This window comes from Cyprinodon tularosa, unplaced genomic scaffold (assembly GCF_016077235.1).
Source record: "Cyprinodon tularosa strain WSP-4 unplaced genomic scaffold, ASM1607723v1 ctg69, whole genome shotgun sequence".
In the NCBI taxonomy this organism is placed as follows: domain Eukaryota; kingdom Metazoa; phylum Chordata; class Actinopteri; order Cyprinodontiformes; family Cyprinodontidae; genus Cyprinodon; species Cyprinodon tularosa.
In genome coordinates this window covers 441,724-512,561 of record NW_024039440.1, presented here as the reverse complement: position 1 = coordinate 512,561, position 70,838 = coordinate 441,724, and the positions used below count along the sequence as shown (strand labels likewise).

The 70,838-nt window shown below is 37.7% G+C and overlaps 1 protein-coding gene across 1 annotated transcript; it reads right to left on the bottom strand.

Moving 5' to 3' along the window:
* Positions 1-39,245: 39,245 nt before the first annotated feature.
* fzd4 (frizzled class receptor 4) lies at positions 39,246-47,454 on the bottom strand. The gene is made up of 6 exons (XM_038267924.1): positions 46,810-47,454; positions 43,806-43,943; positions 42,006-42,392; positions 41,751-41,896; positions 40,034-40,281; positions 39,246-39,954 (listed from the first exon to the last, which is right to left on the bottom strand). The coding sequence occupies exons 1-6, from the start codon at positions 47,068-47,070 to the stop codon at positions 39,536-39,538; spliced, it is 1,599 nt and encodes a 532-aa protein (XP_038123852.1). The 5' UTR covers positions 47,071-47,454; the 3' UTR covers positions 39,246-39,535.
* Positions 47,455-70,838: the final 23,384 nt, after the last annotated feature.

The following is a 70,838-nucleotide window of genomic DNA, read 5'->3' as shown; positions in this document are numbered from 1 at the left end:
CTCCAGGAGACCCACGGCGCACTCTGCTGGAGGAAGGTGGTACAGCTCCAGATCCCAACACATGCTGCTAGAATTTATTTTTTCATTTTCTTTTCAAATTTTTTGTACGGATAAACTCTGTCTATAGTAACATTACTGACAACTTCATTGATAGTTTGATAATACTGTAAATGACCCCATAAAATAACCAATAAAATAAAATATTCATATACTGTACATGTGAAGGGTGTCATTAGCTCCATCATTAGTTTTATTGCAGCCACATTGCCATACACAGTATAACCCAGCCCAGGAGAAACCATACATATTTTAACACATTTTTATTTTTTAGTGGTCTTAGTCTGCTGTAAAGAGTATGGTGAAGCATTATCTTACACAAATAAAACATGCTTAGTAGATAAATAAAATAATAAAAGTAACTTCACTAACTATTAAACTTCCACAGTTGTTTTTTGCTGTGTTTAGTCATCAGATCTACTCTTTATAGTCATACAGCAGGTTGTCCAGGTCCTGAAGCAACAGGGCAGTCCCAGACACTCCTAAGGGCCATTTATTTTGCAGGTTTTGAGTGTTTTGTAACAGGATGCCAACAGTGTTCAACTTTTGCTTTATCGGTCATAAGAACATTTTCTAAAAGACTTAAGGATTGTCAAGCTATTTAATGAAAAATGTAAAGTGAGCCATTTTTGTTTAGAGGTTATGGCTGTGAAACTATACATTTAAGCCACTTATGTCTTTTTCTTAACACTGAATCATGAACATTGACGTAAACTAAGATACAGTTGATATCTTTGTTTTTGACCCGATTCACAGTTCATCATGACCTCCTTCACACTCAAAAAATGCTTCGCCCATTATGAGTTATACTGAGGGCGGTTGGGTCATTTTTATGGGACATGTGTTATTTTTTTATTTAACCCATTCCCTTATGAAAACATTTTTTTCAAATTCATCACTATGCAATGGTTGACACAGAACCTGTTGGTTTATGCTTTCCACTCATCACCTGGAAGGATAAGCTCCACTTGGGGACACACCACGGCCACAATGACTGTACCAAGCTGCATGTTCTATCCACCACCAGGTAATACATCTTACTGACCATCTTACTGAACATCTTCATGGCAAGTCATCAATAAAAGTTTTGTGCATATCTAATGTACAGTGTCTGCATTATGTAACATATTAAATTAGTGTATTTTATTGTCAAGGCTGGTTGGTTTGCTTACCTGGCTAGTAGCTATTATCATGGAAGCACATGGATACAGCCTTCCTGTTTTATCATTTGGGATTTACTGAATGATCTAAATAAACTAGATCATGATTTCCGTGTGTGTTTGGTCTTTAGGTTCCCAGCTGGTACTAGAGGGAACATAATAGTTTGTTGTTGTTGTTGTTGTTGTTTTTTTGTTGTTGTTGTTTTTTTTATGCATCTTACATCCAGTATTCTGCATTGTAGGAGCTATTTCTTCATTTTTAGTTAAATCTTAGAATTTGGATTATTTAGTTTAATTTGTTATTTAGAATTCGATATGTTTTATTGATTCACTTAATTAGTTAATTAATTTTAGCTTGGGATGTGGGTGTTTTACAGTATAAATAGGGAGGTCTTAGGTAGCTCATTATGCAGGTGCGTGGTCTTATGGTCTATTACCAGTTCTCAGTGTTCAGCCAGTCAATTAATCAGTCAGTCAATCAAAGAACAGGTGCAGGAATCAGAGTGAGCGCAATAGAAGAATCCTGTGAAGCTTGTTACCTGTTTGTCTGTATGGAGAAATAAAGCAAGCAAAGAACTGGATTTTGACCCTTTTTGATCTTTTTGAACCGTGTAAGCCAGAATCCACAGTGCATCAGGTGGCTATTTGAGTTGAATTCACCCTTTGCTTTGATCACGTCTTAATTTTTTTTTTTTGTAGTTTTTTTTTTTTTTTTTTTTTTTTTTTTTTTTTACAAATAGTCACTATATGAATAAATGCTAAGCTTTTAATCAGTTTTCTTAAAGTTTGTGTCAGGTCTGTTTCTGGAGCTGGGTGAAGCTGTGCACAGCTTGTTTCTAATAAAATGCGGCCTAGTTAGCTTTGCTTTCCCATGTAGTTCTTTGTAAAAAACAAGAAAACAACCTACTTTCTAATCTGCAGAAAAAACAAATTGAGTGGGATAAATGATAAAGAAGTACTACATTTTCTTAATATTGCACCATTGTTGATGTTTGTGGTGCTAGCTGTTGTTATGGCTGTATGTTGAGCAGACTTTGAACTTTGGTAAATTAATTACGTTACAACACGTAAATGTATAAATGTGTTGATCCATCCAGAGAATTAAATCACAGTTAATTTTTGCCAAACCTTTTTTGTTTATTTCAGATCAATGGACAGCTTTGTCATCAACACTGTATCTGCTGTGGACGCTGACGGACCTTATAGAAAGATATAAAGGTAGGAAACATATTTGTCCCCATCCACAGCATTTCAAGTCTGCATTTTTACTATTATTTATAATTAGGTAGATGACTTTATTTCTTTTTATTCATCCCTGCTGTCAGATGTGCTGCACAGTATATGTAGAATCAGAATCAGGTTTATTGCCAGTGTTAGTGAAGGAGTTCACAAACTAGGAATTTTTTATGGTACAATCGTGCAACATGAAACATATAATATGGAATAGGTAAATAAAATTATAAAAATATCTAAAAACACTGTGGGTATAAGGCATGCAAAAAATAGACTAATATATACACTTAGGATAAAAATATGGATAAAAAATATAAAAAGTAAAATAGTATCTTACAAGGTAGTGCAAATAGAGCAGTGTGCAAATAGAGCAGTATATATAAATATAAATAGAGAACAATAGTGTTTACTACCAACGCTAAGTAACTTTTCAACCTGCATGAAATGTTTTCGTAACTTTAGAGGTTTTTCATCAGGATTTAGCCATGCTATTGTCTACCACGCTGGTCCTCATGGGAAATGTGGTCTTCCTTCAGAAAAAAAAACAAAACAATACAGCTTCTGTCCACTAGGGGGAGGCTATATCGACCAAAACTGAAATTTCTTTAGTACTGTTTTAAAGGTATAGTGGAGGATGTTCTTTTTCTAGGTGGATCATCAGAATAAGTGGTCCTCTTATAATCATTCTGGTGATATGTTTACGTAAGGCCGTCCTACGTGCTCATCCCCATTTTCGTTTAACGGTGGTGAGTCTGACATAGCAGATAAATTGCAAATGTTCTTTTGGAAAGTAAGCTTGTAAGAGTGATGCAAACAGCAACTTTTAAACAGAGCGTGCACGAGGAGCAATGGGCTCGTGCACGCTCTTGCACACATTTAAAATACATTTCTTCTTGGGTACAGGATTGTGTATTTTCTTTTTAAAATGGAGAGGGCGGGTCTTTTCAAAGATTTGTGAAATCTATACCTTTAATCACATGTATTGCTATACATGTAGGTGGTGTTATGTGATATTTACATGCCCATAGTCAGTCAATTGTTGTAGATATGGGTAGTCTGTTGCAATTTCTTTTCATAATGATTGTGCTGCAATATGTTAGAATCAATCTGAGATATAAGACAGAGGTGTCAAAAGTATTTATGTTTATTATTCAAGTAGAAGTATAAATCCTACTGTTTCAAAACAGTTTTGCGGAAGTTAGAGAATCACCTTACGATCTTCACTCAGTAAAAGTATAAACGTAAAGGTAGTTTTAAAACTACCTATTGTGTAAAAGTAATGCAGAGCAAAATGTTCAGGATAGGAGGTTTACTGCACAACCCTATTAAAGGAACACTTTTCTACAATTCTGGATTATAACTTCCTTATACTTCATTTTCTTAGTTTTATAACTAATGGCAACAGCGTCAGATTTTATTTTACATAATCTTGAAAAACTATTAATTTGATATGTGGTGATCAAGTTCCAGACAAAGAAATAGTCTGGATGAAACAAATTATTTTATGGGGGTTTCTATTTATTTTTTGATATACCAACAGGCCATAACGAAGATTTGTTAAATAAAACAAAACTGACGAGTCTATAGTAGAAGTAAAATTTTTTCTGAATAATAATTACTCCAGTAAAGTATAGATAGCCAAAATGTATACTTAAGTAAGGTAATAGAGTATATGTACTTTGTTTCTTGACTCCTCTGGTATAAGCCAATTTTACCAAGCATTTAAATGATTACTAAATCTATGTAGCTGGTGAAAAAATAAAAAACTGGCTAATTTCACCAAGCATTTGGGTAGAGGTAATAATTAATTATAAAGTTAAAACAACCCAAAATTAAATAATTTGGGTAGAATATTAGACCTATTTGTTGAGTTATAAAGGACCAACCCATTTCGTCAAAACAACTACTTTTGGGTTGGTGCTATAATAGCCCAGCAGCTGGGCTGACAATAACCCTGTTTGGGTTATTTCTGACCCACTTGTTTTTGTGTGTAAAAGGTGATGATGTGCTCTTACAATATTTTGCTAGGTTGACCACTGCATGGAAATGTTTTTTTTATCTTTAGAAAATGTTTCATGGATCCCAAAGCCTGAGCACAGCTTCTTTCCAAGCTGATGATGATTACAGTAATATTGCCGCTCTGTCTTGATGCAAATTACAATGTTGTTTCAAGATTTTTAAAGAAGTAACCTATAAACCTGGAGAGGAGAAACCAAGTTCAGGTTTGGCTGTACAGTTTACCGTGCTGGATGTATATTGGTAATTTGTAATCAACGGTGGTGTCAACATTTGTTACTTAAGTTGAAGTATAGATACTGCAGTTTAAAAACGCTCTGGTAAAAGTTGAAGTATCAACTTGACCTCTTTACTCAAGTAAAAGTGAAAAAGTATGTGCTTCAAAAAATACTTAAAGTATAAAAGTATAAAGTAACCTTAAAAAAACTGCCAGATGCCACCAAATTAATTGAAAGCTCAATGTTTTTACTATTTTGAAAAATTATTTGAGATAGGGCCAAGGATGAGGTAGGTTTTGTTGGTCTGTCTCCATCTCCCTGCCTGTGTCCGACCTCAGGTATTTCAACATCTTTTTCTGTATCCCTCATTGTAGCATGGCATAGACGATTCACGTTTGCAGTTTGAAGAACGCCTGCTTGCTTCTGATTTCCTTTGGCGTCAGCATAAATTTGACGAGCAAACCAATGAGTGTTTCCGTTATATGACTCATCCGATTACACTAGTTCTCACTAGATATGGATGGTGCCAATGATCTGCATTGGATGGCGCACATGATGTGAAATAAATATTTATAAACATTAAACCGAAGCCAAGAGTAACGAGTAACGTTATTTTTTATTTTTTTTAATGTAAGGAATAGAAAGCGCAGATACTTGTGTGAAAATGTAATGAGTAGAAGTCAGAAGTAGGAAGAAAAATAAGTAATGGAGTAAAGTATAGATTCCTAAAAAGTATACTTAAGTACAGTAATTAAGTATTTGTACTTTGTTACTTGACACCTCTGGTAATGACAGGATCAGACTATTTGAGTTCCCAATTTCTGAGGGATAACTGAGATTGTAATGTGAGGTTAGATGTAGGCCAGAGAGATTTTCCTCTGCTGTCATCCAAGTCAGGAGTCAAAACCCTTTTCTGAACACCCACACAGACAAAAAAAGGAAAACATACACAGAGCATCAGAGCAGTTTACAGATTCATATCTCACTCTCTGTTGGTCTCTAAGGCTACGTTCACACTGCAGGCCTTAATGCTCAATTCCGATTTTTTTGTGAAATCGGATTTTTTTGCGTGTCCGTTCACACTTCCAAGTATATGCGACTTGTATGTGATCTACTGTGTGAACTGAATGCGTCCAACCGAAGTGTCCCGCATGCGCACTCGAGGACGCGATGACGTCACACGTAGCAAGCGTCCTCAGTGTTTGCGGAAGTAAACATGACTCGTAATACCGCAGCGTATATTGCGTTCTTTAAGTTCTTCTCCAACAGGAGCAGGCACATTACGAACGAAATCTTTTTAAGAAGATCAAAAAGAAAGACCCTCCCCCGGTTCCGGTAAGACCCTTCGAGTTTGGTCTGAATCGAGCTTTCTAAATATGAATTAAGTCAGCAACCTCACTTTCTCTCCATTGACTGCTCTCTGTGTTACCTTCCGCCATGGTTGTTAGTTTTTCCCGCCTCCGCTTAGTAGGACGCAGATTAGTAACGTTTAGTAATATTTGTCAAGTATCAATGACGTGTAGGTCGGATGAATGCGACCTGGCCGTACAGACACAGGTCGCATTTGAAAAGATCAGATACGTATCGGATTCAGGACCACATATCCAAGTGGGCTGGGTCGCATTTGAAAAAATCCGATCTGTGTCGTTCAGACTGTCATAAAAAGATCAGATACAGGTCACATATGGGCAAAAAAATCGGAATTGGGTCACTTCAGGCTGCGGTGTGAACGTAGCCTAAGGCAACACTGGCAGCAGTTTTCTCTTTGTACAGACCATGTCCCTGTTCCATTATTATTATTTTTTTATTTGTAGCCATGTAAAAGGGAAAAAGACAGAAAGTGCAAGCAAATCAGAGTGATGGAGCAAACTCAATAAGAGACACTTTGAAAGAGTAAAGTAAGACAGGATAAGGGAATAAGTTGTGCATGATAGCAGGGCGACTTTTAGACCTGTTTCTCTACCTCTTCAACACAAAAAAGATAAAGTGCTTATTTCACAACACTCAGTTTTTATTTCCTTAGCTAATAATGTGGTTGACATTTTAACATTACTTTAAGGGGTTTTACTCAAGTTTCAAAGTTAGTTTTTATACAGAAAGGCAAAAAAACATAAACACTTGTCTGTATCTTAGCTTGCAAACTTGCAATTCGCAGCTAAGATACAGACATCTGAATGATAAAATATTTTGACCACTGCAATAAACCAGGTCTGGCAAAAACCCAGGCACGGAGACTGGAACGAGACCTACTACACGGACGATAAACTCTGAGGTGTTGGAGGGGGGAGCTGTGGCAGGTTTTCTCTGCCTCTGAAATGAATACACAGTAAAAGAGAATCGATAGCAAGAGCCTGGAGACACTTAGGAGGATGAATGAAAAAAGCGTCTCCGTCTCGAGCTTTGATCGATCTGTGTGTGTGTATATAAATGCAGTTGTGTGTCCACTTGTTTCTCTATATTTTTTGGAAAACACAGGGAAGAGTATGTGAATAGCATTTTCAGAGCCTAAATTTGGCAATAAATGAAGATTAAGAATATGTTTAAATTAGACCTGAGGCAGAGATTGAGGGTACATTTTAAGTGCATTTAATCTTCAAGGGACTTCCCATAAAACAGCCATAAATGGAAAGCATGTGTCCAAGAGTTAGACTTGTATAGTGACAAGGACTTAGTTGATGTGAAATAATAGTTGCAAAAAAGTTTCAAGAGTTTTACTATTATAATTTTCATGTCATTTAAGAGAGGTCAAAGAGTTATTCACTTACTACGCCAGCCTTAGTTACAGGCAAGCTTAAAAAATGCAATATCTGGTGAGTTTCTTTGCCTTAGTCCCATGAAGGCTTTTCCTTCTACTGTAAATGGCATTAATAAATGGTCTCAGAGCAATTATTATTAAATACTCCAAAAATTAATGGAAAAGAGGGAAATGCCAGAATTATGAAAAATAGTCTAAAGATAAAGAATTTTCATTTTGAACTAATCAAGATTTGTCAGCCCTAAATAAAAAAATTTATAAAAAAAAGGAGAGCTAAAGCCTCAAAATCTAGTAGAAGCTCAGCTGTAATAAATAAGACATATTGGTCTATGTCTGAAAGAAATAAAATCTTAGAAATTATTACAAAGCATGACAAAACAACAAGAGCCACTTACTTTATACAAACAAGAATTTGCAACACCTTTTTTAATCCCTGCATAGCTGTCAGTAAAGGCTAAATAACATCAAGCCTGCTGGACCCATTTCATATCATTCTTGAGATGCTGTGTATCACTGTGTGTTCAACTTTGAAACTGATTAGCCAACATTCATTCCAGCATACTTTATAATCTGATTTCTTAGCCCTCATTAAGCCTAATGAGACGGCGGCGCTGCTGGGTAAACTCCCATTTTCTTTAAAGCACATTCTCAGTACCTTTGAACCCTTCCTTTGAATTGCTTTCTTAGTCAGACTTCTTTTTAAAATTGGCCAGTAAATAATCTACGTAGACAAGAAGCTTTTGTCTCTGTAATGGAAATAAAGTTAGTTTTAAAAGACCTCTTAAACTAAGGGGTTCAACTGTTTATTTTGAAATGAACTGTTGCATTAATTAAATCTTACTCTGACTTTTTTGTGTTTTGATCTTGATTTAAATCTTTTAATTCTTGTTTTAAAATAGTATGTGCTCTTTTGCCCATGTTTACAGTTGGGCCCATCTTGTGATAGCACTGTCAGATCTATATCCATAATTCTTTAAATTAAACCAATAAGTTTGTTTCTGATAGGAAATAAGACATCTGTATCTCACAAGTTCATCAAACCAATAAATGGGACCAGCGAATGAAACAACAAAAATCGTATTTTTTTTACCAAAAAATAAAATGAAATTGCAGTAATTAGATTACAAAGCATGAGCAAAACACATTTACTGAGGGCTGCTCATTGGGGTTATAAACCCAGCCACCCTTCTTTGGGGTTTTTCATGATATTGTTGAAAATGCATGTAATTAATAATCTCTATGGATTGTTATTTTATAATCTAAAGAGAAAAAAAAACACGATAATTGTTCATCTAACTATAAAGCTTTTTAGTTTTTTAAAACATGCATCCAAACGTTGAATGTCACCACTAAAATTCAAAATGCATGAAGTAGAGGGGGGAAGGGTCTATTTTTAATTAAAATTAATAAAAGAAATACCTCTACAAATCTATCCAATGTATATGAGTTGAAGGACTAAGTTTTCACATCTTCACAATCTGTAGCGGCTGCCTATATGAGAAAAAAAAAAGGAAAACAAAAGAAGCTTTCTGCTGTCAAACAGAAGTTAACCCTCTGTCATGGTGTTATCCTCTGGAAACAATAGAGACTATTTTGGCCTACACAACACCCCTTACATTTTTTTAATTAAAATCCATTTAAAGCTGCAGTCTGTAACATTGAGAAGAGAGCAGACTTCGACTGAAAATTTGAAGAAAAACAGGTTTCATGCCACTCCCCCACCCTCTCTGCTTCACTCATGCCCCACCTCCAAGCTCCACCCCCCTCACAGCATCTGCGCGGCTACCGCATGCAACCAGAAGCGTCCAAGCAGCGTACGCGGCATGGAGTGTGAACCGGTAAGAGCGATAACACTCACCTCCAAGCAGCTAGATATAAGATGCTGGTTATACCGAAGTTTGCCGTGTAAGCAGTTGTCGGCAGGGGCAGTAAGGGCAGTTTCTCTTTCGCTGGTGGCTGTCGCTCGGCCATGACTTCCACGCGCGTCCTCCTGACTGCGGCAGCCGGGCGGCAGGTTCAGCGGTGAGAGGGAGGGAGCGGGATTCAACGTGTGTGAGCTGTGATTGACACTCCATCAGACGCTCCTCTGGCTGTGATTGGTTGTTTTGACTCGTCCCGAAATATTCTTTCCAGATTGCAATACAGGCAGTAGGTGGGACCAATTGAAGCAGTTTTTTTCACAGGTTACATATCACATGTACTGCTGTCTGGGCATAGGGACAGTTTTAGCCAATATGACAAAAAAGTGATTTTTAAAAACTTACAGACTTCAGCTTTAAAGGTCTGAGAATGCATATGTGACCAATAAAATTTAACTTTTTTTCTAGAGATGAAACCATCCTATTTGGGACCATAGTTGGCTTGTACCTACTGACAGCATGAGTTCAGATAAATTCCTCTTTTTTAGAAATTCACATCTAACTAAGTTTTTGGAAAAATACAAAGTGTGTGTAGAAACATTGTTTGAATAAATACACTTTTTGCATTTCTTTATTGAATTTGCCATTTTTCATTTGTTAAGGGGAAAACTACATCAGGCCAGTTTGGTTTGGCCAGCAACATGACAATAAATGTATTTGTGTAAGAATGCACTGACAAAAACAAGTTTTGCCCTCTCTAGGATAGGATGGAGCTTCCTGCCTCAAGTAGATGAGCTCAAATATCCTGGGATGTTGTCCATGAGTGAGGGGAGAATAAGTGAGATATAACCAGATGGATCAGTGCAGCAACCACTATGATGCCGAGGCTGCACCTTGTCTACTGTGGTGAAAGAGAGCTTAGCCAGTCTGTTATTACTCTCACCTATGATCAGGAAACTTTGGTCATAACTAGAACAACCAGATAAGCTCATAAAAAATAAAGGGAACACATAAACAACACAATATAACTTCAATCAAATCAAACGTCTGTGAAAGGATACTGTCCACTTAGGAAGAAACACTGATTGACAATCAATTTCTTGTGCTGTTACACAAATGGAATAGTCAATAGGTGGAAATTATTGTCAATTAGCAAGACGCACTCCATAAAGAATGGGTTCTGCATGTGGAGACCACAGACCATTTCTCAGTACCTTTTGGTGATGATGCTTTGCTCACTTCTTAAGGTTGGTGGCACTTTCACATTTGTGGTAGCATGAGATGGACTCTGCAACCCACACAAGTTGCTCCGGTAGTTCAGCTCATCCAGGATGGCACATCAATGCCAGCTGTGGCAAGACGGTTTGATGTGTTTTTCAGCACAGAGTCCAGAGGCTGGAAGCGTCATCAGGAGACAGGCCAGTACATCAGGGGATGTGGAGGAGGCCGTACAACAACTGAACAGCAGCACCACTACCTCTGCCTTTGTGCAAGGAGGAGCAGGAGGAGAAGGACTCAACATGAGACCCTGGCTGATTATTGCTGGTCTAAAATTTAGAGAACATGGAAAAAAAAAACAAAGAGAAGATGATTCTCATGAGCTATGGATGACTACTTAGTGAACAATCCTGAACCCACAGCGGGGAACAAGATAAAGTTACAAAGTTTTGTGACATCCTGTTAAAATATGGCTGCTTGAGGAAAATATGCAAGTTTCTGACACTGATATGTAATGAACTCTTGTGGTCGGGTTAGGCATTTATCTTCCATTCAACACCTGAGGACCTGATCGAGCCCTCTGGCTGCGTCCTCTGAAGGACCTGGCCTACCTGGACTGGCTCCAGGAAAATAAGGAGACCGGAAGAGTTTGGCTATTGGCTATTATATATTGGAACCTCTGCTTAAATGTCAGCCAAACCCCTTTTCACATGGACAGATCAAACGTTTCAATAAACCAAACATGACCTGTGACATATCTGACTTACTAAACATTTAAATTAACAATTTTCATTAATTTACAATGAAGCTGTTCACATACACTTATTATTTTAAACTGTGCTTATGATATTCCCCACTGTTCATTGCCATTTCCCTTTTACCCCTGTGCACGGAGCAGCCAGTGTGCTTCGATCTGCAATGAATCGTAGGATAACCAAGGCTACGAAGGATACACTGCACTTGTCCTTCAAATAGAGCAAAAAGAAGGCTGCATTTATTGGCCACATATCAAGGAGTATTTGAATCTAAAAAGGCCACAGCACGGATCTATGACCTAATTGGCCAACGAATCTGGCCTTTGGAGGATGCAATTTTTTAAAAGAGGAAAGTCTGATTAACCTAATGACTGCACTACCAACCAGGCCAGATCTCAATTTGTTTTACAATTTCTGATGGAAATTATGAGGAATGGCTTTGCCAAAAAGCTGATATTTAAAAATGACTGAATGATTTAGTTTTTTGATAAATAAAAAAAAAACCTAGGTCTTACAAAAGTAATTTAAAGATTAACACAAAACTTTGTGATGTTTTTTATTTATTTATGATTTCATAGTTTATCCCAGACATGAAATGTTTTGCAAAAAAAGAAAAAATTTTCTTTACTGGATCTGAAAGAAAATGTACAATTAATATAGTGATGTTTTACTAGTTTGAAAAGCTCAGTTGATGAGATAAATGTAATTTAATATAATTTAGTTTTGCTCTACAGTAAAACAGAGTGAAAAACCTCATATGTGCATGTGTCTGCACAAATGGTTAATAGTGTTTCGTGTTTCATTTGTCATATAATATATTTAGCAATGAAAATATCAGTTTACAGTGTATCTGTGACAGCAAGATAACACTAAGGTTAAAAAACTAGCGTAGTTTAGAGGGTCAATGACATAAGGTTTATGATTTTTTCTCCAACCTTCCTTTCAACATTTTCCTTCCTGCTCTATTTTCACCTAAGGCTCCTTCAGCATCAAAGTCGGGTAGAAGTGATGCCCCCATCATCCCATGGGATATTTGCACACTTTACCACTGAAAATTACTGCCATCTTATGGCTACCTCTCTCTTTCTCACAGTGCGTACTGGAAAAAAAACCCAAAAAACATTGACCATACAAACTGAAAAATGATGCTATTAAAAAAAAAAAAAAAATTAAAAGACATCTATGAGTAAGTTTAAAAGATAAGCTTCCTGAATTCTATCCTGTCATCCAAATAAATGCCATGTATTCTATTGTAGGAGGACAAGAATCACCCTGTACGGTTCCTACTAAAACTGAAAGTAAAATACATTCTAAGATGTTTGCATCTTTCTTAAGCACTTTATTTTTTAAACTCATTATGCAACTTTAATTGAAACGTACATCTTCCTGTTACCATTGTCCACTGTTGCTTGGTCCTTTTTTAATGAAGTGATTTTTATTTTTTTTAGTTCTGTTCATGCTTGATGCTGCACTGCCACCTGTAGAAACCATAGGCCTCTTTTCCTGTCACATTATCGCACAATTACACCTTATGTGTCCATTTAATCCTCTTTCTCTTCCAACAAACACAGGGAGGACATGTCAGAGTAATTCACTTCAATATAAATCTAATTGCTTCGTCTTTATATCAAGTGTCTCTCTGCCTAGGAAGTTAATTGCCTATGCAGTGTGTTTGTCCCTGGGACAGATCTTATCGCAGAGGCAACAGCATGTGTCATTGTGAGTTTGTGGGAGTGTGTTGCTGCAAAGTGTTTGCTGACTCCCTTTGCCTTGGCAGGGAAAAGGCTACATGGGACATTTGTCAGCAGTGCCATTAGACTCCCTTAGTGTGTGTATGTGGGGGTCTGAGTGTGTATATCTTGAGGTATCACCTCAAGTACTTCCAGCATTAAGTTTTTCCCTATTTTTACTTATTCATTTGAAATGCAGTATGTGTATTTGTACTTTTGGAGACCATATCTGTGCTCTAGGTTTAGCAGCTGTGATTGTGCCTAACAGCACTTTTTAGCAGTACATATGTGGCGCTGCAGACGCTGCATACCAACAAGCCTGTTCTCACTTCTTACTGCATTTCCCGTCACATAAAAAAACAAAAAAAAAAATGACTTCAGTGATGATTGTTTGTCAAAACATGGCATGGTAATCCGCCAGACTATTAGGTGACAAGTGTATGGCTGATGTTGATGCGTTAGAGGGAGACTCTAAGGATGGACAACCGTGGGAGAATGAGGAGGAGGAAGGTGGGCGGATGGGTACGTTTCCAGCCTGTGTGGGAGTTTCAGGGCATGTTTACGGGCTGTGTCGATGAGTGAAGGCTTGCGTATGTGTGCGTGTGATTCTCCTCTATGTGGGCGAACAAGCATGGGACCGAGTGATGGCTCACAAGGAGGCAGTTGTCATAGCAACAGAGGACGTCGTCTCACTCTGCCAGATCTTGGTTGTCCCAGAATCCTACAGACCTCTCTCATTCAGGCTATTTCACCTCTTATTTATCCTTTGTTTGTCTTTCTTTCTTTTTTTAAAACCTTTACTAGCTTGTTTTTATTAAAACTAGTAAATCTCACTCATCACTCTTCTTCTTTTTCTCTTTTATTCTCTCATTCGTCACTTTCCTCTACTTGAATCTCTTCCATCTTATCTTACATTCTCCCAGTTCTTCTAATGTGTCATACATATAACGCATATGAATTGGATTTATGGTGCTAGGATGTTTATTTCTGTATATGTGTGTATGTGTGCTTAGATGTTTCTGTTTTACTTTTGCAGACTAGGGCAGTTACGCATGTGAAAGCTTTAAAATCCTGCCTTTAATGTCACACACATACAGATCATTAATTCCTAGTTTAACTGCTGAAAATATGGCACCCAGTTCACTCTAAGTATTCCTGGTATCCCACTGGCACCGGAGGCTCTATGAAAGCTAGATGAACCAGAGGAATTTATATGATCTTGAAACATCAGGGGCTTAGCCCAGCCTGAAAATAGTTTGCCTATAGCAGCATAGTTTGTAGTTGGTTGAACATTCATTATATAAGAAAAACATATAAGAATGTAGAAGTTTCATCAGGTCTCTGTTTAGTCTTAAAGTGTTAAATGCCGATTTCAGGTTCTTTCTGTCAGTAAAAGGATACAAGTTTATAATAAATTATTTTATAATTAAGCTGCATTCAGTCCCTTTGTAAGCAGCCTATACTATTTTTCTAAGCCACATCCTCTTCTAGGATGAGCCAAAAAGCGTATCTTCCCCAAATAGAAGTGAGGTGTGCTTCATTTAATTTTTTCCTCTATTAACTAATATATATTTTTATCATTTTTATTTTTTACCCTGAAGATGCACCACCACCCACCTAGCTATAGTATTTTGAAGCGCTGGATGATTACATATGCATCTTTCATTTAAAAAGATGTTAGTTTTGTACTTCAATTTATTTTCTGTCAAAATAACATCTTATTTTTTGCTTTTCGGATGAATAAATGTATTAATGCCTTGCATAGCCATTTAGTCATTTGTGTGCTCTGCGTGTTGTAGACTGCTTAAAAGCATGAGTGGGAGCAGAAGATGAGTTAACAGTGACTACAAACTTCATTCACACACGCCCACGCAAAGAGCAAAAACTTACCTTTGTGCCACAAAGATCCGAGTGCCAATGTTCACATTTGCAGCAGTTTGTAATGCTATTCAAAGCAATCATGTTACTAATTTCTGCCTAATCTTATTGTAATTTTCAGTATTGATATCAAAAGTCTTCTAAAAGTGACAAAGCATTAAAATGTTAAGGTCTATATTTTTCTCATAGAGGTTTAAATAGGCAACATGCCATCAAAACTGCATGTTTTTGATAATGGAAAGGCCTTGATCAGAATTTGAATCAAACATGTAATGTGGAACAAGTATTTTGTGAGCTGCTGTCAAAAGAAACACACTGAAAAAGTCAATATATATATATATGTATATCTGTATATATGTATATATGTGTATATATGTGTATATGTATGTATGTATATGTGTATATATATATATATATATGTGTGTGTGTGTGTATATTATATAAACTGGTATAAGCTTATTCAATGTCAGTCTGTGGTTTTGCTTAACTGTCTGACATGTAAGATTTAGCTAGTTGGTAAAGTGCTTTTTTTTTCCTATGCCTGAATGGTTTATAGCATATCTTAAGTGGATTAGTAAACACAAGCCATCAGAGGGCCTGAAAACGTATTGATGAAAAGCACTTTAAAAGATTACAAAAAACTTCAGGCTGTTTGGAAGCCATAACCAAATAAAGGGGTGGCAAATTTTTTTGTTTTTTTCTTTTTGGTTTGCCATAGCACATTGTTTATAGAGGAGAGGCAATCATTTTCTTTTGTGAAACCTTTGATTAAGTGACATCTTTTTCATTCAGAATATAACAATTATGCAGATTTTTACCAGGTCATTTTCTGATTTTTTTTTTTTTTTCTGTTTTTAACTAATTTAAGATGACAGTTTTTGATTATGTTTTGTTTCTGTGAATAGAGAGATTTCACCAGAAGTGTCTCTTTTGAAGGAATCCTTAATACCAACTAAGACCTCACTGCCACATTTAGGATAATCAGTAAGCAGGTGAAGGGTCTCTGCAGGCTGTTCAGGAGATGCTCTGGGGTGCACAGAATTTGCAATGTGTTGCAAATGACAAATCTTCCATGATGAAATGTTGATTTATTATTGTGGCAGTAGCTTTACCTGGAAGGCTTGGTCTCCAAGGAAATAGGTCTTATGCCAAGCCTAGAACCTCAACATGCCATCCTGCTGGCGACGCACCAAGTAGGCTAATCCAATACAACTCTTTCTGTAACTGATTGGTATTCACATGGGGTCCTGTCTTTCCCCGCCCTGCAACAAAAAGCCACCCAGCTCATCGAGCAGCTGAAACAAAACACAAATAATCCTCAATTTCCACTTATCCCAATGAATACTCCGCATGGACTATGAGTCCCAGCTGGCGGGAAGTGCACCCTCCTCCCTTTTGCAAAGAGACATGTCAGGTGTTGCTGTCAGTTCAAATGTAACGTAGATTTGTCATGTGTTGAGATGAAATAGACAAGGTGAGAAAAAGAGGAAAGAGTGTGAGCAATCATTTGTAGGGTTTATAAGAACATTTTGTGTTTTATTTAATGAATTCCTCTGCCAGCCTTCATCCTGCAACATCTGGCTAAATCTTACCTCTTCCAATGCTGCTTAAACACCAGGTATGGCTACATTGAATTTATACAGACTTTTTAATTAATTTTTTTAACATTGTTTTAGTATGGCATAAAATCATGTGTTTAAGAGACAGCCAAATATAACTAGACTCATGAAGTTTAATGCAACCTAGGAATAAATTCAACTCGAAGACCCCTATGTGGTCATCAATTGTCTCTTCATGTGCATCGGTGCAGTTCATTCAAGACTCTGGTTTTAAAGATCCAGGTCTAAGGACACCCTTGCTTTGAGTTGAAATGCAACCCTCCTCTCCTGCTTCACCACATTCATTCCACCACCATTCTAGGACTCTGTAAATGCATCTCTAATCTAAATCTAGCAACTCACAAAGATTCAGCGCCAAAGACGTATTTTTTTTCACAGAACTGTATAATTGATCTTTTTTTATGAGTCTTTCTAGGCTAATTGTTACAGCTAAGCCTGGATCTTTTAAATGACATCACTCATTTTTTATATGCGATAACCCCAGCAGCAAGGAGAGTGGGAAAGGACATTGCATCAAATGCAAGGTCAAGAATTGTGATCCAAAACATCCCATTCCAAGATCCCATCAACAATACCAGACTGGTGCTATATTTTCACCCATTCATCTGTTCAGTTGACGTTTTTATTTAGATACCTCTCTAGTGTCACCTATGACTTCCTGTTCGAATAACTCACTGTGGCAGCTAATGTTAAACCTAATGGTTTCATCCGAGCTGTGTTTTCTTATAGAGGACACATATGATGATCACTAAAGAAACTTAATTTACAAAATATGATATATAATGCATAATACACACAAGTATGTAAACCAAAGCTCTCTTAAGAAATCAATTATGTTTTGATTTCTTTTTTGTTTTCATTTCCTTATTGTGAAGTTGATAAATATTTCACCATATGTTGAAAAAAATATTTATAAGCATGTAAAAAAAAGTATAGTGATATTTGTGCTCCAAGAATTTCAGTTTTGTGTGTTTGACAAACTCAAACATAATTCATCTATATACATAATTGTGTCTGTTTATATAAATAAATTATCATTGAGTATTTTTTTGGCAATATTTTCATTGTTTTTTTTTTTTTTTAGGAGAAACCTCGTTAAAGCAGGGAAAATGTCTTAGGAGGCAAATATGCCAAATTATCCCTGTTCTTGAAAACAGGATTGTGAATTCTGTCACTGGTGATTGTGTCCTCAACACTGTGAAACAGCAAAGAGCTGAATGTGCAGCTGAAGTTACTGTCTCGGCACACAATTTCCTCATGTTGCTGTCTTCTCTTTATTTACTGCCTCTAAATAATCACTCTTGCACACACAGATATGTGGATGCAGTAGCACATACACACAAGTGGTGTAATTTACAGCTGTATCAGCAACGATCTCAAGCCCAGGGAGGGGGAATCTGGAAAAATGGGACAAACACATGAGCCCCCCTGGGAACAATAGTCATCTGTCTTTGTTTACAGTGAGGGCATGTAGATAGAAGACAAATGCAAGGGCATGGAGAAGATGAATTATGTAAAAATGTATCAGGCACGAGATTGTTATTGATGACAAGCATTTTTGATATAAAAACAGCAGTATCCCCTCAAGAATATGGCAATTAATTTACACAAAGAAACATCTTTTTAAAAGATCTGATTTTGGAATATGTTTGCTGGTAAAGCTAAGTTTTTGAGATGTTGGCAAAACAAAAAGATGTGGAAAAGCACCTCTGCTGTATCAGTATATTAGAAAATCGAATGCAGTTATCAAATTACTGAATATCTGAAGTTTTCTGAGGAAGAAATTATAAGCAAATCTGAAAATAAACATAGCAGTTAAAGTTTTGATACAGCGTGATATAGCAAATTAAAATGAAGGCTTTACAGAACAGAAATTTTGTCAGCATTCTAAAAAAGAATAACTAAATTATGACGAAGCTTAAACAACCCAGTCAGACTTATTTGATTAAACTGTAATATGGACATTATACCGAGGATGATTGGTGTAAAGCAGAAAGTATTAGATAAAGGCTGGATGATCTCATCAAATCCCGGTGAGCAACTACAGCTGTCCTTTGCCCCACTGGGGTTCTTCAATTGCATACGCAACAGGGCATGTTGTGAGCTCACCTCTCCCCTTAAAAACAGACACATCTGCCTCCTCGCACAAACCATATGCTGTGCAACGCGAGCTCTCTCCAGTCTCCATCCTCTTGTTTCGCTTTCATGTCTTTTTCTCTTTCTCTCACCCATCTTGCTGTCTTTGATGGAGTGCCAGAGGCTAGCAAAAGCTCCTGCCCCAGGGCTTTTTGGGCATGCTGTCCCCCTCTGACTGTCCATTGCAAACCAGCTCACATAGAAAGGACACACACACACACAACTACACACACACAAGCACGTTTCTCTATCCCCGTGGGGACCTTGAATTGACTTCAATTAATTTCTAACCCATTTCTACAGGCTAACCGTGACCCTTACCCTTACCCTAACCATTACGCATTCATACATAATCCTAACTAGTGTTGTACCGATACCGATACCAGTATCGGACGGGGCCCCGATACTGCCCTAAAACGGTGGTATCGGTATCGGCGAGTACCAACAAATAGGGCACCGATACCATTTTGAGAGCCATAAGTTTTTTCAACTATTTTCACCCACTCCTGTTAGGCAATAAAAAGTTCTACTGGATTCACTTTGTATTAGATTTTTTCCTGCTTCACAAAGGTAGGCAGCAGCTTGACAAAGCCATGATGGCAATTATTTTACATTATTATGGTATCGGTATCGGCCGATACTGCACAGCCAGGTATCGGGGCCAAAAAATGGTATCGGCGCAACACTAATCCTAACCTAAACTCAATTCACACCTTAGTCCTAAACCTAATACCTAAGCCTAAAACAGCATTTGTACCAATAGGGACCAGATATTTGTCCCCAACAGTTTATGGAAAATGGTCTCTCCAATAAAATTCCCACCGCCCCACACACACACACAAACACACAAATGTGTTTCTACTTTGCATTGACTTTGATTGATTTTCATTCATTTCTGTGACCCCTAATCTGAAACCAAAAACTGTGAGGCCCAGGTAAATGTCCTCATTTTCCAAAGCATTACCTCCCTTTTCCAGCTGACTGGTGGTAAATTACGTTGTGAATTAGCCCCAATCAGCAGGCTGCATATCTTGATTGCGAACTTGCAATTGCTTGTGAAGCTGTCTCAATGGTAAACATGAGTATTATACTTTTACTTTAGGTTGTCATCCCATCTTCTTTAATGGTTTTGCCTATCATTACCGTTGTTAACTGAATAGGTGTAGGTGACATAAAATCAATAACTGAGCGGAGCCTATTTAAGATTGATTTAAACATTAACATCGACTTCTCTGGTCTCACACAATGTTTCTAAACGTGCTTGAGCGACCTGCTCTTTGAAACCACTAGAGTAAAATGGGAGCACTTGTTTAAAAAAAAAAAAAGTCTATATACTAAGATTTCCAGAAGAAAATGTGTACTCAAGTCTATAATCTTGTTTTATTTTCATACAAATGGATCATTTACAGAGTCTAGATTCTCCATATTTTGCAGTTTAATCTGTATTTATTTATGCTCTTTAAGGTTTTTGATTCTGCATTCCTGGAACCTGGAAGAAATCGAACTGTTGAAGTGGACCATTAAGACATCTATTGAAGAAATTAGAGAAAGTTGTGGAACTTGTATGACATGTCAGGTCTGAGTAAGAGACAGATTAAAACTGTTTAGGTAATAGAGTATTTGTGGTTAAAAGAAAAGTCCTCTCAGCAATGAATAACCAATGGGTCATTATTTATACCTATAACTAATGCATATGTGGTGATTTAATGAATTTAGCGTTAATCAGTAGAAAAATAAAAACAATATTTTTTTTGTCACGATTACTAAGTCCGGGAATGGCCATTTTTGCCCAAATATGGTAACACCTCACTCCTGACATCTTCCGGCAGTGACGTCACGGTGCGGTAAGCCTAGCGCCATTCTCCCCGCTTTACAACCAAAATCTACTGCTAGACACGCCTGCAATCAAGAATGATTATTTAAGATTTCATCACCATTGAAATTCGCAAGAGCTATAATTAAACTGACAATGCCACATGCATGGCAGTTGGATTTTGTAATACATCAGGTAAAAGTGAAAAAAAATTGTTGTCTCACCCTTCATCCATCACGGACGGGTTACTGCAGTCCTGGTCGTTGGATTGCCAACTTGAAGAGGGAGGATTGTAAATCGAACTTCTGGTCAGGAAAAAAACCCACGTCATTAATCCAATACTTTATGCTTCGCATAGTGCACTAGTCGTCACATCATGGATAATAGCAAATTTTGTCAAACACCAGATACAGCACTGGGTCTTGCTCAACAGCCGATACCGCACCGTGACGTCACAAACCGGTAGGTGGCAGTAGTGTTCTCTGAAAAACATGGATGTCTCTACTAAAGCACATTCAAATGAAAATTACTCTAAATTAAAAACACTTATCATTTATTGAACAGTATGTAATAATTTAATTCTTAAAGTACTTTCAGAAGTTCGTATTCTGAATGTGATCAAACTTTTCCTTTAATTATTTCCACACTTGGGTTCAGCTTCTTTCAAAAGTTTGCGTCTTCTTAACTTAGAGAAACATTTAAAAACATGTAAATTGCTGTGTATTGATATAGTACAGTACAGAAAATGGTCTTCTTGATTTATTTGAAGGTTACATTATACCTATGCTAACAGAAGAACATCAGATCTACCTATTTAACATTGAAATTTAATTCAGTTCCCACTGGAGCCTTATCTTAGTTAAGTCCTCTGACTTGAATATACACTTCCTTTTGGGATTGTATTGCTCATATCAAAAGGAGCTCCTTGGCTGTGAGGTTTCTAGAAACAAATTGGCTTACAAACATAGGACAGATCAAATAAGCTAATTTCCATTTATAATCCAGAATATTTAGTCACAGACAGATATCAATCCAGAGACAAGGGTGTGCTTGGGCTAAAACATCTCTTCGCTATCCTGGGAATCCATTAAAGCCTTGTACCTGCCCATCGGACGATTTAGATTTACTGTCTGTCACGCTGCGCTGCACATCACACACCTACATGAACAAAACCTGCCTGTTGCTGGTTCTGCTCCACATTCATCCATAAGGCATGAATTCGGCTTTTGGTTATTGGAAAGTTGGGATATGTGTGTATCCCACTGTGTGTGAGCTTGTTTGACAGGAGGTTTTTTATACTTCTATTGAAACTGTAGTCTGGCTAAAATGCAGTTATCTACTCAGAACTTTGTTTAAGGTTATGAAAAATTATATTATTGCTGTATTTTAGTATATAAACAGTTCAGGTTGAAAACCAAATCAAATACTGAAAGTGTATTGCTAATATAAATATCCCTATTCTCAGTGTTGGGCAAGCTACTTGTCCAGTGTAGTGAGCTAAGCTATCAGTTACTCAACAATAAATTAAGCTTCACTACACCAAAGCTACCACCTAAAGAATTATAGCAAGCTAAGTTACACTAATGTGTTAAAAGTAGCTTAACTACATCAGAAGCTACTTAACGTTGTACCAACCTAATCAATTCAAAATGATGATACACTGGTTAAAATATTTATTAAAGATCAGCCAATGACATAACACAGTGTAAACATTGCTTTATGATCAGCATATTAAAATAAAAACTAAAGTAATTACTAGTAGACAAACTAGTAAACAATCTGCTGTTATTAGAACCAAATGAAAGGTACTGTGTAGTGTTCTACACACCGAGACATGGCTATGAGTTTGCATTCAATGGACATCTCTAGGGAAAACAAAACCCTACAAAAGGCATCTTATTTCTTTAGGGTCTCCCTTAGAGAAAACTTCTTCAGACCTCAATTAAACAGTCGATTCAAGTAACAAAGGAAACTGTTTACAAAAAAGGTGAAAAAATAAAGAAGCTAATTAAGTGATACATATATTTATGTCTCACCATATAATTAAATTTCTACCTACATATTTATTCATTGTATTTTTGGGGGCAATTAATTGAATGCTTATTTATTTATTTATTGAGCATTTATTTTTTTATGTATTTATTTTATATATACGGTAGAGCTGTTCCTCCATAAATAAAAAATCTTTTCTGTGCAAAGCCTAAAAACAGATTTATGTAAACATCCTGTCAGGTAAACTAGGCCATGAAAATACAATATCGAAGTTTCACTACTGCTCTCTAATTAGAGTATCTTAGTGGCACATATGGGAGAATTATCCTGCCATAATGCAAGAGCACATCATTTCAATTTGAGAAAAGAATTTCATCTTCTTGCACTCAAAACTTAAAATGCTCACACTCCAAACAAGCGCGCTCTCTCTCAAATCTTTTCTCCTCTCTCTCAAATCTTTGTTTCTTCTCTCAGATTTAATGCTTCTTGCACAGATATTCTCCTCTCGCTTGCCTGCTTCTCGTCGCGCACAAACCGTGCTCTATTCGAGTCTCAGATACGCTCGCAAACCCGTAGGCTCTGCTTGCGGATTTTTGTTGCTCTCTCTGACTGCAGTTGGATCGTCGCCTAGCAACTATTCCAGCCAATAGAACGACAGCCTGGGAAAGGGTGCGCTTGTTTAACTTGTTGTGGTGCTTGTTGTGGTGTGCCTGTCGAAAACCCTGTGCCTGTGCTACTACGCCACTTATAAGAGCATCAGCTGAAACTGATATTTACAGTAGTTTTGTGGCTGATTGTTGTTTCAAAATAGAAAACCTGGTTTCAGTACTTAGTTTTGCCCTGGATTTTGTAGCGTTTGTGGACGCTACGTCGCTACTTGATCAAAACAATAACGTCGCTACAGGAAAGTTACTTGATAAATAAAGCAGCGACGCTACGGTCAAGCTACTGGAAAATGTAGTTAAACTAATAGCTTCGCTACATGTAGCGGCGCTACTGCCCATCACTGCCTATTCTGTTAGTATTTAATTATAAGGTTTTAGACATTTTTGAAACAGATATAAAGACATAAATAAAAACCTTGCAGCAATTTTAGTAGCTAAGCATGTCATTAGGTGTGACAGATGAGGAAGATCTTACATCCACATTAAAGCTGTAAGTGGACCAAATTTTTTAAGGAACATTTTTTACATGTTTTTCATGATTTTATTTAATCTGTTTAATACACAAAAAGTTTTTTTTTTTTGGCATGTCTTTTTTTTTTGGGCATATTATATTCCGAGTCCGGCTGCCAATGTGCGCTGGAGCAAGTTTGCTTTATAAGAATCTGTCTAAAGATGGTGTCCTGATTGTGTGATTGAACTTATTAAGTCAGACTAAATCTGTCATCTAAGTGGACGGCTTACAATATGATTAAACTTTACATTCTGTAGACTAAGTTGCAAAATTGAGATAAAGTAGCGGTGTCCCCACGCAAACTTTTAATTTCCATTATGATATATTACAACTTTGAGTAAAGATCAGCTTTGATATTGACCCAGTACGATAGTGCAAATCCTAAGTGGAGACTTGGTTACTCTATATTACATTTTACGCTGACTAATTTTTTTACGTCTCTTTTTTCTCTCTAAAATGGTTCGACAAGCGTGAACCAACAGCTGAAAAACTATTTGCCACACTGGCTAAGTACATCAGTGGCAAACAACTGGAAGAGCAACCACAAGAAGGCACCCGGTAATGTTTGGATTACTAGAACAATTTCTATCATGTGTATATATTGTAAATCTTTGATTGTGTTGGAGGGTTATCGTACACCTCATAATTGTCGCATCACAATACCAGCTAGGGCTTTGCTGGCCTTAAATAATTTAATCTTTACAAGCAAAAGCAGAGCTAAAATGGTATATCGTGAATGAGAAGGAGACCCCAACAAAGGTAGGTATTGACATGCAGACGATAGATTCTTCATTTCAGCTGCTTGGCATGACCCTTTGTGTTGTAGCTACAGCAGTGCTGACTAGCAATGCTCTTTATTGCTGCAGTGCCAAGAGCATTGCATGAAATAACTTCCCGCCAGCCTGACGTGGGCATGATCAGATACTTGGAATGATACCAGCATGGCCAGCGGGGAAATTCTCTGATATAATAAATTGGCATTATCTATGGTGTACAAGCATTTTCATAACTGCTTTTTTTTCTCTTTTTTTTTTTTTCTGTACTGTCTAATTTTTATTTTCTTTTTATATGCTATGGTTTTGTGTGTAAATGCTTTCCTTTCCAATTATCTTTGCCACAGACACAATTGTATTTTAAAATGGTTATCTGCTCTGTTTTAAGCAGTGTTCTTCACAAAATAGGCCTCACACTCTTATTTTATGCAGTACAGGAGTGTTATCCTACTTATTTTATTATTCAGCCAGTATCACTGATACCAATACTAATCCTTTTTGATTCATTAGTTTTGATGCCATCAAACCTCTGATCTTTTTAGATATTATGCATTTTTCCCTTTTTGTATTTTGTAAAAAACCTAGAACAGAATTTGGAGTTTATAGGTCATTACTTTCATAACATGATCTTAATATTTAAAGTTCAAAAATTGGAAGAACATTTATGAAGTAGAGAGTTTAGTAACAACACTTTTATTATCCATCCATCCATCCATCCATCCATCCATCCATCCATCCATCCATCCATCCATCCATCCATCCATCCATCCATCCATCCATCCATCCATCCTCTTCCGCTTATCCAGGGTCAAGTTGCGGGGGTAGCAACTTCAGTAGGGAAGCCCAGACTTCGAACCCGAAGGCGCACCCAGGCCAGCCAGCATATCCTGGTAGGATACCAGGATATGCTGGAGGGACTGTGACCCAGGATGGGTCTCCCTCTGGGTCTCCTGGTGGGACGTGCCAGGAACAACTCACCAGGAAGACATCCAGGAGGCATCCTAACAAGATGCCCGAGCCACCTCAGCTGGCTCCTCTCGACGTGGAGCAGCAGCGGTCCTCTCCGGATGACTGAGCTCCTCACCCTATCTCTAACGGAGAGCCCAGCCAAACTACGGAAAAACTAATTTCTGCCGCTTTTATCCAGAAATCGTTCTTTCGGTGACGACCCTTTTCGGTGACAACCCAAAGCTAATGACCACAGATTAGGGCAAGGACATAGATCGCCTATGCCTATTGCCTTTTGGCTCAGCTCTCTGTATGTAACCATGATTGCACTCATATTCAGGATTTATAATGTATACAAATTTATCAGACCACAATGAATTTAAAAAAAAATGTCAAAGGATAATTACCTGAGGTATCACTGTGGCCCAATCCCCCTATGCAAAACAAGCACAAAGGTGTGGAGGTGCCCCTGCTACTTCGTTTTACCTCATTTTGCCTTTTTTATGAATAAATGGCAGCAGTGCAAAAATTATAAAATAAAAAAAATATATAACCATCTCACTTTGATAGCATTGATTTGATACCTACTTGGTATTGATATCGAACTCTCTGAAGGACCAATCATGCTTAAAACAGTCAGGAAGCTCATCGATTATTTATGCAAAATGAGTTCACAGCTTTCCTGGTGCCTCACTAAACATCTTTAAGACTCTACAGAGATCATTGATGTTCTTGCTGATGTTTCATATTGTGTAGTCTAAGCCTCTTGTGAGGCCCTAGTAATGCCTAAGAGGATTGGCAATGTTTCAGAGAAATCTTAACACGCACACAAGAATAATTTTACTCTCCATCTCAGTTTACAAATTTTCTGATAGAGCTCTCTAGTAGGCCTACAGTGGTGATAAATTGGAAACTGAGTAATATAAACAAATGTATGATCAATATAAAGACTTCAAAGATGGTAGGAGAGGGAGATTTTTCAAACAGTGGGTTATCACAAAATCCTACATAGCCCTCCTTTTATTGAGGGCTGTTCTTTTCCTGTTAATGTGTTCTTACCCCATCATTTGTTCTGTAGCTTTTTTCTTCTAAGATGCTTCTTTGCTCAGTACATCCATTTGTCTTTTCCTGTAGGTTCCCTGTGGACTCAATCAGCAGTGAGCTCTGGAGGAGAGATTATAGCCTTTAGCAGTGCTCAGTTGCTAGAAAAGCTGAAAAATGTCAAGGAGATGATGATGGGGACTTAACCTGAGGTAGAAGAGACGGGTGTGTGTGGAGAGGAAGTAAAGGGGCATTGCAAAGTGACGCAAGTGGAGAGCAAGGAAATGTGATAATGTGAAAAATTGATTGATTGACAGTGAGAAGATGGGGGAAACAAAATGAGAGAAAAATCTAAATTAAGGATGCAAGTTGACAATTGATGAGATAATCTAAAGGTTATTTATCTTATTATTTGACTAAAAAATTTTTTCCCAGCATTTTATTGTCATTACACTGTCAATGTTCAGAGCAACGAAATTAACTTTCTGCATTTAACCCATTCCCTTGGGGAGCAGTGGGCTGCCATTGTGCAGCACCCAGGGAGCAGTGTGGGGTTAAGGGTCTTGCTCATGGGCCCAGAGTGGCAGTCTGTGGGAGGGGGGATTGAACTCAGAACCTCAGGATGCCAAGGGCAATGCCCTAACAACTTGGCCGCCACTCCCCTAAGTCACCATTTTCTTAAAAACCTGAGTTGTATTAAAATGATATTTCCATAACCTGAAGGGCAATTAAATTTTATGTTATGCTGACTTTAAAAAAAGAAGTATATCATACCAGCTGTATTAAATACCAACAAACTAAAAAAAAGAAAAACAAAAAGAAAAACACCACGTTAACCTTCTAGCAAATTAGCAATTGTTGCCTCCATGCAGCACAGCATTGAAAAAAAGAACAACAAAAAAACGTATGTACCTTTTATACATATAGGGTATAAAAAAAACAGGTAAAAAGTTATCGATCTAAAGAAGTGAAACTACTAATGAGTTTGCGGTCTGATAAATGTAGAGTTTTCACATTTGCTATGTTTAATTTTATAAAAATAAATCATTATGAAGGTTATTGTAATAAATGTAACTATTGCACCTATGTAATAAATAATGGATGTGGATGGGACCAATTTTCCACATGGTGAGCTTGCCTTTAGTTGTATGACATTTGACCTCTGACTCAACTTTAGCCCAGCTCACCTCACTGCTTTTTTATTTTTATTTTTTTTTTACAAGCAGTAAATACATTTCAATGATTTTTTAATCTAATTGATGTTGATCCCTATAGATGTGTGAGTTAGAGGTTATTATCAGGATCTTATTTAAATATAATGTCAACATCCAATACAAATGCATTTACAGAAAACGTTTGACATGTTTAATGCTAATTTTTTTAGCAGTTAAATAATAGCTAAAAATTAAAGTCATAGTATTTCTTAGAGACACATCCCCCTTAGGGTTGTCACGTTCATGATTCTGTGGTTTCTGCTGGCTTTTATAAAAATCCATTCCAGAATAAAAAAAGAAAAAAGTAAAACTCCACTAATGTGATGTAGGTCAGACCAGAGGCGAATGAAGAGCAGCCCGGCTACAGGTGGCAGCTGGCTCCTGAAATGAGGAAGATGGAGAGCACCAGGTGGAGCGTTCGCCCTGCCTGATTCTTCAGAATCCGATCCAATGATACAGATGACATACACCACATGACCTGGCAACAGGGGACAACACATTAAACTGCAATAGTAGTCTGAAAGAAACAAATCTATCCGTCTAATGGAGGTGCTATGATATATTTCAACATAGAGGAGCTGTCATGCTTCCCTGTCTCAGCTCAGTTGTTCTAACCCTGGCTCCTTTCCAAGCCATCTTCCATTTTTAAAGTGATCTTTTCTTTTAGTCTCTCTTTCCTTTCTGTCTCTTTGCCTATGCCTTGTATATGAAGATCTAATGTTCTGACACTTGGAAATCACCTGTTCTTTATCCGTTTGTCACAAACCAAAACATCCATATTGATCACTACATCTGGTACGAGTCACTATCAGGTTGCAGTCACCACCACACTTAAATGCTAAACCGTAATTCAGCTAATCTAACTGAACAACTGCTATAATAACAGGCATTGGTGTTTAATAAGGTAGCATTTGGATTTACCATATTTTATTTTATTAAATAAGATCAAGTCAAACCAAGTTTTAAAAGGTTTGTGGCATATTTTATTGATTTGGATCATTATCCGCCCTGCACCAGTCATCATGGTCAAGTGGTCTGAGTTTTTCATTGTAATGCAGAAGGACACAGGGGCATCCAGCACGAAAGCCGCCAAAGGATCAAGCCCTGCCTCATTCCACTTATACCATATATTTTATTCATTCCAGAGATACATGCTCCAAAAATGTGCTGCTACACAGAATAATTAATTTTTTTAAGGAAGCAAAAAGTGTCCATTATTAACAAAACCAATCTTGATAAAACATACAAAGAAATCCATCCATGGTATTTCGACATTTATTTAAAGAATGGAAGAAATGTCCTTTGTCATTAGCTCAGGCTAATAAGCAGCTCTTATTGAGGAAAAGGTGAGGTATTTATATGCAAGCCCACCAGAAAACAGAGACATGGAGGAAAACACTTATGAACAGATATTTTAACCTTATTTTGAGAGACTATTTGATTCAACTGGAAGATGACTACAAAAATGTTCTTGTGAACCAAAGTTGGCCCAACTGGAAATATTGGGAATAAATGCACTGCATTATAAAAATTGATGGTGGATGGTGGAAAAATTGCAAATCTGCTTTTGTAAAATAAGCTTGTATGAGCGATGCAGACAGCAACTTTAATTTAAAGAGTTTAATGGGCATTTCCTCTCGGCAGCGGGTACAGGGTTTTGCATGTGCATTTTATTTTAAGTGGAGAGGGCGGGTCTTTTAAAAAATTCCCCAAAAAACCCCTCCACTATACCTTTAACTGTCAACTTAAACTATCAATCTACCTGTGCAGAATGAGGCCAGTTTAAAGAGACTCTGGCCTGAGAAAATCATGCCAACTTCTTTCTGCTTTGCCTTCACTTTGAAATCAATATATTTGCTGGAAAGTGAGAGAAAAAAAACTTCACAAACCCACATGTATTTTTTTTACCACACACTTAGTGAACAACCTCAGTCTTTATAGCCATAGTTTTCTCTGAAATATCTGTAAAAAGTTCATGAAATGCTCTGCGATGGATTCAGGGTGTACCCTATCGTTTGCGCGTAGATTGCTGGAGATATGCATATTTAACCTCTTTAACTCTCCAAAGTCTACAGGTGGTCAATAACATATATATTATGCTGACAGACAACAATTTAGCCCCTCCACCCTGCACACACTTGAACATTTATTTAACTCTGCTCTTATCTTTAACAGTTTATTTAAATCTTTAAGCAAATATAACACAGTGTTAAAAACATAAAGGCAATATTCTTAGTAGTACTCCCTGAATAGTCATAAAAGAACATTATTTATCTTTACATAATATTTAGCATAGTCTCTTAGTTTGAAAAGGGGGCCCCTGGCCAGAACAAATACTTTTTGGGGGCCTGGCAAGAAAACTTTTGTAAACGCCTGCTCTATCCCCTGCCCTACTCTACGCATATTTGTTTTTTTAACTTTATTTTTAATTGTTGGGGTTAAAGATTTCTCATATGGACATTAATAAAACTTCAGTTCAGTCTTTGAGCTCTTTGCTTATTGGTTTACTATACAATTCTAATAAATGTCACCTGCACTTTTTATCAGAAAACACCAAGAGAGTCCAGTGTTAACACAGAATGCCGCAAGGTAAATCTTAACGTGTCTTGGGAAAAAAAGGTTTAAAATATATTCTTATTGACCTTGCATAAAGCATAAATGAAAAAAAAAACTATTGCTCTCCAGTTCTCTTCCTTTTCTGGATTGATGCTCCTTTCCTATTCCTTATCTGATGACATTTTGTTGCTTATTTATTAAGGTTGCTGGTAGTTTTGTGTGTTTGCAGGCACAAGTGTGTTTCAGTGTGCTTATATTTTCATGTGGGTGCCATTTAATTCCCTTATCTGTGTGACAGGTGTGCAGCCAGGGTGTTTTGGACTGATCCTAATAAGCAGTGCACAGTGAGCCCTGGATCACAGGCTTTAGCTAATTGTCTTATTCCAATTCTGGCAAGCAACAAAGTTTGGATTTGACAGACCAGAGTGGCTCTGACCGCTGGGTGAACTAAAAATGAATACAGACAAGCCCTGTACACCAAGACTCAACCTACACCATACCAACTTAACATATAGAGACACAGGCATTCTAGACAGAGCAGACATGGGGACAAAATTATTAGTACCACTTGTTTAATAAAAGAAAAACCCACAATGGTAACAGAAATAACTTGAATCTGAAAAAAGTAGCAATAAATGAAAATTCTATAGAAATTAGTAAATGAAACCCAGACGTAAATCAAGGTATGTCCACTTATTAGCATTACAGGTGTCTAAAATCTTGTAGTCAGTGTGTCTATATATTGGACACCATGTAGTTAGTTACATGGTTTGTACCACACTCAATATGGACCAGAGGAAGAAAAGAAAAGAGTTGTCTTATAAGATTGGAAGAAATTTATAGACAAGCATGTTAAAGGTAATGGCTAGAAGACCATCTGCAAGCAGCTTCATGTTCCTGTGACAGATGCACATTTTATATAGAAATTTAAGATTGATTTGGCTGTTACCGATCACCCTGGCCATTGCTATATGTATATATATATATATATATATATATATATATATATATGTGTGTATATATATATGTATGTATGTATATATATATATATATATATATATATATATATACACACACAATAGTTATTTCACTTATTAAGTGTGGCACCAATGATGATCAGATAAACCACTGTTGTTCAACATCAACAGTGCCCAAAAAAATAGAAACTGGAGATGATTTGAAACATGTGGAATAAATGGGGGTGATAAGATCAAGTTTGTATTGCAAAATTGTCTAACATTAAGGAAGGCATAAGTGAGAAATGTGACGGACCAATGAGCTCTGTCTGCTGCCAAGTTTTTGTGTCTATTTCTGTATTCTATGAATACATCTACACAGATGCACAGAAAAACCCTAACAGGAAACATGTCCATGCAGCCTCCTGGAGATGGATTATGTTTTTATGAGTCATTTCCAGTGATTTGGTTTGCCAAACTGGCTGTCTGATTGCAGAAACTAATGGAAGCATTTATTGTGCTCCAAAACATCATCATTCCTCCCCCTTTGTCTCATTTTTGCCTCTTGTTCTGTAAACTATTGCCTTGTCCCCCTGCTAATGTGTGAGTGACTGTATTGAACAGTTGACATTTGCAAAGCTGACAAATGTCCTGCTGAAACAACATGGATTTGTTCAGCTTCTTCCCTAAAACAGGTCACCTTTCACGCATGATACACTTTTACTCTCATTATTACTACCACACCTGAGTATTGTAGGAATATTATGCATGCAAATGGAATTACAGTTTTATTATCATGGTTTTAAATTATTATAATTAAATCAACATTCACTAAAAGCATAGGTTTTCAAAATAAGGCTTCATGAGTGATAGATTAAAACCCAAATACTAATAGTTGGAAGCACAGAATAAGTGGAAGTAGAAGTGTGTAACTGAGACATAGTTTTGGATATATGCATTTAGAAAAAAGGGAAGCTAGATGGTAGGGGCATTATGGGACATCCAGAAACAGCTTTGACAACTGTATTGATCATATGGACACCAACTGGAGAATTGTTTGCCTGTTGTGCTCAGACTGGAGCTGGTTCCTATAAATTCAAATGGTAAAACTGAAATTAGTCCTGCACTCTGGGCCCAAGAAGCTGGAATGAGTAGGGTTTAGACCAAGAGCGCCATCTAGTGGTAAGATAGGCACACAAATAAATTCCAAATAAAGGAAAAGGGAGAACACCAGTGTTCTAATTAGGCTTAAACCATGTCCTTCATTTTATACACACAAGACATGTTCATGGAGAGGCATAAAACAATCAAACACGTGCAAAATGAATGCAGCCATTGTGGTGTTGCAATCAGCAAAAATAATTAAGGTGCCAGTTTTGAAAATTATACAGATATGTTAATTCCTTCTTTAAATGAGGCGTTTGATTTATATTACTTTCATCATGCTTCACCGCATATACGCCTGCTATCACCACTGATTATAATGATGATGATTAGTTTTTTTAACTAATATATAATTTTGTTTGATTTTTTTTTACATAGAAAAAAATTAAGCAAACTGAAAAAAATAAAATAAAATAAAAACAATAAAAATTTAAATATGTTCTATATTGGCATGATTTTCCTTCCAAAAAAAATTTTGGATTTTTTTTTTTTTATTAATTCACTTAGAAGTGAAATTGTGAGTTAAGTATATATATCTCTTTTATTAAGTTATCATTAGTCATGGTTAGACATATTACTCTGATTTAAAAAAAAACTAATTGAGGAAGATGATACATCATCAGTTCTTGCTGATTTCTTATCATTATGCAGTTTTAGAAAAAAAAGGGGGGGGGGGGGGGGCTAATGAAAACAAACGTTAATTTATGTTGTATCTTTGTTCCTGGAAAGATATATTGTAGAGCAAATAATATTCTGATGTTAAAGAAAGTACTATGATACCAATCAAACTAAAAACTGATGTCCTTATTTTAGAAACACCATCTTTCTTTTTCTAGTAATCCAAAAAAGGGACAACATGACTTTCCACCGGTCATATGGAGCAGTATTAAACATAATAGCAGTTGTTGCACAGTTACCATGTTTTTATAGAAAAAAGAAAACCTTTTATGAATGTATTTGATGATGATAATAATAATAATGCATTTTAAGCGGCTTTTAAAACACTCAAGGACATCATACAGGTAAAAAAAATCAAAGATTTAAAAAAGCAACATGTCATAGTTAAAAGAAACAACGCTAACTGCAACTGCACACAGGAAATAAAAAAATCATAGCGAAAAAGGATGTTGAAAATCTATTGCTCCATCCCCAAATGTTCCCCTGAAAATATCTGATCTGGATAAATTAGTTCTTCAGCATCAGACCTCCGAACTATTAAAGAGGTTGGTTAGAGCTAAGAATGATGGGTAAGGGGAAGGGGCTACCTAAACTTAAGGAATATCTGCAGTTATTTAAGATATCAGAAGACTTTAATGTTTTTTTTTTTTGTTTTGTTCTTTTATTCACTGAGGAAAGAAAAGAACAAAAGCTGAAAAACTAGAACTTGTCAAACGTAAAAATAAATTTTCTAGACTCTTCAAAACTAGTATCTGTATCCTCCAGTGTAACGATTAATGATCATTGCACCCATCTTATCAAAACACATCCAAACATCTCTTGAAATCCAACCTGACCTTAAAAACTGAGCTGTCTTTGTCTTGGACAGAGTAATCTCAGCCCTCCACGTCCCGCCAAGCAGAAAGGACCTTTTGTTTTAACTTTATGGCGGCTAATTCTCTAATCTCTCTCTTGGCTGGGCTTATTGGAGTTTGATCTCAGCTCGTTAACATGTTTGGCCTGAGAACCAACATTTTCAAATCCTCCTTGCAAGGCACTGGCTCTCAGGCCAAGACAACTACGTCACCCAGAATCTCCCAGTGGTGGCCATTGCTCCAGAATATCCATACAACATATTAACTCAGCATAACGGGGGTGATTTCAACATTTCTAAAGGGGAACAGCTGCAACATTCTGCTGTTGGATGATGAGAGATTTCCTTTTCTCCCTTTGTTTCTCACTCAATTCATTTTTATGTACCCCAGTGCTTGATTTTTTTTCTCTTCAGCTCTTGTATTTCCTAAATTTTTTTTTTCCCTGGGTGCTCATTCAATTTTTTTCCCCCCTCCATCTTAAACTCTGCTCAAATCTCTTAGCACGCTTTTAGTATGCACACACCTGGCAAAGTATGAAACAAGTTCACACAAAGCTGCCCAGGTCTGAAGATGCATTTAGATGCAGAGACTGTAACTCCAATTAATTGTAATAGCAGTTTTTTTACATTTAGGCTTTAAAAACAACTGATGTGGAAGAACGAATCAGCATTGCTGATGTGTGTTTTTATAGAGAATGATCTGGATGTGTTGAAACCAGACCATAAAATCCAGAGGTTGTGCTGTAAAGCTGTCATTTATTGGTATGTTTGATTGTAATTGTTAAGTAATTTTAGGGACGGAAAATCTGCATTCAGCTTGAGCTGTTAGCTGTTAAAGATTTGTGTGTGTGTGTGTGTAACTAACCACAGAAATGTACAAACGGCCGCCTCGATGGAGAAGCTTAGGGATGGAAATGACCTGTGGTATTTTCTGGTAAAAACAGTTTGAACCCACATTAATAAATGCAAACACATAAAGATGATCTAAAAACAACTCTATGTAGGGTGTAGTTTGGAAATGGTACAGCGCTATCCGCGTGCGTCTTTGCATGTGAGTTGGAAGGTTGTGTTTTAGAGCGTTGTGTGTGTTAGCACAGCCACATCTGGAAACAATAGAGCTGTAGATGCTGTCACTTTCCCTTTACCTCAGGCTTTTGAGCGCGCTCTTAAACAAACACTCAATTCACTCTGAAAATTACAGGAAGGCAACTGGAGCTGCACAGTTACATATTTGGATGCTTTACCTCATCTTCTCTACTTACACACACAATCACATAGACATTCATACACACATGCACCCACATTTATGAATATGCAAAGATAAAAAATTATACCTGTACATCCTAACTGTTATTAAGCCTCTCTGCAGAATATCTAACTGAATTTTTAGCAAGTTTAATCTGCGCAGAAATTGTAATGTTAATGGAGACAGAGTAAAGCTTGTGCAGTATCAAAAATATATTTCAATAGCAAATCTGAAATTCAGCATTTCAGGTGTGTACTTGGAGTTTTCTAATCACATTCAAAGGCATGTTAAATAAACTGACATTTTAGAACAGATATATCTTTAGAGTATAACCGGTCAACAATAGTTTTGGTGTAGCTTACTTGCAGCAAGAGAGTCATATGATTTCTGAATGGCTTCTCAAATCAATCCACATAGATCCCTCCGGTCTGTAGAAACATGTGTTCCCAGGAACTGAAGTAAACTAGTTGAGGTCAGGATTTATACGTATCTTTTGCTCCTCAGCTCTGAGAGTCCCAGAACAACTAATATATGCAGAAACTGTGAGTTCCTGTAAATCAGGACTGAGAAGTTTTTCATTTCCAGCTTTGTTCAAACAATCTTTATATATTTTATATATTTTTTCATATATTTTTTGGTTTATCCCTCTAATATTTGTATTTTCCCATAATCAATTTAACAAAAGATACTTTTATATTTATGTTTTATCATTTTTATTTTGTCCTTCCTTTGTCCTATATAGCACTTTGGATTTCCTTGTGCATAAAATTAAACTAGAATAATTACAAACATGAAATTCTCCTAAATGGTTGGATGCATGTATGTTTGCACATTTTGTCTCCGTTTTCAATGACTGTCAGGCTGCTTTGTGTTACACAAGCTCTCATTCACAGCATAAGAAATGGATAAAGATTTTTTTCATTATTTAAATACCAATGAAATGTTGGGTAAAGATTGAAAATTTAAGTGGTATGACCTGAAAGTTTACAGTAAGGGAGGATTTGGAAATCCAATATGGCTACCAAGACATTATTTCCTGAAAAGCTTAATGGAAATCTTTATGGATTCATTTTTTAACAGGACTTGACATCTGATAAGACTGCAAAGACTGCCAGTACCTGATATCATTCAGGGTGATCTACTCCATGCCATGCTGCAATAATATATAATAGTACAAAAAGAGCAGGTCCTGAGTACATATATTGCACAAAAATAATAATAGTCTGTAAAGTGTCTTGAGATGATGTGTTTGGAATTGGTGCTGTATAAAGAAGCTGAATTGAAAAACAATTTGAGCTATCGTTTCTGTGTTAAAACTAGTTATTTCTAAATTAAAGCATTTTTTACAAACAGAAAATAGGTGTATTTAAGGATTTGTGTCTTGGTAGCCTTGTTAAACTGCTTTATGAGGTGTCAAACGTAATTTTTTTTCTAAGACAAGAGGTGGCAGCATTGTTTAACCCAGATGGTGAAATAAGTCCAACAAATGTGCCAAACATAAATCCCGTCTCTAATTCATGTACTTGTTGTGCATACATGCCTAAGGGTGGCTTTTAGGAGGCTAAGAGGTCTCACCTTAAATCTTGACCTTTCCTTTCCCAAGACACACAAAATAACATCCATAATAAGAACATTTAACATCTCAAAATTATCCGTCTTAATTATTTAATATAGAATTTCCTGTTTGCTTTCGAGCATTTATGATTTAACATCAAAACTCACATGTAAAGCATAGACAAGTTAGAAACCAAAAACTTTTTATTCATTTTCTTCTGATACAAAAGTTTTTTTTTTTAAATTAACATTTTTTTTGTGTCACATTTTCTTACAATGATAAATTAGCATTTTATAATACATCAATGACATTTCCAAGAACATGAGTTTTCAACAAAACAGGGAGCAGTTTCAAACCTTAAAGGCAATTATCTGGACTGGCTGAGCTCTGTGGTGATTCAGGAGTTGGTTTCTAAAAGGATTTACAAATCTGCACTACCCGGGGGTTAAAGTTTAGTGGGGGGGCTGGGTTTAAGGCACATTCAATGACTGTTTAGAAATGCCACTTTAAGCTCAGAGCAGTCATAAGAATAAATGGGGCTGCTTCCAAAAAACAGTTTAAGAGGAAAACTACATTAGCTCAGAGGGGAGGTGGTCTCAGGTTAATTTAATTCACTTTAAGTGAATCTAATGTTTGTTTGACTTTGGAAATTTAATAAGTGTCCTGAGGTATGCTGGTCCGACGATGCTGGTCTGTTTAAACCGTATCAGATTCACCACGATTGTTCCTGAATGTATCTTTGGAGCAAAAAAGGCCTATTTTTTCTTTTACCAGAGGCTATTAAGGCACCATCTGGACATCAACATCTTTTTATAACCTCTACTTAGGGTATAATCAGAATAAATGGATGCAAAATTACTAAATGTACTGCCAGGCAGGTAAGAAGAGACAGTTTCAGCAGCATCTAAAGGACACAATCCTTTAAAATCATGAATTTTGTAATCCAATGGAGGATTGAACACTTTTTTTTTTCACAATTTGCAAACGTATAAAAAATAACTTTTTCACAGAGGACTTCTGATTGTCTGATAAAGTGAGTTGTGACATATAAATGTCAATAAGACATATTGGAAGGCAAAATAACATTAGGAGGGGGAGCATTTACTCATATAGTGTGCTACCTCTGTGACGTCAGTAATAAAATAAAATTAAATAAGTTGATAAAAAGTAAGCTTATTGTTGAAGAAGAGGGCTATTGAATCGGTTGCACCATAATTGATGTATCTGTAAGGAACAGCAGTGTCAATCTAGCCTTACAATGGATGGCCTCTAAAAAAATGAGTTCATATTCAAAACTTTAGTAAAACTACTCTTTCATACACAAAAGATTATTCTCTGACTGTTTCTTGATGATGCCCGATGTGTATTTTGGCAGCTAAATGTCCCATAACGTTTTTGTTTGATAACCTCCCTGAGATCCAATGTTTAGAAAAGGGCAGGGTTAATTATTAAATTTCCTGAAATGCATGGTGACCCAAGAGCATAAGGAGTGTAGGGTTTGCAGGAAGACTAAACATCTAATTAGAAGCTAGCTTAGCTTCTCACAGACTTCCTAAAACAAACACAGGCTTATTTCTCTGCAATTTAAGCATGAAAAGAAAGAAAAGAAAACAAGAAGAAAAGAAAAAAAAAGCCAAAGTAGATCAATCAGAATTGTTATTTTACTGCATTTGTGGGAATCTTTAGATCATTTTGAAGTAAATGCTAAAACTTTCCAAAACGAAACATGGATAAAAGTTTAGTTCAGAATATTTTTTAAGCAAGGTTCTATTAAAAACATTTAGGCAACTATTATCTGCCCTGTATGGATAGGCTTCTTGTTCTTTTCTGCTTGCTTAGACCATGTAATTTTAGGCTAGCCTGTTGAACCAAACCATGCAAGAGCCTCAAAATGGGAGTTTATTGAAATCCTCTCTGATAAATCTTAGACTACTGAGATTTGCAATTGGAGTTTCTTCACTTGAACCAACTCGATGGGTTTTAGATTAGATTAAGTTTTCCAGATTAGCAGTTAGCTTCTGCCTCCTAAACCAGCTAAATAAAACATAGATCTAAGAGGCTGTTTATAGGCGTAGCTTAAAACCAGCTTTAACCTTTTGGTTTAAAAAGCAATCTGAACTACTCCTTTAAAATGCTAAATACACATAACTTTGAATTCTGAGTTTCTTTTTAGACCTTCTACTTTGGAGCTCACATTTCACAATCATTTTTAGTGCACTATTGAAGCATAGAGCCTCTTTCTGATCAGTTCAAGGTAAAAAAAATAATAAAATAAACTTGTACTCATATACTTTAAAACATACAATCTGACAGATGCACAATGTTCATCTGTCCATGAGTGGTAGATTGAATGAAGTATGTTGAGATATCACATTTAGTGTGGTATTCTTTCGTTTGATTGAACTGCAGATACATTTTTCAGCTGTTGTCAAATATCTCAGGGAAACCAAATATTTCTATATCTGCTCCAGTGTTATAATATAAAATTTTGAAAGCCCTTTAAAAGTCACAATGGCACACAGCTTTACTATATTCAGCAGGGTGAGTCTGTTCTGCTGAGCAGTTAAGAAAAAGAGAAACAGAGAGGTAGAACCAGAGCTTTTATGTGCTTCTTTTCTTCCATTCGGTATCTCTTTTTCAGTTGAATATTTTTTCCCAACTCTCTATGCAACAGTGATCTAATGAGAGGTAGGGAGGCTACTCTTGCAACAAAATGTATGACTCAGTCTTCTTATTTTCTCCTTCATAGCTCCTATTTGAGGCAGGGAGTTCATGCGATGGCATATCCAGTGGCTTCTTTGAAAAGGTCTGGCTATGATCCTCTGTCCCCTTCCTAACCCGCCCGCTGACTTTCTTCGTCCTTCATTTAGCAGGGCAAGTGTCTGTATGAGGAGAAACGATGCAGAATGTATTTCCTGTCCGTGTTCCCCATTTCCTCACACCACTGTCTCGTTGCCTTTCCCTGGTTTGATCCAGCTCTCACCCGGCGCCCTCTTGCCGACTCGGCTCGCCCGGCTGTCCCTCAGCAGCCGGGCAGAGCAGCGCTGCCAGGTGTGGAGGGTTTTCGCGGACCATATCCACATCCCTGACGTGATGCCCACCAGCAGCGACATGAAGATCCGAAGCATCTCCGATGCTACGTATGAGTCCCTGGGGTTGGTCTTGAACTCCTCCCAGTTAGAGAGCTGGTAGAGGTAACAGCCAATGACTGTGGAAGCAGGAACGGTATAAAGAACAGAGAACACGCCGATCTTCACCATTAGACGCTCCAGTTTGTCGGTTTTGGCTCCATCCTTCTGCAGATTAGATCGGATCTTGAAAAGAGCCACCAGGCCTGCGCAGATGAACAATGTCCCTGAGAGAGAAGAAAAGAAAAGCCTCAAGTAAAGTTGATAAAAGACCCAAATTAATTTTCTTTCCAGCACTGTACCTACCTATAAGAAGGTATGTCGCTAATGGTGCAACCACAAAGCCTGTGAGGGCCTCTTGTTGCTGGTTACCGACGTAACACAGCCCAGTGAGGTCATCAGCGTCCACCAGCCTCATTATTAAGATAACAATGGTTTTAACAGCTGGGATGGCCCAGGCCGCGATGTGGAAGTAGGAGCTGTGCATTTCAATCGCCTCATGGCCCCATTTCAACCCAGCTGCCAAAAACCAGGTGAGGGTTAGGATCACCCACCTGGAAGAAAAGGGGAGGGGATCAGACATCAACTGAAAGCAACAGATTCTTTTTTTTTTTTTTTACAAAACTACTCAGTGATCCTGTTTGGTTTATATTCCACCTTTTAGAGTTTTTTTCCCACTTAAATCAATGTTTACTGTTAATGACAATTTTCAATTTCTGCTGCTGTTCTTTGCACATGAAGCTAAAGGAAACATTATTCTTGTAATAGGTGACCTTAATGAACTATCATTAAGATGCAGAGAGATGTCCCATAATGACTGGAACTGTTCAATTTTCAGCTTGTAAAACTCCATCTGGTGACTGTTGGATGAAAGTTTTATACGTTTCTTTTTTATTTCTAGACCAGCCAACAAACTTTCTCCAAGAACGACAGGACTGAGCTGTGAACAGCAGTCTTTATTGTGGCTGACATTACTGAGGTGTTTTGGTGTGTGCAGGTCTGGCCACTGCTCTCTAGCTATTTATGTCACAAAGAGCCAAGTTTGTACTTTTGGGCTATTATTAAATTAGGTTTATCTAACTTGGAACTGAGTACAGCAAATATCAGGGAGGCGTCATGTACTTGTACTTGTTTTTATCTTTATTGCTTCCAATCTCCGGTTTGATGCAAAACATGCTCCATTTGAAAAAAATCTATTGCAGCCTTTTAGAAATAAATCTACATTGTCAAAGGAAAGCACACAGTGATGGCTATTTACAGTTAATAATGCTGATGGGCTAAAGTTTAAAATAATCTACTGAAAACAGTTGGAAATGGGAACTCCACATGCAGTCTTCTTTTTTTTTTTTTTACACATTAAATACCCGTTTTATAGAATATAGTCTCCCCCACACGTAGTGTGATATCACTACTGCCTGTAATATAAATATAAAAGGCATATGGTAAAAAAGGCTTGAAGGAAATACTTTGCTTTATAACATGTAACAACTAAACCACAGCACTTTCTGTTCATTCATACGTTTTAGGAGCAAATCAAAACTTCCCCCTTTATGTAACATTTTCATAACCAATCAACTGGCCTTGTGCAGTTTTTGGAGGTAATATGGTCACAAGAGAAGCTGATCGCTTGTTATATAACAGTGCAGTGATCATAGCTCAGGAGTTGAAAATCTCTAGCCCATTTCTTTTCCAAATGGCAAATACAAAACAGGAAAACAAGGGCTGAGTGCAAAGGAAGAAAAATAGCTGTGACAGCAGTGTGGGTTTCCACTGCAGCTTTAGGGCAGCACGCACTTAAAAAGGGGTGGTTTTACCAAGGCTACCCTTACTCTATGCGTGTAGAATTGATTCCAACTGGTGCAGAGGTTATGGGACAGGATAGATGGACTCTTTTTATTTTTTTAGGGAAACAGGATGAAAGTCTTGAGTTCCAATTGTTTTACCACTTGGGTTATTCACAAGGTCTGATGGCAATTGTCAATATCTGGGAGAAAAAGAGAGAGAAGGGAGTGTTTGGACTAACCATAGCGAAGAAGCCATGCCAAAGAAATAAAGGAGAAGGAAGACTATGGCACAGCCGGTGCTTTTTAATCCTTCCTGGACCAGAATCGGAACGGCAGTGGCATCCAAGTCACAGGAAACTCGCTCTCTTCCAAGAGTCAACCGTACCTAAAGAGGCAGGGGAAAACAGATGTACCAAAAAAATGTAGTCCAATTAAATAAGAGAAATAAAAAATATAAATAAAAAAAAAACATGGCTTTTTATTCCATTCCTCACCAGGTAAGCAACACTGTACAGATTGCAGCACATTGAAAGAAAGATGATCGGCCTTTCGGGGTATGAGAAACGCTGCGAGTCCAGGAGGAAGGTCAGGACAGTCAGAGTGGTTGACAGGAAGCACAGCACGGCCCACACGGCCATCCAGGCGTCCGTGAAGACCTTTCCCCCCCGTCGGTACAGCCCACTGTCATATCCGCATTGGAGGGCGCAAGTTTCAGTCTGTTTGAGCCAAGTGTACTGTTCAGGTGCAGAGCCCAGTGCCTGACACTCCTCCTGTTGGGGAGGGTGGCGAACAGGTTGGTAGGGGGGGTCTTCATCACCTGGACCCTCCATGCACATGTGGTTGTGGTCATTTAGAGGTGGGAAGAGGCTGCAGTTGAGCTCCTGGTGACATATTAAAGGAAATGTTACACTTTATCCAAACCATTTGTCTTAAAGTTTGCTAAACAACAAACAAAACCTTCTTTTTTTTTTTTTTTTTTTAAAAGAAGACTTTTGAATAGAATATATGAAAATAAAAAGTGTGAGGCACTCACTGCTGCATATTACAACCCAGTTATTTCCTTAAACAAATACATTTTTTGAGTTACTCCAGTCATGCTTTTCTTGGCTAATGATGCTTGCAGCTTCCTTTGAGATCTGATCAGATTCTGATTTCGGCAGAATTGGAAACATGAAGAAAAGTGCTCTTTGGTTCTTTGCTATAGACACTTTTAAATGCAAAAGGTTTTAAAAAATGACCAGTTTGGGATGTGAAAAAAATTTCTTACATCTCAACGTAGTGAGGAAGAAAACAGATAAGCACAATCTCTGAAACTGAATGATGCAAATGGTCGCCGCCTAGCTCCTCCTCCTTCACTTATCGCAGGGTCGACAGTAAGAACTCTATCATTATTAGGAAAGGAAGGAACTTCAGACAAATGTGTTGAATCGGGTAAGACTTCACTCTTCAAGACATCATGCGACAGAAATGCTTAATGATGAAAAAGAACCTACTAAAAAAAAACTACTGTTAGTGCAAGTTAAACGGCTGAAGCTTTCCCTTAGACAAACCAAAACATATGAAGGTGTGCACATTTGCAAGCATTGCACAGAGTACAAGTGAAGAAATTATTTATTTTTCTTCGATTCTACGAGAAGTGCCGTGCCTATACCTGCTGTTATGCATTGGGTTGTGAGAAAACGTATGGTTCCTACGCCCCAGATAGCAACATCAGGAGCTCTCTATGCCAAATGAACTATCAAAAGGAAGCATCCAGCTTCCTTTTCCTACCTCCCTCCTTACTTCCATTCAGACTCATGCACCTATCATGATGACCATTGACACACTTCCAAACTGGTGTATGAGTCCTGATGAATTTAGGTATTATTATGGATCCTGGATGTGAAGGAGAATCCATTCTATGGTTTTCTATAAAATACTCTATTAAATCCGAGGAGCTGTTTTACACTTTATCTGAAATCCTGGAAAAACACTTGTTTTAAACAATGTATAAACTCATCGTATGAGTTGAATAAATGTAACTTTACTGTCCCAAGGCCCTATCCAACTTAAAAACCCAGTTGTCAGCTGTATAAATGTTTCAACCACGTAAAGAATGTCTGCTCCCAACCTCCAGAAAAGGATACAAGCTAGGAAAAAATGATTGAAATAAAAATATGTTACGGTAACTAGTTTTCACTGTTCAGCGTTAGGCAGGTCAGAGGAAACCAATATCTTTTTAAACACATCCTGCAAGCCCCGTCCCCCTAAATTAAAAAAAACATGCACGCTTCCCTCATGACAATGCCACTCACCTCAGGCCATATGAAGCCAAACTCATGGAGAACAGGAAGGCATTTTCTCTTGACGGACAAACACATGCTCTTACACGGCCCAATGGGGATGGGGACCTTATCCGTGCACATTGGCACATAAACGGAGCAAAGGAAGAACTAGAGGCAAGGAAAGACAAGTGGTTATTTGTTTAATATCTTAGTATTTGTATGGGTTGCAAGTTTTTAAAAGATTACATACAACTGTAATATTGTGCAAATTACAGCAAAATCAAATACCCAAGGCTTCAGAATAAGAGTTACATAAAAATGGTCTTCAAGAGAGATTACAAAAAGAGACATTATGCAGAAAAGGTGTAACTTTTATATAAAGATACAGTAAAAACACAGCTTTTTTACTTTATTAGTTTAATTATCATATGAGGTAGCAGTTAAAATATGTTGCTGGGTCCACTCTGTTCATATTGCCTAGATAAGAAGTAGTGGATGGAAACATCCCGCTCTCCCACATGGCTCCTGAATCAAGTTGCATTCCGCTCTTTCTATCTTACTTCTTTCATACACTTTTACTTTTTAGAACCACTGAATCAGTCATAAGTGTAGAATCTCTCTATTTAAGGAACTCAAATGCCAACATATGGATGCTTTTTTAGCAGCATCTTAAAAAAAAGTGAAACTAAAAATAGAACGTACATACATGCATCTGAAGACACTAAGCAGCCCATTATGACTGTGGAGATTGAAGTGATGCAAAAGAAAAGCAACATAGGGGTTACAGAAGTCAGAAATTTTAGGTGATTTCATGCATGCAGAGGAAACGCTTCTGCAAATCGGAGTGTAAAATTGGACAATGCTCATGAAATGAAAATTCATAAAAGAGCAACGAGTAAGTTTCTCTCCACTGACCTAAAAAAAACCACTGCAAATGCCTCTCGGGCTTTGGCAATTTGACTAAGTTAAGTCAAAGTTTCTTGCTGCTTTTTTTAGCTCAAAAATGTCCCAAAACATTAAGTCCAGATAATGGTTACATACTTAGAGCCCAAAGTCTTGGCTAGCAATAGGAAAACGCTCTCCCTTGTAAAAATGTCCAAATATGACCTGAATGCAAAACAGGTGCAAGTATTGGGAAACAAATCCTCTATGTTTTTGCTGTAAAATTGAATTATGCTAGACTTTTTATTGAGTTTGTCTTCTGATAAAGAGACTACTTGCTGTAAAACAGACAGCTGACAAACACATTATGTCAAAATCACGGCTTGGGATTCAAATACCGAATCCATTACCATTTTCTGAGCAACATCTGGGTTAGTCTCCTCTATCAGCAGAATTTGAATCCCTCTAATGACATTTGTCCTAAAATTGATGATATGGTTCCAGTTCTAAGACTGAAAAGACATCACTGGTCACCTTCCCTGTGAAAAGGTCTGTGGGTCTGCTCACTCAACAAAAAGCTTACAAAATTTTATGGGGGGCTATAAAATTACAGGCTTTACAATTGCAGATCCTTCCCACAGTGGGCTATGCATACTCAACTGGTGACAGTAATGTAACACATTCTGGGTGTTTTCCACTGACCGCTTGTAACCTGATCAGTGCCACTTTAATGCTAAAAGCTGCTCAGGTTACCAGTCAGGAAGCCTCCCATTAGAGCAAATGTTAGGTGATACTGTTTCTGCTTCCCCTTCCTCTGTCTTTAGGTGGTACTATCTGTGTTCATCTGTGGCTGTGTGTGAGTGTGAAAGACAGGGAGCATCTAAACTTACAACTGGAGGCAGACAAGTTGATTTTAGTCTGCTGTTCCCTCTAGCCTGGTATTAATGCAGTGGATGCAGATGTGTTTTGCAGAAAATAACAATTTTACTATTATAGATTCAGTTATATTTAAGCTGAAATGCTCTTTTTTATGGCAGACGATATGCAGGGAAAAAAATGTCCTTCTCTATTCAAAACATTAATTTTTATAAAATTCCAGGGAAAAGTGCTTTTAGTTTTCTCTAAACACATGCTCCTCCAAAAAAAAAATGCTGATGTGTATTACCAGATAGATGTCTGGGAAATAGATTAGCTTTTGGAAGTTTGTGTAGAAATATAAAGGCAACAGAGTAGACAGCGCAAACCTCATTTTTAATCTAATGCTTGTTTTAAGCTGCAACTCTGAGTTACTAGATTACTAGTGTTGAATTAAAACTATATTCTTGCTGGTTATTTTTGCAGATTGGTCTGTGTAATTTTTTTTTTTTATCTTCAGACCCTAATGTTCTGATGTTTGTTTTTAGTTATAGTTTTTTAAGGTAGTAAGTTTGATTTTAGTGGAGTCTTGTAAAGAAAAGCTATTCAAAGTAATGTTTAACTAAAGTATGTTGATGTTATTACATTGAAACTGAAGTAAGTTTTTAGTTTAATGCATTTTCCTATTTTTCCATCAGCCATAGACAAGCCAAGCCTGCAGTTCACATCATAAAAAAAAAAATCTAAAGGGGAAAAAAAATGAAAAACACCACTTTCTAGCAATCTACCAATCTGATAGATGCATTTTGAGATCAGTCCCATCTTTTCTGCATGGTCCATGAGTCAAACAAACAGCATTTGTCTTAGGACACTAAAGGCAGCATTGTTAACCAGAGGAGCGTACAGTATATAACTGAAGATCCAGCTGCAGCTGTGTGGGGCATGAACTCAGAATGTCAACAGACACAGAGGGCATTTTCTGTGACATTAACATGACAGATTGGCTAGACAAAAAAAAAAAAGAAGAGGACTAAGGGGAAGCGACTCTTCCATTTACTGTAACAGCTTGGAAATCAATCTTTAACATGCTGATTATTCCTGGCACCATCATGTGCTCTGGGACCACACTCTGTCTCCCTTTGCGCGCACACACAAATATAGCACACTTTCAGCAGGAGCCAGGCTTTTTTTAAGAAGCGGGGCGGCTGCTCCAAAGTGTGACCATGGTTCCCATTCCGCGCCCCGCTTCTGCCACTCAGACCAACCAGAGCATCGCGCCTGGTGCCGCCGTCCGTACCTTGAGCTGGCTGGAGCAGCCGTACTGGATGAGCGGCGTGAACGTGGTCAGCTGCAGCTCGGCGTCCGTCTGCAGAACGTTCCCCACCAGGTTGGGCATCTTGGTGACGTTGTAGCCCAGACCCTGGCACATGCTGATGCGGATCGGGTCGCAGGTCATCTCCTCTTCGTCGTCGCTGAACGCGTCGATGGCCAAGAAGAGCGGACCGACCAAGAGGAGCGAGAGCGCAATCATCATCATCATCAGGAGCGCACCAGGCATTTTCCCCAAGAAAAAAAAAAGTCCCACCACCAGACCCACTGTTATTAATACTAATATCTCCTTAGACTCCAATTAGTTTGGTCGCCTTTGAAACCGAGGCACGTGGGTTTATGGTCAGTCCAGCAGGAGTGCAGCGCGTGTCGTCCCGTGCGTCTTTGAAATTATACCATCCCACTTTAAGCCATCCAGCACAGTTAATTATCCAGGAAACTTCGCTGGTGGTAAAGCATTGAAAAAACTATGTGTTGTAGTTTCCCGCAGCTTGAAAACGCACTCATGTCTGATAAATCCCCGGTTTGTTGCAGCTGTAACATCTACTCAGAGATGACTGCACGGCAGGTCCTGTTTTGCGCCTACTACCTTCAAGCTTCCACTGAAAAACTTTATCGCGTCTATGAAAGCAGACTAGAATTCTGACCATTCACAGCGCGGAAGCTGGGCTCTCCTGACCAATCCACGACCAAGAGGGCGGAGCCTGCATCTAGTCCCCTCCCTTATTCACACTCTGTCACTTCTTTTCTATTTTGTTCATTTTCAATGCTTATTTTTTTTTTTTTGCTGCCACATTTGCTAAGCCAATTTGGATAAAGTGAAACACATCAGAGTAAATATGAAAAGACTGATATATTTCAATTGATATTTCTGAAAATTGTAATAATTTTGGCTCCTCTTAGGAAATTTATTTTGGTTTACTGGCCAGTCAAGAAACTTAGTGGTTTCTGAATTGGGTGTTTTGAAATCAGAAAAGGTACCAAGTTCTGCTTGACAATGAAAATGGAAATTATAAGGGGCTTTAAGCCTTCCAGGCAGATTACTGCGCTGAATTTAAACTGATAAAGCACAGGTTATCAATGTCTAAGCAACAGGTACACATAGTTTTTTTGTTTTTCTTTTGTTTGTTTGTTTTTTGTTTTTCCTGAGGTTAAGTGTTTATAATGTTGTTTGTTTTTGTTTAGAAAAACCTTAACACATAGAATGTGACAGTTCATGTCTCGGAAATATGTGGTAGCTCTCAAAGCTCTGCCTTAAACTGTAACCCATGCCTTGTAAATCACTTGAAAACTTTGCTTTGATGAAAATGGCTTTTCACCCTTTCTTAAGTCTGCTGTGATCCCTGTTTCACTTTCTTCTTAGAATGATTAGAAAAGATAGCCTCTGTATCATAAACATTTAAGGTTCTATATCGTGTTTTTTTAAGTCCTCCAAAGTCAGCTATAGGCATGTATTTTGTCTTTTGCACTACCTAAAAAAATGGGCTATAGCTTCCAAGAGAAGGGAGGTAATCAATGCTCTACGTAACTGTGATAGCAGCATGTTTTCCAGGACAGGGTGGAGAGCTGCTGCTCAGAGAGCAGAATTGAGTGAATGAAGCACAATACCGCATAGTGCATGATTTTGATTAGGAAAAGCATTATAGCATAGGTAAAATGTAGAAAAACAGACCCACCTTCAACAGAGACATTTGTGCTCATTGATTTCATACATGTAAACCATGTTAGCTTCTTTCTATAAAACTAATTGGTATCTGAATTATTAAAACATTTACATTTTTGAGTCCATTTGCAAACGCTGAAATTGCTCAGCTTTAACTAAGTTACTTCATCACTTCTTCATCCTTCCTCCTACTCAAACTACTGGGACACCGAAACCCTTAAGGCTGGTTTATACTCAGAAACCAGGTCGTCTGCGTGTGTGTTGCAGTTAACGCAAATATGCCCCCACCCCTTCCGCAAACACTCTGGTGCACCTCTCCAAAAAACAGGAGGCCTCTGATTGGTCAAATCTACATCCTCTCTACACTATGCGTATTTCCTGTTTGGTACCTTACCGCCATTGTGGAACGCGACTCGTGAAGTTGGACCAGCTAGAAGACAGGTGCGTGAGCACGCTGGTACCCTTTTTCCACCTGGATCCCAGCTCTTTTTCGCCCTCATGTCCCTCCATTGTCGCACAAACTTGCCCCTTGCATTTTTCCACTTCCTCACCGCCTTGGCCGTGTCTAGACCATTAGCTGGTTCGTGATTGTCCCTATTTCGTTGTGGCGCGGAATAACATTGCGCAGACCACGCTTCAATATTAGGCATAAATCAAATCTGTGACAAGCTCACTGAGACACACTGCTGCAGGGAGTATAACCAGCCATTAAGGATGAGGGCTAAAAATGAGGGGCAAGCAGTCCACTAAATATCAGTCGTACTTTAGCCCCTCTCTTATGCCTGGTTAATGCTCAGAAACCAGGTCGTGTGTGTGTGTCGCAGTTAACACCGTTATGCCACCCGCCCTTCCACAGATACTCTGGTGCACCTCCTCAAAATTGTAGGTGACCGCAGTCAGTGCCAAAGATGGTGTCGCAGGGAGGAGAGAAAGGAGGCCTTTAGGCCTCTGATCAATTCTACATCCGCTCTAGTATTTCCTGCTGGGTACCTAATGGCAGAACTCTGGTTGTAGTGCCGCCCACAGTGCCAGGCACACCCTGGTAACTATCCCAGACACTGTACAGGATGCTAGTTTGTAGGACGTATTCGATGGTCTGTTGGTTTGCACCCGAAGCCAAAACAAGCAGCGCCACGGCCAGTCTTTCCGGAAAACTCATGGGTGAACTGTGTGTTTTCAGGTGTTGGATGAGGAGCTGCAGACTGCGAACAAGCTTGTCAAACCGATACACGGACACCCGCAATCCTAGCTAGTTCGTGATTGTCCCTCTTGCATGTGGCATGGAATAACATAGAGCAGACTACACTTAAAATTGGGCATAAATCCAAAATATTTGCATCATACCTGCGACAAGCTAACTGCGACTCACTGCTGTGGGAGTATACAGAGCCATTTATCCTTCTGTAAATGGAAAGTTGTGATATTATCCAGAGCTGTTATTAATAATATTTCTTTATTGTGTTTGTATGCATGCTTTGCCAAAATTGGTATGATTCTATTTAGTTCTTAGTCCCTAATTGTCCTTTAGGACAGCCTGGAACCTCACCACAGGCTCCACTCCCCCTCTCCAATTGCCCCATCAGCTCTAAGGGCTCCTGACATTGTAATTGAAAGTAGGGCCTTAAGTCATGCTGAAGCTTTGGATGTCTGCTTTGCATTGCAATGAATGCACATTCGGGACAGGTTTTTGCTTGGTTGTGGCAACCTGAGAGAATGCCTCTCTCTCTCTTTTTTTTACAGCATGAAACTTGCGTTGAAGAGTGTTGCTTTGGCTTTTCAATGCTATAAGTGGAGTTGGATGGGAAAAGAGCTTAGGGTTTGTTTTGTAAGGGTGGGGAGGCTCAAGGGGTACTTGATTTTTTCCAAGTGTTTCACAAAGTTGTGAGAATCTAAAAGGATGTGACAAACCAAATGAAATTGAGCTTGAGAACTCACCCGGTTTTAAAATGCTCTCAATACTTGAATTTCCACCTGGGACAGACTTGAAGTATGAAGTAATGCATTTACTATTTTTTTACACTCCTTCTGTGAAATCTTTAAAGGGGACATTTAGCTCAGTTAAGGGAAGTTTATTCAAAAGGTTAGAGGCAGTTAATAAATTACCTAAACCAAATCCCTCTCTTGGTTTCTTCTTATATTTTAGGTCCTTATTAGTTGGTCTTCCAGCTTAAAGCTAATGGTTAATCTGACTGGTGTAGGGTGAGAGCAGACTTCTACTTTGAAGGTATTTTTGTGTGAAATGTGATCTTTCCATGTGAAATAAAAACTGGGGACAGGACATATAATAATTTCAACTCAAAGGAACAGTTTCATATAAACCTAAAGTTTTCATATAAATCTAGAAAAAAAATCCAAAAGAGAGCCATAACAAATGCATTTTTATGTTTGTTGTGTGTAATGTTGAGGGGATTGCAAAAATGTGGAATAAGTGTCTAAAATCTAACTTTGTGACCCATTGGAGGAAGTAAACATTGCACATCACCCTGAAGACACACTTTCTCATCCTGAAAAATATGAAAACATCCTGCAGTTGAAATATTTTTATTTAGCAGAGAGAAGTAAAATGGAATGAAATGAACTCGTATACCAATTGTTTTGAGATGTTACATGATTCTAGATTTGGTCTAGAACCCTGTTAGTTTTAGCCTTTAGAAAGTCTCATTTGTATTTGTGTGAAATAAAGATATATTACCTGCTTACAACCTTTCACTTAACAATTCCAAACTATCCCTTTAAAAGCATGGGGAGAGGAACAATCCCAGGCAAATAAACCCCCACTGATGGTTACTTTAACATAATTCTTCGAAAATTAAAACAATATTATAGAACAGATATGGTAGATAGAATAACATAAGGTTCCTGCACTGTGGCGTTAAGAGCCACCCAGAGTGATTGGCAACAGCAATGACTTCCCCACTCTCCCACCCCCACCGCATCGTTCATCAGCACACACATATTCGCATAAACCCCTCCACCTCCCATTTTTGCCCTTCAGTTGAACCTGAGGTCAGGACCTGAAGTAATTAGCACTGAGCTGAAACAATAGAGTATGCTTTTGAGCTGATGGTTATCAAAAGAGGTGTGTGCATGCACATGACCCATGGAGAGAAAATCAGTAGACGTTTAAGATACATAGTTGTAATTTGAGTGATGATCAGCTAAGTTTCTATAGTATTTATCCACCAAAGACACCAGGACACTGTATCCTCCCCTGTTTATTTTTAAATAGTGGTGTGAATAGCCTAGAAGCAGCTTTTAATGAATTGCCATTTTAAAACTAAAGATATATGGCCTTTTTTTCAACACGTGTGTGAAATTAAATGAGAAAGCAAGATCTTTTTAAATTCTTTCAGATCCCTGAGCAATACGTCTGTAAAAATTTTATTTTCTTTCCTATTGTTTACTTGATAAATGAAGAGTGAACACTGCCTTTTTTGTTTCAAAAAAACATGTAAGGTTGAGGCTTTAAAACATGCCAGAACAAACCCACATTTGCAAAATAAGTCATCTGTGAAACATAGGTTTATACAATTCAATTTAGTTTATTTATATAGTGCCAATTCACAAAACATATCATCTCAAGGCCCTTTACAGTTCACCAGATTATACAGTCAAATTGATGAAAAGTTATCTATCTAATAAAACATGTTGATTGCATTGACTCAAAGGCAATCCCTCACACTAAGTATTCTTGTAGCAACAGTGGAGAGGAAAAACTCAATTTTGACGGGAAGAAACCTTCAACTGAACCAGGCTCAGCGTGAGCGACCAACAATCTTTGTAATAGAGGACTTTTCCATAAAAGAGGTTTTCATTAATAACCTGGGACGGCCCCAGAGCCAGTGTCTCAGCTGCTTCTTTTAGAAAATCAGTTAGGACTGGTTCTTGTATAGATCCAGTTTTGTGTTTGACCAAGCGCCAGTTTTGAGCCATATTATTAAGCCACTGCAGGCATTTCATTAAGTCTTTATTTTAACCATTATCAAATCTACTCAGAACATTTGAGGAGGGTCCTAGTGCATGGAGAAAAAAACAAAAAAAAACAAATATAACCTTAACACTGTTTTACACAAGGGATGTCTGTGAACGACAAAAGGCTAAAAACCAGATCTATGGCCAGAATCACCACTGCTTAAACAATCTAACTACTTGAACTCTCTTTCTGTTTAATACCATTAAAAATGTATATTTGACCTAAAATACATTTACAAACGACAAATTGATAAGGCTAAAAACACAGTGGAATAAAATTATCAGCAGTTTTGACATTCAAAGGTATAGCGGAGGATGTTCTTTTTCTAGATAAAATAAGTGGTCCTCCTAATTGTCAATCATTCTGGTGATATGTTTACGTAAGTCCATCCTACATGCTTGTCCTCATTTTCCCTTACCTGTGGTGAGTCTTACATAGTTGAAAAATTGCAAATTTTCTTTTGGAAAGTAAGCTTGTATGAGCAATGCATACAGCAACTTTTAAACATAGCGTGCACAAGGACAAATAGGCTTGTGCGCGTTTGCACATGCGTTGAATATCATTAACTCTCAGGAGCGGGTACAGGGTTGTGAATTTAAATTTTTTTTTTAAAGTGGACAGGGTAGGTCGTTCAAAAGATTTGCAAAAATCCACCCCTATAGCTTTAAGTGAGAAAAAAGTTCAACATGGCAATATTTTCAATATCCAGCTAAACATCAATACAAGCAAACATGAGCAAACAAACACCTAAAATCCTGCATGAACCATTTATATAAAATAAACATAAATACAAAAGGGAAAAAGTAGCACAGTAAAACACAATATGTAGTTTTGAAATGGTTAGTTATCTGCTAATTAAATCTCTTTTTTTGGCAACAGATGTATGAATAGGAATAAAAAAATATGAATCGTGGATTGTAATTTTGAGGTGAAATCAATGTATGAATATTCCTCATATATTATTTTTAGTCCTTTAAAACAGGGTTGCTGTTTCTTTTTTGTCCAGATTTTCTTCAGTGAGCAAACCATTTTTAACCAAACCAGCAATCAGCAGTAAGGAAGTGAGGCTGCCAGTATTGAGTTATGCCAGGCATAAAGTAAACATTTACATTGCCTTGTTATTTGACATTGACTCTATGGAAAAGAGTGTGCCGCTGCAGAGGTTTGATGTGCACGCTTTTTACTAATTAAAATTTGACCAAAAATAACTAGATATTCTAAAATGATACTTTCTGATATATGCAGTCCACTGCCTGGGTTTTGGGAGAGATTGTTTTGCAGTCCACTTTATAGCTAACTTTCACTGCTGTAGGCCAAAAAAGTCAGCGCTTTTCAATTATCTATGCGGCACAGTTTTTAAACACAGAGTTCATGTGATTTTTTTATTTATTTATTTTTTTTTTTGTCGTATTGGTGCCAGCAGGAAGGACTCATTGGGGTGGTTTCCATCCAAAATTACCCTCTTTTGCTAACATTTTGATGGTTTAATGCTTTTAAACACTGCTTTTGGAGAAACCTGTGCTGTGCATGCCTCAAACCTCACTCCAGTCTTACTTCCCTGAGATGTTCAGCACAATTTTGACCTCCATATGTATTGAATTATAAATACAACCCATATGGCATGCAGTGAAAATATAGTATAAGTTAAAAATCCGGAAACAAAATCTGTATATGGACTATGAATTTTTATATCACTGGCCATTTAGCAGTCATTAGGAAGAGTTGTGTATATTTTCTCACATAATTCCTATGGTGTAACTGGCATAATGTCAATGTATTAATTATTTGAAAGAAGCATATCATGCCTTTTTTCTTAAGATTAAAACGTTCTTAAAGTCTTGACAAAATGTCTGCTACATCCTTCAGCCAAAAAATGTAATATTACAATACCACAATGTGGCTATATTTGCTGTGATCAGTGGATAAAAAGTAGCTTTAAAATGTTTTTAAATAACAAAGTTCACCTAAAAATTCACCTGTGCTGTCAGTTCATCAGAAGTACGATCCTGCCTTCAAATATTATTTTGCTGTCGGAGCGGTAGTACGGCGGTGCTCTGTCCCTGGAAATTGCGTTCAACAGCAGCCTCTTGCCCGGTCCCCTCTTCGCGGTTTTCCGCTGATTTTCGCGGTAGATGTAAGGCATTTTTTATGCACCTAATCCAAGCTTCAGGCACCAGAATAATAATATAGAAATTTTTTTTGCAAGCAGGTTTCGAAAATGTTAGTTAATTTAGGCGTTAATAAACTGTTTCAACGGAGTGATCATAGCGATTTGCATCGGCAGTGCTGTGTCTGTCTCCCTGCCAGCTCCTAGATCAGCTCTGACTGATTGATGTGGCACGTTGAGCAGCAAAAGTTTACTTTCACCAACTTCAGCTGCTGCTGTTTTTGCTTGATGCGAGTCAGCCATTGACTTTGCATGTAAACTAGATGCTTCTGCTGTCTGAACATTATGAGCTCCAAGAGAGTTTAGCTAGAAATCAGGGCTATATCCACACAGAACTAAAAACAGTAGACCTGTTTCCATCTGTTTTTTTTAGGTGCATTTTGAAAAATTAAGCTTAAGTGCAAATTCAACGTGGAAGCATCTATTATGTCCCTTTTTCATCTCCAGCCAATCAACTGTGGGCCGCACCTTCTCCGAACGCAATCATCTTCAAGATCCCCTTCATTTAGCTCTTGGCTTCTCTTTTCCACACGTAAGCAAACTTTCACCCACTTCCACCACATGTCCTTCCTTACTCAGACTATTCTCAGTCCCACTCGCCCTCTGGCGTAGTCCACCACCAGTGTCCAGGCAGCGGTTGGAAGACTACTCCAATCCTTTTCTAGATTGCTCATCTGCCGGGGGCCAAGCTCCAAAAGACTTTTTTCATTTCAGTAATTATCTGCTTCCATCTCTTTGAATCCTAGTTGGCTTGGGCAGATGGCTGCTCACTGAGCCTGGTTCTGCTGGAGATTTCTTCCTGTTAAAAGCGAGCTGTCCTCTCCACTGTTGCTACATGCATGCTCTCATATTATAGAATGTGAGATTACAGAATATACAGTATATGAGAAATTATTTGGATACACCCAAACTCGGCTTCTGTGGATAGGACTTAGATGACGCTACAACACTTTCCTCTGTTGAAATGGCCCACTAGATTCAAATGACCCTTATCAATTCTTGAAGATGCCCATTCTTTTGCAAGAAGTTCACAAGCTGACTCATAGCATATCAAGCTTAATGACTTAAAGTGCAAAAAAAACTAAAATAAATTAGCTTTTTGCATTATCAACATTTTTTGTAATTTCCACATGAATAAGCAGCCATCTGTAGAGAGACCATACAGTCAGATTGGTTAAAATTTTTTGTCAAGGAAAACCAGTTGCTTGGATCCAGTCATTGATTAAGACATAGTGCGCCTTAATGAGCTTCTGGGGACAATTTTCACTTTTGTTTTGTTGTGGACTCTTAAACTCATAAACAATTTCTCATATCGAGCATGCATGTAGTGACAGTGGAGAGGAAGAATCCCTTTTAACAGGAATAAAACCTCCATTAGAATTTGTCTAACTGTGAGCGGCCTTCTGCTGAGGCCAACCGGGGTTCAGGGAGATAGAAGTACACATACAAGAAGAAGCAGAGATACAAAAGGTAAGTGATTAAAGCTCTACAAGTGGCCCTGTCCTGGAAAGAAACAGTTAGGCAGACAAGCTCTAAACCAATTGCCTTGTCAGAGGACGAAGGAGAGTATATACAGTTACTCACAGCAAAAGAAATAGGACTACACTGAAAACTGGCCAGGTTCTAACATCTATAAACAGAGATGTCGATGGCAGCTGCACTGTTGATATTTCAATCCATGATGGAGTCACAGCCAAACAGGAACAAACCAGATGAAGCTACTATGACAGGAAAAAGCAGAGAGAAATAAAGTTATAGGTGAAAATTGACCATGGGCGTAGGTTTGCATAGGGACCATAGGGACATGTCCCTACCAAAATTTTGAACCGACCTAATTGTCCCGACCAATAATTGGATGTGAGCAACATGTTTATAATTTCCAGCAGTAGTTGTTGCAGCAGTGGCTTATTTTCCTCTCGCAGCTCCTCTGCCTGCTCTCTCCTGTCCCTTTCATGTAGCAGCGCATGGAACTGTGCTGCGCTGTTGAACTCCACTCTCATTGGTTGTTCTGCCTTAGGTTCCGCCTTCTCTCCCTCTGATTGGCTGTTTTCTAGTCCGCGTGTGCTTGGAGCACAACATTGAAAATGTATTCACACTAGAATGCTGCGGTTACTCCAATTAATATTAGGCTACAAAACAAGTCCCAATAAAAAAAAAATTAATACCATGTACACTAAAAAACAAAAACCTTATTTTTTTTCTTTTATAAAACGAAATATTCTTAGACAGCCAGGAGTTCTGAAGACTGCTGGAAAATTGGCAAATAAAGGCTGTAAGCAATCAACATTTCGTATTCTTAGCCACAGCCAACTAAAAAAGAAAATGTGAGGGTTTCCTTTTTACCGATATTTAGTTGCTGTTTTTTGATGACTCTTTGAGGAAGTTCAGGTATAATTATTAGCAGGTGTTATTTCTCTTATAGAGTATAACAACAAGAAATTGGGCCTAAACATCTGCTGTTTATCGTTTAAAAAGCATAATTAGGGTTCCACATAATAATAGTAATTTAATTGACTTTTTATACTTCTAGAAATAGGATAAAGACAAGAACAAACAGAGGAAGAATATCAACATTGATTTTATCTTACATAGATTTCCACACAGTCTATAAGTAAATTAGTACAAACAATAATGTATGGTAAAATGCTTGAATATGGCTGTTTATTTTTGATATTATAAAATTACAGATAAGATAATGTTATATTGTCTTTTATAATTGTTAAAAGTGATTTTATATTTGAATACACTTAGGCTCATTCTTAGTGTTGTGTTTGTAGATGATGCCACTGAAAAAAAATCCTTTACTATTAAAAATGCACTTATACATTATATGATTATAGGAAACACAGATATCCAGTAATAATGATGCAGGGCAGCTGTAGGTGAAGCAGCTGGCCCTTCAGTGCTTCAGGTGATGTCTAAATAAAGCAGGTGAAACTAAAATATTCCACATGAGGAGTTCTGGATGGAGAATATTGACAGACAAAAACATTTTTTTAAATATTATATTATATACCGGTGTGTGTATATATATATATATATATATATATATATATATATATATATATATATATATATATATATATATATATATATATATATATATATATATATATATATATATAGTATTTTTACAATTTTGGTATAATTACTGATTTAAGTGGGTTGCTCTGTCAGGGAAAGGCACATTTTACATTTATATTATGTTTTATAGTCTCTATTCTTCAGTTATTGATGAATCACTTACTAAATTCTTACTAAAGTCGATGCAATCAACTGGTTTTCCTTAGATAGAAAACTTTGTATCAATTTGACTGTATGATCTGGTTCAACTGTAAAGTGCCTTGAGATGACATGAGTTGTGAATTTGGCGCTATATAAATAAACTGAATTGAATTAAATTAGTTGACAATTATTGAAATAATCAATTAATACAATTCATTTTTTCAGCCACAGATAAAATACATTAAATGGGCTACACAGAGTAACTACAGCCCAGATGTTCAACTTTTATAGTGTAAGTTAATATTTTAATGAATGTATTATTTTGCTTGATACAGAGAGAGAATAGTAGGTAAAAATATAAGAGTGGGGTTTAACTCTGCACAATTCTATATCTTCAAAAGAAAATACTGTATTTACCTTCTCTCTTAGTCATTCAAATGAAACCATTTTCAAAGTGGAAAACAGTCCTAATTCCACATTCATCAGAGCCGGTGATACTTCAAACATTGATAAACAGCATCTAATGAGTGTAGAGCTTATAACATTTTTATTAATGGAGCAAAATGTTGCTTTTCTCTTTTAACAATGAATTCCTCTTATTAGTACGGATGCTCACATCGAGTATAAAAAAAGGGGCATGCATATTGCAAAGCACCAATGCCACCCGACCAATTGTGTCCCTACCGAAGTTCAAATCAAACCTACGCCCTTGAAATTGACAAATACTTTAGAATGGAAGAATAGATATAGAATGAAGCAGAATGAGAAAGAAAAATGTTTTCTAAGTCATCCAGCAGCCTAAGCATATAGCAGCACAAATATAGAATATAGTGACATATCAGATGGAAAATTTGGCCTTTCTTATATATTGAAAAAATGAAGCCAAAAAAAAACCCTGAGTGATATATATGAAAAATAAGTGTAAGCCATAAATTTATAAATCCCCATTTTTAGCAGCATTTACTTAATTTTCATATTTATCAAAATCATAAAATACTGCCGCTTGACTGTTGTTTATCAATTGACTTTAGGCATAGTTTAAGTAGATTGAGCAAATAATCGTTTTGTACCCATTTAATGTGTTTGGTTTTTACTATGTGGGAATCTACGCTGATACAAACTGGGTTTGGCAATTGTGTTGTTGGCAATTAAATGTTTACAGACTTTTCTAGTTTGAATAAAATTTGATACCTATCCAGGAGTACACCAATCCAGAATCGATGAAGATTTTGGCAATGTGATAAAATGTGTTCACAAGTCTGGCTACTTTCAATGAAAGCCTATTGTGGTTACCAAACAATCATGTTTTATGAAAACATAGAATTTTTCCATAAGCTAAATCAAAGCAAGCCAGACCTACTCGATTAACTTGTCCAAGTTTGGAATTTATGTTTGGCAAGAGATATGGATATTTAACTCCCTAATAGACGTCTGCAAAGTTTGACATGTAGATTGTAGGATTCCAGGGGTGTAGTTAGTACTGTACATGGCCACTTTTTTCAGTCAGTGAGTTGGCCACCACCTTGCTTAGGCAAACATGTTCTTGCTGAGATCATTTTAACCATTCTAAACTTTCAGCTTGGCAATAAAAGTGAAAGGAACGTTCCTTATGACACTCACACACTCCTAGAAACAGAAGTGTGTAACTGTCACCAGATAGCATCTTATGGCTTTGTGCCCAATCCCCTAGTCCTTGAAGTGTGGTATTAATAGGCCTGCCAACTCCTTGGAATGGCGTGAGTATGCATAACTGCAAATGTTGTGCATACAACAGTGTGTTACCAACGTTTGAAGGCCTAACTTGACAGAATTTAGTATTTTAAAAATGTACATAAGTAATTGGTTTTGGGCAAACTATACAATTCATAGATAGTAGTACCGTAAGAAGTTGTTTTTATGGTTTTTGTGGAGACAGACTTATTAGTGTATACATTTCTAAGGGTTATTATTTTCCATATGCTAGGCTTGCATTACTACACTGTAGAGTCCAAGTGGAAATATAAGCAACCCCACTCTCTTTGTGTATCTCCATTACATTTTTATTTCAGTCTCTGAAAACCTGAAACCTGCCCCAAGCTTCAATTTTTGCACAAGTAGCCCTGATCTTGTCTGTTCCAAATCTTTTCAAAAGATGTACTCGTGGAAGGGTTCAAGCAGTAACTACACTACAAGTAACTGATTTAAATTAGTTAACTCCAAGAACTTCAAACTTAATCACAGAGACAAATCTTTATTCAGGAAGTACAGAAAAGACTGACCATGGAAATGTTGAAAAAAGCAAACGCTAAATTTGTGTATAGAGAAATTTGTGTATAAAGATTCTCTTGCTCATTTTGAAGCGTGCAAACGTAGAATTAGAAAATTAGCAGTAAGATCAGCTTAAAAATCATACACAAGTGATCAAAACAATCACATTATGAAGGTTTTTAGTTTTCCACTGCGGATTTGGTACTTGGTTCAAACCTTTCCTTCTTTCAGTTTCCAATTCTATTCGGCTAGAGCAAAGAAAACTTTTTCTACTTTAATCATTAGCTAAAAATATTCCCACCCAAACTGATTAACAGTTAAAATAATTTGTGTTATTTATTTCCCATATCAAGACAGAAAAAAAACCCCAAAAATTTTTAAATCCATAAAACAGAGAGCCAGGTTAAGAGTATTTTCCTTTGTCTTTTTGCATGTTGTTTTCATATCAGCAGTAATGTAAGTTGAACTGCTTTAGTTGTTCCTGTCTAAACGTTAATGTAAATGCCATCTGGACCTTTTTTTAGGACTTTAAACATGATAATCGCCAAACTGGGGCTGGGCGATATGACTAAAATATAAAATCTCGATTTATAGAGCATCTTCTTGGATGATTACGATTTAATTCGATTTTGATTTAAATATTAAACACTACATGCATGTATGTTAAAATAGATTTACTTTACTCAAAAATATATTGTGCAAAGTAAAAAATATTTAGCCCACAAAAAACGTACTGTAAAAAAAATGTTAGCTTAAATATTTCTAACATAAATCTTTGGTAAGTTACACAAATGTTCATCCAACAATAATTGTACTTATTTTTTATCAGTAAAAGATGTACATTATATATATATATATATATATATATATATATATATATATATATATATATATATATATATATATATATATATATATATATATATATATATATATATATATATATATATATATATATATATATAATTAAGTACAATTGCAAGAAGAAAAGAGCCTAATTCGCTGAAATATGCAACTTATGGAACAGTCAATAACTTGTATTTATCTTCTGGGAATTAGGTGGTTTTTAAACAGCAGGTGTTGTTTGCCTATTTTATGTCAATATAATGCACAGTTAAACTCATGTACAGCTGAAGCGATCGACTGGACAAAAGGACTGTCGTACTTGAAAAAAAAACAAAGCAGAGTCCCACTTTTCACAGAGCGCTTGTAGTGTTTCTTTGTACAGTTTTGGTAGCACCACCTCTGCAAAGTATTTGCGACTCGGTCCTTATTTTGGATCAAACTTTTAACGTGAAGGAAGCCAGGTTTCTCTACGGTGTAAATGGGCCCCATGTCCATCCCTATATGGTCATCTGCTTCCACCGCACACTACACTTGTTGGTCGGCACCGCTTTAGAATGTGAGGCAGCCAGGGTTTGTGGTCTTTTCTTGTCGTGGTCGTGTTTGTCTTTGCCTGTGCTACTGATGCTGCACTCCCAAAGCTGTGAGTGCTGTTCCCATTCTGTGGGGTGCCTTTGCCGGAGAGTTGCACACTACTGTAGTCCACTTTACATTGGCCTTGTCAAAGCCGAACCACTTACATATAATTGACGAAAGTCCCTTTTCTCTGTACCAACTCTTCAGATTGTGCAGCAGCCATGGAGTGGGTAAACAGTGCAGCATTGTATTGGGCGGAAGGAGGAAAGAGGCGGCGGGAGCAAACGTGCAATTAAAAAGTAGAGAAGAGACTTCCTCAATTTTACGATTTAACAAAATTTCGATCGTGGACTTTTAAAAACATGAATCAATCGAATTAATTTGATTTATCACCCAGCTCTATGCCAATTCCCAGTCGTACATCCCTCATGAGGTGGTATGTGTACATTTGCTATGTAAAGTAAAAAATACTTGATTTTAATTCTGTTGTTTATAACAGTGATTATAAATCCAAACTTATTAGCCTTATTTTTTATTTTTGTTTTTCATAAACAGCTGAGAATCAGTGCTGAAGGATTTTCAGTTGTAAGGAGGGTTCGGGGTTTAAACCTCAGCAAAGGTTTTGCTGCGTATAAATAGTTCTTATGCAGCGTTACCGACCAACTTACCACATCATCTCGATCTGTCCTTCTGTCTGCCTGTCTTTCTCTCTGTATATATATTTTATTCTACTACAGGATATGAGATAAATATATGGATTGTTGAGAACAAGCTATTGCATGAGAAATGTTGGATTATAAGTAGGATGAGCTGCATTTTGTTTCACTTTTCATCAAACTGACAGGGCATAAGGTACACCTGTGTACCTTTAATAAAATCGTCAAATCTACACAAATATATTGGTTGAATTTATATGTAAGACATTATTCTAAGCAATGTTTTTTATTTCAAGAACATTGGTTAAGGAAACAAACTAAACTTCTTATTACGCATCATTGGTTTTGTTCTGAGGTATGCTGTATTTCAGGATGGTCCACTGGCTTTTCTGCCTTTGCTTTCAATCTCTGTTTTTCATCTGCTTTTGGCATTAAACACTTGTTAATGCTTGTTTTTTTTAAAGGAGACTTTATAAAGTAGGAGCCATTCAAAAACATGCAGGGTTTGAAATTTGTTTTGGGAAAATATGTATATCTATATCATTGGAGGGTTCTTCTTTGTTCATTATTGGCTTCCGGGAAACCATTGGCAAGTGGTTATTATTTAGTTTTCAAGTAGTTTAAGAGTTGTAGTGAGCTGATGGTGGAAAGGAAGACAGAGTTCCAGGAGGAGATCTGTATAGCCTTGAACAGACTGGTTACATCCAACTTCTTAATCTATGATCTGATATTTTGCCATGACACACTGACTGCAGTGCATATAGAGAAGTTCTTGATACACATAGGGATCAGATGCTAATCTGGGAAGATCTTATTTTGCCCAACAAATGGAATCAATGTCCCACATTTGAATGGGTCAGATTAATAAAAGTCAAAAAACAAATTACAAAAAATACAAAAAAAGTAACCAACCCTGGTAAAAAGAAAACCCTAATTACTAATTTAATTCACCTGCCTAGCCCGCCGAGTTTCTTATTATTTTTCATCTGTTCCACCTTCTCCTGCCTCTATTCAACTCGCCTCATTCCAGTCACCAGTGCCAGATTATCCAAGCCCTTGGTGAGAGTCTTCTAGCGTGTCTTAGTGTTTACTGATTGCTTGATCCTGACCTATTCTGCCTTTGGACCTCAGAGCCTGCCTGTTCCCATTCTGATCTGTTTGTTTGACCCGTCTTTGGACTCCTGTTGAATTCTGCCTGTTTACTGAACCTGGAACTGCTCCCTGACACCCTCCTGGATTTCCCCTCTGTACCTCCTCCGATGCTTGCTCTTCTGGCCCTGACTCCTGTGCACCTCCTCGACACTGGATTTTGGCTTTGCCCTCTGGATTATCTGCTTGGATCTGATCTCCTGCCTCTTCCTCAGTCTTCGGGACTTCAATGTCAGGGAACTTTGGGCAGCATCCGCTGTGTCTTGTCGGCACGCGACAGACTGGAATCTACCTCGTCTTCTGGGCATGGACTGGACTTTAAGAGGTTCTTGCCTTGGACACACTAGCTGATCACTGCAGATCCGTCATTCTAAATAAAAGTTTTTTTTAACATATCATACAGCCTGTCTGCTTGAATACTGGGTTCTCTGTTCTGAGCTCTGACAAAGTAATCTGGCCAGTCATCAGCACCAAGATTACCACAAGGGCGGATTCCAATTGCCCTTCTTGGCTGGTCAGGATGATCCCTATGAAAGTCTTAATTAAGCTGTTGTCCAAGATGAACCTGGTAGGAATCCAGGATCTTTCCATCTTAGAAAACCTGTTAATGATAGGGATGACGGTGTTGCCTTTGGATAGACCGGTAATAAAGTCCATGGCAATATTGGACCATGGTTGGGGTGGAATGGGTAAAGGTCATAAAATGCCAGTTTGCGTTCTTCTAGATATTTTGTACTGGTTGCAAAGGAGGCAAGATGCCACAAACTCCAGTACACCAGAGACCTCAGGAACCAAGATCGCAGCACTGCAAAAGGCAGCGGCTGCTACAGCTCTTCAACAATTTTCCGAAACATACAGCTTAGCACGCTACAAACTATGCATCAATTCTGTATCTATGACCACCAGTCAAAGCAGTGAACCCATGGAGCAGACCACGCCAGGGAAGGAGCAAGCGAAGACAGTGTGAAAGATGAAGGAAGCGCAGAAATAGAGGTGGGCTAACAGCGAATCTAAAAGGGAACTGCTACAATTCGCTGCTCCCTTCAACCCTGCCCTCCAACAGATGTTGTTCAATTGACAAGAAAATGTATCATCTTCAACTCGAACTCTCCTCAAAGGAGATCATCATCCTGATGGAGTCATGGCTTAACTCATCCATACCAGACAACGGTAGCTAATGCTGACTTCCTAAATGGACTAAACAATTTCTTTAGGAGGTTTGAGGCACTAAACAGCACTCCAGCAGTGAAAGCTGTTCCCCATCAGGGAGAGGAGGCTCTCTGGCTTTACACAGGGGACATTTGGGAGACTCTGGGGAGAGTCAACCCGAGGAAGACCCCAGGCCCCTGATAACATACCTGGGCGAGTGTTCAAGGAGTGTGCAGGTTAGTTGGCTAGCAACCTCACATACATTTTTAACACCTTGCTGGACCAAGCCATAGTGCCAACATGCTTTAAGTCTGCTTTAAGAAGCCTCAAGTCACCTCACTTAATGACCACCGGCCTATTGCACTGACTCCCATCATGATGAAGTGCTTTAAAAGGCTGGTAAAGAGCACATCATCTTCAGACTCCCCCCAACATTCGACCCATTTCAGTTTGCCTATACCGACAGAACCGCTCCAGTGAGGACGCCATCTCCTCCACTCTTCACCTGAGCTTGGCAAACCAAGAGAAGAACACCTATGTGCGGGTGCTGTTTTTAGAAGTCAGTTCAACTTTCAGCACCATCATTCCATAGCATCTGATAGGAAAACTGAAACATCTGGGCTTCAGCACATCCCTTTGCAATTCGCTGCTAGACTTCCACACCAATAGATCTCAATCAGTATGGGTCAGACAGATACCTCTTATGTCATCACCCTGACCACAGGCTCCCCTCAGGGCTGCATGCTGAGCCCCCTGTTCACTCTGATGACACATGACTGTGCCCCCAGGTTCACCAGCCTAATCAAAGACGACAACTACTGAGACTACAGAGAGGAGCTGGTTTGGCTGGTGCAAAGAAAACAGCCTGTTCCTGAACGTGAAGAAGACGAAGGAGATCATCGTCAACTTCAGGAAAGACCGTCCTTACCACGCTTCACTGCTCATCAACAGCTCAGCTGTGGAGGTGGACATTAGCACCAAATTATTGGGGGTGCACATCACAGACACCCTCACCTGGACTGTAAACACCACTCACTCACTGGTCAATAGGGCACAGAAGCACTTGTACTTCCTGCAGATGAGGAGAGACTTTCTACAGAAGGACCATAGAGAGCATTCTGACCAGCTGTCTTACTGTGTGATGTGGAGGTTGCAGCGTCTCAGACTTGAAGAATATGAAGAGTGGTGAGAACAGCAGAGAGGATAAAGGACATTTTATCCCAGCTCTGCATATCCCGAGCCTGCACCAGCATCAGCGACCCCTCACATCCCCCACCATGGACTGTTCTCCATGCTGCCCTCTGGGAAGAGGCATCGTAGCATCCATTGCAGGACCAGCAGGTTGTGCAACAGCTTTCCCTCGCTGCCATCAGATTGTTGAACTCTAAGCTGGACTCTCCATTACAATTGCAACATTGTATTTACCCTTCCAACATTGCTGAAACTTTTATAACCCTTTTAAATAAAAGACAATGTTCTACTGCATTTTGTACCATATTTATTTTGCACTGCATTGAACCTTTCCATAATAATGCCCCTTGCACCATTATTGTAAAACTGGTTTCCTTTTCTGCTACAGTGTTTACACTTTGATCATTGCTGCAATTTATATTGTAATGTAATGTTCATTTCACTCTTGTAAGCTGCTCATTTCACTCTTGTAAGCTGTACGCAAAGTAATTTCATCTTGTATACACTCTGTGTATTCGAAATGGCAATAAAGTTTGTCTAAGTCTAAGTGATGCATGCTAATGGAAAAACATTTAACAATTTAATTTAACCCAAAATATTACTTTATTACATGCTTGGCATAATAACCTCTCATTTGCAGAATACCACTCTCCACCAACAAGTGTTTTTTCCATTCATTTAAAATTCTATAAGTCACTTCTGTGAGTGGTGGCTTTGGCTCTAGGCGCCTCTGTCTGGCCTGTTCGGTGACAAGCAACAGAGTGCTGATAGATGGTTCCTGTTTGTGGTTGTAAATCGGCCTCTTGTTGGAGAGTTAACCCCTGTAACCCCCTGTAACGTCTGTAACAGCTAGCAGACCCCTTTCTCGCTGCCTAGGGCAGCTGATGAGCTGTTCCCAGAAAACTGATGAGCAGGTGGTATGTCTTTTCGGTTTGGGAAGTGAATGAATTTGCTTGCGCCGCAAACCAAGTTCACTTTTTGCTGCGTCTGACTGCGTGGGTGAGGATTTGGATCACAAAAGAAAAAATGAAAAATAAATTCATCTCTCATCTTGTGAACATCTGCTCCGCCAGCTGAAGCCAGCTTCCTGTGATTATAATGGCATGTATAATGAATGAAATAAAGATATCTGAGCAGTTTTAGTAAAGGTCAGCTATGCAGGCTGACCACTTAAGGAGCTGCTTGAGCTGCTGAATGTTTCTTTGTGTTATGACTGTGTCATTGGCGGTCATTACTCCAATTAATCACAAGTTATATGAAGGAAAATCTGCAAACTGACTGAGCAAGCACACATGTTCACTTGCTCTCAGAGAATTAGGGAGTAGTTCTCCTCCTTCTGCTGACCTTCTGCATTCACAGCTGTTTCTCCTCTAGGCTGACTGGTGACTGGGACGGGTTTTATTAATGTGCTGTAACTAAGTAACCACATAATATGGATCTCTGTAGCCCTGCTCACAAATTGATTTATTTCCTTGCGTGGGTGTGCTTACATTCACTGTCTAATTGTGCCTCGTTATATTTGCTTGCATGCCTTCTATTTAATGGACAGCAAGAATTTTCTTGAAATGTGTAGTGAGGTAACTTCAGTAGCTGCTCCTACAAATTTAGACATTTTTAAACCATTTTTCTAGATGAGCTTTTGATGGCCTTTTTTCTGAAACTCCTGGCGTTCGAAATTTTTAACATGTAGAATATGTATTGTCAGTTTTGGGCATATAAATGAAAGAATGACCATATTTCAGAAAGTTCTCAGAAAACCTTTAGCCTGATTTCCACTGACCATGGCATTGTGGAAAAATGTCAACTTTTGGTACAGTTTTATAGCAAGCTGGCAAGTGTCCCAAAGTCTGGGGGTGGGAGTCCTGTCTAAAAGAAAAAAACAAAAAACACATTTGCATGTTACTAATTGACCAGATTACTATGGCTTATTTTTATGTCCTAAGTTTGCATTACAGCCATACACCATTTCAGGTGGATTGTCTTTTTTTAGAACCTATGACTACAGTTCAATCAAAGTTTTTTTTCTTTTGTGGTGTTTTTTACAGACTCTGAATTGCATTTGATCATTTGATTTGCAGTATCGCATAAACACTTAAACACAAAGCCTTCTGATATTAAGTTTGTGCCGGAGAGGAAATGGGACAGCCATCTCTTAAAAAATAATAATGCAATAAGAACAGAATACAGTTTGGGAAAAAGGTCTTTCTCTTAAAAAGTTTATAAAAATGTATAAAGCAAAAAAAAACTGTTTTCTCACCCCTCGTGGGGTGGTATGTGTCATCCTCAAGCTCGGGTCCTCTACCAGAGGCCTGGGAGTTTGAGGGTTCTGCGCAGTATCTTAGCTGTTCCTAGGACTGCGCTCTTCTGGACAGAGACCTCTGATGTTTTACCTGGAATCTGCTGTAGCCACTCTCCCAGTTTGGGGGTCATATATATATATATACGGTATATATACGGTATATATATATATATAAAAGCATAACAAGATTATCTATAGCTTACTTAATAATCACTGGGAAAATAGTTTGCAGTTATAGGACCCCCCTCATAATTGCCGGCAAGATTTTTAAATGTTTCTTACTTGTGTTTCGATGATTCATAATTGTTGATGGGCTCGTCGATATCCCTCTATCAGAAACACTGTTGGACTCTGGTTAGTCCACTTTAAAATGTGAATTACATTTCTTCTTAGAATCCAATCCAGTTTCATTTCTTAGGGAATTAAAAACAACCACAACTGACCAAAGTGCTGCACAGAAAAATAAATAAATTAATTAAACATACAACAGTACAGAAACAAATGAAAACAGCTGAAAACATTGGCAAAAATAGCATTCAAACTATTCTATCAATAAAATCGGATAAAAGATTAAAGGAATTAAAGATAACAATAATAAAAAAAGACAATATCTATTTTATATAGAAACTAGATATTTAAAGGTTATAACTGAGTTTGGGTTTAACTGTAGACTTGTCAGAATAATACAGGTCTGCATGTCTAGATCAACTGGTATCAAATCAACATTCTGTCTTGAGTTAATGCTTCTAATACAGAAAATAAAATTTTAAAAAAGCTTTGAAAGAAGCATATGAATTGGAATAACTATGTAAAAAGTGCGCACATTAGTGTGCACACATTTAGATGACGAACTGGAAATGTTTTGCTAACTGCAGTGTTAAAAATGTCAAGTGGCTGATTTCCAACAAGCAGCTGTGCTTTAGGAAGGAATGAAAGAGGAAAGCAAAGAATGATCTACTGTACTTTGAGAATAGAGTAGGTCTCTTTCCAGATTTTATTACTGCAAAGAAAGGACTTTGCTTTCTCAGTGGACCAGAAGGAGACTGAATCAATAATCTTTTGTTTACCTTAATGTAAAAGTCACAAAGTCATCCAAAACTTTCCATTTAGTTATTCATGTTGTGTGGTCTGTGTATGCTACTTTTCACTGTAACCCCACCATCCTCTCACTCTCCTACAGCTTGTTATTCATAGACCTCTGCCCTGACTTCCTTGGCACCTGTCTCTTCCCCGTCTTGTTGCTCAACTCCCTTAAATAGAACTCATGTCTCCAGAGAAAGAGTAAACACTGGCCCTGCCGTGGGAATACCGAAAAACACATACACACACACGGATATCTCTATGGTGATACATTTAATATTTCACCATACGGGACGTGTCTGTAGCATATCGTGTTTCGAATAAAACGCTTTTGCAGCTGGTCAAGGTTTCATGTGATTAGGAAAACCATAAAACAAAATTAACCCACAATAATCTAATTAAATAAACCCTTATACCTTCTTAATTTGTCTAGTAATGGTATAATAATTGTATTTTATTATTATAATAAATTTTTTAGATATCTAAGGTCTCTGAGTGTAATCATTATCACAATGTAATTGCATAAATAATTATACTGTAAAATCTATGGTGGTGGTTTTCAGCGCTCAAGGTTAAGCTTTAACCCCTTAAGCTCCCACCTTTTTATAGCATGTGTTCAAACGTTTTGCACACCCAAATACCATTGGCCAGTAAACTGATATTATATATCCCATATGCTTGTCACATATCTCATTTGAAGGCTAAGATCTTTGAGTTTCTTAAGATATATGTACAAACCCTATAAGTTTTACGGAACTTGAGCTATGTAAGTCAAACATGTCTGAAAAATATGTTTTTCCTTGCATAACAAAATGCAATCTTAAAATTGTATCTTATGTATAATTCATGGTTGAGCTCTCCAACTCTTTGCACTTTTTGTTTATGTAGTGGACGATAACTGCATATAATTTCCGATCTCTAGTCATAAGCATTGTGAAACTATGAACCTTTTTTGTGTGCAGAAGGTATATTCCACAAAACAGATCCAAAATACGACAGAAAGGGCAAAACTTGTTTGAATATTATGACTATTTTATTTCACAATAAAAAACATTTACGTCGATTTACTGATCGATCTACGTTCCCACCCTCATCTATGGTCATGAGATCTGAAAGGAAAGGACAAGATTGCGAATACAAGCGGATGAAATGAGTTTCCTTTGAGGGGTGGCTGGGCAAACCCTTCGAGATCAGGTGAGGAGCTCAGTTACCCGGGAGGAGCTCGGACTAGAGTCGTTGCTCCTCCACGTCGAAAGGTGCCAGCTGAGGTGGCTCGGGCATGTGTTTTGGATGCCTCCTGGTCGCCTCCCTCGGGAGGTGTTCCAGGCATATCCCATTGGTAGGAGGCCTTGTGGAAGGCCCAGGACACGCTGAAGGCACTATGTCTCTGAGCTGGCATGGTGTCGGCTTGGGGTCCCCCCCCCGAGCAGCTGGAGAAGGTGTGTGGGGATCGGGATATCTGGGCATCTCTGCTTGGACTGCTGCCTCCGTAACCCGGCCCCCGGATAAAGAAGAAAATGGATGGATGGATGGATGGATGGATGGATGGATGGATGGATGGATGGATGGATGGATGGATGGATAATAAAGATATTTCTATATTTAGCTTTACAAAAATTAATATTAATGCACTGTTATAATATTTACCAATTTAAAAAAAAAGCACAAATGTGAGGGGTGTGCAATCATTGTTGTTCCAAGTTCAAACAGTAGATCTCGTTGCACTTATTCTGCATAGTGACAGCAAATGTTTTTTTTGCTTGTTTGTTTTTTTCTAGC

Coding starts and splice junctions, on each gene's coding strand:
- fzd4 (XM_038267924.1), bottom strand. CDS start 47,070: ATGCCTGGTGCGCTCCTGATGATGATGATGATTGCGCTCTCGCTCCTC. Junction 43,944..46,809: donor GCTGCTCCAGCCAGCTCAAG/GTACGGACGGCG, acceptor CCTTGCCTCTAG/TTCTTCCTTTGCTCCGTTTA. Junction 40,282..41,750: donor GGCATGGCTTCTTCGCTATG/GTTAGTCCAAAC, acceptor CTTTTCTTCCAG/GTGGGTGATCCTAACCCTCA.